This window comes from Salvelinus alpinus, chromosome 4 (assembly GCF_045679555.1).
Source record: "Salvelinus alpinus chromosome 4, SLU_Salpinus.1, whole genome shotgun sequence".
Taxonomy (NCBI): domain Eukaryota; kingdom Metazoa; phylum Chordata; class Actinopteri; order Salmoniformes; family Salmonidae; genus Salvelinus; species Salvelinus alpinus.
In genome coordinates this window covers 47,086,145-47,150,874 of record NC_092089.1, presented here as the reverse complement: position 1 = coordinate 47,150,874, position 64,730 = coordinate 47,086,145, and the positions used below count along the sequence as shown (strand labels likewise).

Genomic DNA, 64,730 nt, shown 5'->3' with positions numbered 1-64,730 from the left:
GTCTTTCACTTACAGGTAGCATAAAGGTGACAGGAAGTATGGATTTAGCCTCGGAAGCCCAGGCTTCAACTAGACGAGGTTTGGAAGGATGGTCTCACAAGACTAATTTGGATGACAAGGGTATGAATTGCACTGTTGAATGTTCTGTTATAGCAACACCTCACTGACTGAGTGTGTAGCCATACACTTGGGGCGGTAGTTAGCCCAAAGGCTACGGAGATGGACCTGTGGCCAAAAGGTGGCAGGTATGAATCCCATGCCAGGCGCAGGAAAAACAGTCAGAATTTGTCTGGAAACTGGAGGGCTGCTGGGTTCACATCCTCAAGACATTCCCCTACCGTTGGTCCCTTAACCCCACAACACGCTCTCCATCCAGGCACGCTGCACTGCAGCTTGACCCTGTGCTCATCTCACCTGTATGCGTGATGTCAGGGGGGTTTAGAACAGAGCGGAACATTTCTGTTGTTCGCTGTAACAAATGGACAATAAATTGTATTTGATACACTTTACTGACATTTAGCAGCCATTAACAACCAGTGGGCAAACAGACATGATAAATACTATTACTGAGAACCTAGAACTGTGAACCTGACTGACTGACACACCATTAGTGCAGTAGGCATATTAGGCATGTGCAGTTTGGATAGGGCCTCTGTGGGTCAGCTTATTGTTCTGCTTGGTTCTCCTCTTCAGAGTCCTCCCTGACGGAGCACAGCAGCATCTTGAGGGAGCAGATGAATGAGGATTAATAGCGTTTCATCTGGGCTGTGAGCATGTTTAACACAGCAGAACACATCAAGTTAGACATGAAGGTCCCATCGCCACATACAGAATTGGGGAGAGGTAGAGGCTAGAGAGGTAGAGAATTGTTAGGTTAGATTACTTGTTGGTTATTACTGCATAGTCGGAACTAGAAGCACAAGCATTTCGCTACACTCGCATTAACATCTGCTAACCATGTGTATGTGACAAATAAAATTTGATTTGATTTGATTTGGCTACAGTGGAGGGAGGGTAGGGAAGGATTGAGCTCAAATTCCCTATTTGATTTGTAACGGGTGAAAATAGAGACAATACGCCCTGTGAAATGGTGAAATTATCAGAAAACAACATGAAATTCTGGAAAATACAAGTAGATGACAAGTGCTAGTTTCGATTCCTCAGGAGTTCTTGTTAAGCATAAAAGGTGATGAGAACTTAATTATGAAAGAGAGTAACTCAAGCGAGCAGTGAACAGTAACCACAAAATCAAAACAATAAAACACATTCCAGATTTAGACGAGACGTCTGACTCGTGGCTCAAGGCATCTTTTTTAGACAAATTACATTCAGTAGAAAATAGTCTGTAATTAAAATAGACCCACTTGATGGAAATGCAATGATGTCTTGCCATTAAGTTGGTCGGGAAACATGAATTCTGGAGTGTTGAACCCTTGTAATCTTAAAAGTACTGTTTACTGTCTTCAGAAAAACACAGACAATTAAAATGTTTTGTGGACCCAGCCCATGGTATTGCTTGATCATGGTTTGTGTAAACTTCACTTCTCACATCTCAGTTCTTTTAACTATATTCCGAGCAAGAGATGTTTCCATGTTACTACAGCTCAGTGTCGAATAGTTGATATTCACATTCTCAAGACATTCCCCTACCGTTGGTCCCTTAACCCCACAACACGCTCTCCATCCAGGCACGCTGCACTGCAGCTTGACCCTGTGCTCATCTCACCTGTATACGTGATGTCAGGGGGGTTTAGAACAGAGCGGAACATTTCTGTTGTTCGTTATCACTGCTATTTGGAATATCCATAATACTTCTCCAATACTCACAACTATCAAAGTGTAATGTCTCTATAGAGATAGTTATTATACAGCTATTACAGTTTTAAAGATATTACCATTACATTTAGCAGTTTTGTAAAGTTTTTAATGTGTGGTTGTTGGTCAATGAGATGAAAAGCAAAACAATTTTATAAAATGTCCCCGACCTGACTGATGGGTAAGAAATCAGGATTATGGGGAGAAAGGGTCATCACTTTTCTGTTTCTGTCCTCTTGAGTTCTGCCATCTGTCTGATGCAAACGTCATAGTAGTCCCCCTTGTGGCCAAAGTGGGAAAAACAAAGCAGTGCTTGAGCAACTAATCAGGTGGAGGAGGATACGTCTACATTTGAGTAAATACATCAATTGTTTGTTATCCATATCTTTAAATTCTATTGAGGCAAAATGCAAACTTAAACATAAAATAACAGTAAAAAACGTAATCTCCGAGTCCCTTTAACTGTAACTTTGGAAGCCACTTCATTCTCCCATGAGATTGCAGTAAATTAATCATACAGAAAAACTGAGTTTTTTTAAATGTAGATTTCAGATATAACTCATTATGAAACCAAAATGGCTTTTGTGGATTCCCAAACCCACAACAAATACACCTTTCTGAAAAGTTTTTCTTCCTGTGCCTTACAATAAACCTGCATCCAAAAATAACCATTTGAAATAGTTAACGTTACACTCATTCTTACTTGTTACAAAGTAGTAGGCCTACCGGTAAAGTAATTGTTATGCTACAACTCCTTCTGGGATTTTAGTTAAGTTCTTTATGGTTCTGCTGCAGCGCCTCATTGCAGCACAACTGCAACTTCTGGTACCTCTGTGTGCATGTTAAAATAATCAATCAAAGATCAAATCGTCATTCACTTAGTCCAGACAACTTATTCTACACGCACGCACGCACGCACACACACACACGCCTGAGAGAGAGAGAGAGAAAATGATGTAACAACAAAAGCCCACTATCATATAGAATTAAAAAACAGAGTCATCATTACATCATACTTGAAGTACCTTTTGCCTTATTCCAAAAATGTATTAGATAACACATTCTGAGGAAAAGTCAATTACACAATTAAATTACCACGTCCTCATAGGCTACACAGTTTGGTCATGTAATACAACCACTCTGTTCCTTTGAATGTTTACACATGCATACCCTTTGCAGTGCATGGCCATCATTGACTATATCAAAGTTACCTACATTTATTTACCTTTACTTTACAAAGCATGACGCACGTTTTCACATTGGCAAAATGTTTTCAACCCACTGCATTTATATTTTCAACCCATCATATTTATACAGGTGAACCTACAGTATTTAGCAAATACCTATTTCAATTGTTTTTGTAGAAATTTGAGAAAACCTCTCATATAGACTGCAATTAACTTTTAGCAAATTAAATACATGTAAATGTTTTCCTCTCCTTCCAACCACCTTTTGTTAAATTGTTAACACATTTTCAAACAGGCATAATCCAATAACCAAATTGAGTAAAATGATATAGAAAATCTAATTCAGTATTTTATTAGCTTTGCACTAATAAAGCCTTATAGGTGGCACTCTTATCGACCACAAGACTGTGCCATACAGTAGCCATAAATGCGCAATTTTCGGCTACTGTATTAACTATGGCTGAAGCAACAGCTTGCAGTCTTAAGTGATTTAAATGGTAGGTATAGAATGCCAAAGGCATTTTTCTTACGTAGAAAGTAGGCTATATTATTTACATATTATTATTGTTATTTTTACAATTTATTCATTGTAAATGTAATTATTGTTATTTTTAAATGTGTGTGTGTGTGTGTGTTATCTTTGCAATGCAAAAGCCTTTCAACAAGTTTGTCTCGTATAGCAGTTTTTATTATCTTTTCAACTGACATTGATGGAAATGAAACAATGAAGTGGTTATTTTATCGCTTGTTTGGTTAACCATGGATGAAATGTTAGGCTATGATATCCGGTGCCGTAATTGATTTGATACTTGATGTTGTGCTCTGAGACCAGGTTGGATACCAACACTACAAACCACTGCCTAGGAAGCCCCTATAGTGTTATATTATCCGGCAGGACCAATTTGAGAGTTTGGACAATATAATGATCTGTTTGCCATGCACCATTGTTAAAATGGGGCCATGCGCACCCTCAAACAAATGTATCTTATGAACACGCAATGTTTTATATTATCAGTCGTTTTTCTTGACACCCAAACATGTGGCGTGTAGATATGAAAATGAATGAGTGTGAACGCTCTCCTGGCAGTCGGCTCCTATCTGCTATTCCCGCGTAGAGCTCCCTCGAGACCCTGGAGAGAGCGCCGGGAGAAGAGCGTTGTAAAAACTAAAGTGGGGCACGAGACAAGCTGCGCCACAGCTGGCAAATCATCGATTTGAGCATCAGGAACGGGGAGGGGCGGTTCGTTTACCTGCCACCCTTTCAAAGAAACCCTCCTCTCATGCCGCTACTCAAATCTAGCACACTCCCGCAGCACACGTTGCTTGCATTTGCGCTCAATTCTGGCTCTCCGAAGTTCAGCTTTGCGCAGTCTTTGCGAGTGCAGTTTTGACAGCTCGTGTGTCTTTCTCAACCGGAATTCTCCGAGCAGTTTTGGATCCGTCAAGGTGGAGCAGACTCTATTAGAATTCTGAACTTTTGATGGAAAACAAGAGGCTTCACGGTAACTGCTAACTTTGAAGGTATTGTTACATTTTCTCCTGAATTCATTTTTTCTCTTTCAATTCAACAGAACCCGCTTATTTTTGCTATTTGCTATTTTGTAGGCTACCGACAGACTGGAATGTCCACCTATTTAAAAAATGTAGGTGTGATCCTGGAATGAACGGAAGTAGTCTTTGACAGTAAGCATTTAGGTCAGTTGACCAACAGTTTTCAGACCCTTCTCGATAACCGACTGAAGGCCAAAATGCATCTAAATATTGGCACATTTATGTCTTCTATTTAGAGAAGACAATCTCTACGTTCTGAGTGCATGATTTATGATAGGCTATAGATGAAATACTACAATAGGCTATAATATGTAAATGTCTATACTTTTGTGTCGCGTTTCGTTCAGTTGTAAATAATAACTCGGCATATTCCAGACTTAATAGGCACTCTTGAATGAGGTTAAACCGATTCATGTATATTGCGCATCTTGAGGGAACGCACCAACTCTGTGCTTCCTTATCTTTTCAGTTCCGTGATGTAGCCTAGGCTACCTGCAAACTTGGCTAGAAAAATGCATTACATGACCAGTATTTGTTTTGAGTGGTGTCTTGGAATAACCACAATAGAAAAACATTAGCCACCTTTATTGTTATACAACTGTATATAGGCATAGATAACAGTGTCTTTGACAAAAGTTATTTTTTTGTCGCGGCAATTGTTTAACATACTGTTAGATTAATTATATACTTTCAGAACGTGACAGTTTATATCACGTGTTAATAACAAGTAGGCTAAGTAGTCTATTAGCCTATACCAACAGGCCATGATAGCACCCCCTTTTAATTTGCCAATGGGTGTTTTATGAAGTCAAGTGATAATCGTTCAAATGCTTATTTTAAGACATAACTCACACACTCCAACTAATCCATATAGTTTAAGATAGTTATCCAGATAACTTTACATTTTCCAGGATTCAAACAATAGGTGATCTTTAATAGTCAGAGAACATAGTTATTATACCGTACTACTTATATATCTAACGCTGCACTTCATGAAGAATTGCTTTATAATTGCTTCATAATCAAATGCATTGTAGCCTAATGGAACTCAAATAGTAAATGAAGAAATAAAGTGGATTGCGAACATAATGAATATCCCCTTTTGCAGTGGTTGCGTTGACAACATGTATTGCAACTGATAGTGAGCATATTGGGTAAAAGTAGTAATGATGGCCTTGAGTTTTTGTCTAATTGAGGTTTTTGTAATTGTGCTGATACAGTGTTTTCAGAAAGATCCAGATGATGTTATGGGAAGTTGTAGTGTCCCATTGTGAGATTGTGTGGGCATAGGTGTGTTGTGGTTTTGTTCAGGTTCACAGCATTCTCTTTCACATATGTCAGTACGGCTTGGATTCTTGTCATGCGATAATCACTAGCATTGCTGCTGACTTAGATTAATCTGATCTGATTCACTGATCACCGATAGGTTAACAAGCTGTCTATTGTCTCAGCCCTGAAAAATGTCATGGTATCTTTATATCAGCTAATATTAGTAAAATAATTCAATATGGAAAATATGTATTTATTAAAACAATTATCCACAGGGACATCAGGTAAAATCAGCATGATATGGAGAATTGCATTTACCATAGTTACGTTTTAGGTAATCTTATACTTTTAATCTTATAATCTTAAATGTTAAGTATTCTTTTACAGGAGGAAAAGTTTGTATGTCTAATATTTCTAACTAGCCTAATAAGCCTATGCAATATGTTATAGAAGAAGTTGATTCGACAAATCTAGAGTGTCAACATTTTTCTTTCCACTGCTGACTGTATGCTGAGAGTGTGATAGTCCTGTATGCTGAGAGTGTGGTAGTCCTGTATGCTGAGAGTGTGATAGTCCTGTATGCTGAGAGTGTGATAGTCCTGTATGCTGAGAGTGTGTTAGTCCTATATGCTGATAGTGTGATAGTCCTGTATGCTGAGAGTCTGAGATAGTCCTGTATGCTGAGAGTGTGATAGTCCTGTATGCTGAGAGTGTGATAGTCCTATATGCAGATAGTGTGATAGTCCTGTATGCTGAGAGTCTGAGATAGTCCTGTATGCTGAGAGTGTGATAGTCCTGTATGCTGAGAGTGTGATAGTCCTGTATGCTGAGAGTGTGATAGTCCTATACGCTGATAGTGTGATAGTCCTGTATGCTGAGAGTCTGAGATAGTCCTGTATGCTGAGAGTGTGATAGTCCTGTATGCTGAGAGTCTGATAGTCATGTATGCTGAGAGTCTGATAGTCCTGTATGCTGAGAGTCTGATAGTCCTGTATGCTGAGAGTCTGATAGTCCTGCCATTAGTAGTGCTCATGCATTTTTAAGAGGTCAAAGTGGCACAAGCTGGGAAAAAACAGGTTATGGTTTTAATAGAGGTGATTGTATCTTGTCAAATCTCTCACAGTTTGAGGAGCTGTTGTAGTTAATCTGGTCACTATTTCACAGAACAATGTCACAGCCTTTTCCTGTTTTAGCGACCGTGTCACTTCTTGTAAGTCCTGTTTAAGATGAAAGACTGAACGTTGAACGTTGAGCGCTGCTGTTAGCCCTCTCAGTCTCACTTTCTGCTTACTAAAACCAGTCTTAACACTTAGCTAGCCATTGTGAAAGTGGCACACACACACACACACACACACACACACACACACACACACACACACACACACACACACACACACACACACACACACACACACACACACACACACACACACACACACACACACACACACACACACACTCCTTGATCTTTTACCCAAATCTGTTACTTAACCTTATTTGACAGGAACGACACAAGTCAGATGGCAAGGACAGTGCAAACTGTCCAGATACCTAACAGGACACAGATCCAATAGTGATGCTCTGAAGAAGCCTATCATTGTGCCATAATTGTTTCATGTTCACATCCCCTTTTGCAAATTCCTTCGACATGTAATAATGACCATAAGGCGATCAATTATCAAGAAAAAAAGCAGAAGAAATACCGAGACATTTAACTGCCTGTCTTTGCCTATAGATGTTTTTGAGGTTATCAAAAGTCAGGTTATATTTGTCAAGGCACCAAAGTGAAAGTAGTGCCCGTCTTTGTTATTGACTGCTCTGTAATAGCAGGAAATCAACCTACTGTATGAGAACTGTTAGAAACACACCTAGGGGATCTCTCCCTCTCCTCTCCATCCTAGTCATCCTGGTGGCACTTTTGCCTCACATCTACAATAATTGCCACTTCATTTGTCAGGTCGCTCTAGCATACGGGAGAAGATTCTGAGGGAGCGGAGGAATTGCAGGCTCAGCTGAACGTTGGCTGCTGCTCTTAACATACAGTACAGAAGACAGGAGTAGTGTGTGCAACTCATAGTGCTCTTTCAGATGAGGTCCCCACAGCAGTTGAACAGCAGTTGTGGTAAGGGATGTAGGGTTGGAAGTACATAGTAATAGATACTAACTTACATAATAGGTGGGCGAGAGGAAACAACCTCTTCAGTTCATGTCCTGACCCTAAGAGACCAATTAGGCAGTACAGTACATCATAGAGGTTCCCTCTTTGCTACCTCTCCTCAAAAAACACACGATGATGGCTCAATGACACTCAACAACACTGATGTTTGAAACTGAATTATTCACTCAAGCTCCTTGCAGTGGTAGCTTGTTTTTGAAGAAGAAGAAAAAATGATGTGGATGTTAAATGGTAGAACCTCCAGACTTTTGCGGCTAAACGATGGCTTCAGGTTAGGGTGTAGCTAAAAGAGTTTGGGGCTTGTTCAAAATACCTCCTACGAAGATCTCTACGCTATTAAAATTCATACAGCAAAGGACTTGGAGAGTCTAGAGTTGGGTTGTGTCTCGCTGGGCTGAGTGATATCTAGGGTAAAACCATTAATCGTCTTTACCACCCTCGATAATTAGCACTGTAGAAATAACAGCTCAGCAAACAGTGAAATTATACCTGTGGTACGGAACAGAGTAAATACCTGTTTAGCTGCCAGCAAATGCATTTATTAGACTGTCGCCAGTAAATAAGAGGCCTGTCTCGTTTTTTGATGTGTGGCTCTTTGGGGATTCCACCTCCTCTAAAATAGGTCTATTATGATTGCTAATAGAGAACAAAGGTAACAATGAATCTGAGACTTTTTGATGACATGCTGCAACCAGTTGGGGAAAAAGGTCTGTGTCTTAATAGGGATTGTTTGCACATTCCAGGGCTCAGTGTCAAAAATGTAAAAAGGCCTGACAATTACAGACATACCACCCTGGATGCGCGCTTGTATGCAACTGCAGAGTTACAGCACATTTTGCCATGATCTGAGACTCCTTTAAAAGGGGGATATGTTGCCCCAGCATGTTGAAAACAATTTATTTTGGCATATGCTTTGCATACTGTTGATCCAGATTCCTTGGCTTAACGATAAAAGCTTGCATTGTTTCTGGTCCTCACAATCAGCACTGTTTGGTTGAATGGGGAGCCTGTCTTTCCACAGAGATAAATAACCAAAGTCTGTCATGTCGATTCTGTCACGGTTTGGCAAAATGACAATTCTGTAAAAAATTGAATAGCAATTGTTTGCATGCTTCACTGCACAATAACAAACACAATTTGAAATAAATGTTGACTGATACCTTGAACTTTTTAAAATTCAAATCACCTTATTTCAGGCCCAACATGTGTTTTGATTTCTTGAAAAAATTTGATTGTGTTTTATTTTTATGCTTGTCATTATCCGATCTGTGTAGGTTTTCCTGAATCCTTTGTTCAGATAATGCAACAAAAAAGGAACCGAGTGCTTTGGTGGAATTTGCATCCTGCTAAGATCAGGTTGTTAATACCCACCCACATACTCCGATGAAACAATTTCAACCGATACTGTATTCTCTTGTACACACAAACACAACCTCAACCATTCCCTTGTCAAATGTTTTGTACAGTGGTGGATGATGCATCCTTTGACTCCAGATTAAATGTGCAGAGGAAAATATGTAGATACAACTGCATTGACATGTTGGCACTCCTTATCCAATGCTCCCACCCAGGCCTATGGAATGGTTGGCTCAGTAGCCTTTCTGTGTACTGTGCGTAGTAAACATTTGTTTCACCTGCCCACATTCACTTAACACTCTTAAGAGTTCTCCTGCACCAACCATAGTTTTGTCCTTTCAAGTATCCTCCACAGCAGAGTATATGGCATCCTTTGCACCATCTTTAGCCTCCCCCTTCACTGTGTAGCTTAACATCAGAGTGTGGACAAAGCCATCTTCAGTGTCGCTTTCCGAAACACACAACCCTGTCTCTCTAGCTATTAATTGTTGATATGTTGCAATCCACGAGGCAGAAATTAGAGTTCTAATTATTCAGTCATGTGATGAGCACTGGCCCTGCAACCAGTGACAGAAAAGTCATTTCCAAGGCCCTGAAACTGATGCTAGTTAATTGTTCTATGACTAATTTGTTTTATAATTCGATAAAAGCGAAGGGGGATAAACAAGCCGATACAGGGTCCTCTCACCAGCCTCGGGGACACAATCATTTGTTTTGAATCATTAATAAAGATTCCTGTGGGCAGATTAAAATGAGGCCAGCTCTGGCCCTGTGTTAATCATGACCCGGTCGTCGTCGTGGCACCACTGTCGCTACGGCTGCTGTGTCTCGGGACAGCGATCTTGACCTTATGATGCATATAGGCCCAGACAGACACAGAGCTGGGACCAGCTCAATCTCGGATACCGAGAAACCTGTGTTTCCGTGTGTGTGGGGAGTTGTACAGTGCACACCACACATCGTACTAGTGGTGGGCGTCAGAGTTCCGTTCTGTGAGGCAAATAGTATATTTTGTAAGAGCATGCGGCTTCTCAAAATCGTCACCGTCTCATTTCTGTTACTCTTTGATGCCGGCGTCTACGACTTGACGCATACTGTGAGGCCTGTTCAGAGAAAAGTGAAAAGGTCTTCCAGTAAGTGGGCGGGGACGTCGTCCGGTTCTACTTTGGACATTCATGTGATTATAAAATAATTAAGCACTTAGGAAACTTTAAGATGTTCATTTGAATCGCACTCTCTTTCTCCAACGACGACACAACACTGCCAAATCAGAATTTTAAAAACATGATTTACTTTCTTTCACTTTTAATTAAAAACCATACTGACTATGAGGGCCTAATAGAGAGCCTACAACTCATTCAGTTTAAAGAACACTATCCATTGCTGATATGGAATATCTTTCATATTCAGGTTCACTGATTAATGACTGAGTACTCAAAGGATCTCTCAGTTTCTCACTGATGTCTTTTTAGTAATAGTTCATTTTTATATGTGGCACACCATGTAATACTGCTGGAAATGTCCCTTCAACTAAAATAATTTTCACCGGACACTATCCTCTTCAAGTTTTCATGTAACTTTGGTAATTGGTTTGTTGTCTACACACGCTCAATGCAAACACACTTGAAAATACCTACTACTGTATAAACAATATCTCATTAGTGGAGAGGGAATTTGTGCATGTACTAGAATAATGTTTTGACATCAGCACAACAATATTAATAATATAAATATTATTGAATTCCTCATTGGCTTATTAGTGTATTGTTTTTTTGTGTGCTTTCATATATCCTAGATCCTACACAGCAAGCTGAGGTCTGCACTGACAGCATTACCCCATGCTGTTAGTATTCACACACTGCTAAGATGCAGACAGACTCATTTGTATTAGATAATCCAAATAATCGTATTAATGCCCATTAAAGTAGTGAGCATGAAGACATCACAACACCTACATACTGTATGTGATGACGCATTCGGCGTCTGGGACAACAAAGAAGCCACATCGTCCGAGACGCTAAGCCAACATTGCTGGGTTCGCTCATGCCGCTTTCTTTTGCAGGATCTTGACATGTTAAAGAGTAGATTATAAACTGGTTGTTAAAACTGACCTCGTACTTATTTTCTCTCCATTATTTAACAAGGGACTTCATGATCGTTTTATGTGATGGTATAGTGAGGGTCAAAGAAGGGGCTCCAATATGGCAATAATAATTGTAAAGTTATATAATATGGTGGTGCAAAAGATGGCAAAGGTGACAGCACAATAGAAGTGATCATGAGTAGGTGTTGTAAAATGATAGTGAAATCGACTTCTTATCTTACTTATAAAGGCCACGTGCATGTGATGTGGCTACTGTTTATGGCCATGAATCTTGATACTAGCTTTGTATTGTAACTAAATCATATGGCTCAAGTATTACACTATTTAACAGAGATACATCTGTAAAGACATCCATTATGTTTACATCGTTTATTTTATTGAAGATGTGCATGTCAAACCACTGCTTCATAATAAGGAGCTCAGCTATAACATCACCCATCTCTTACAAACATGTAATAACACATATGCCTTGGCCCTGGTAAATCTATCACAATAGTGTGTTTGTAATCAGCTGGTATTGATAGAGGCCTTTCAGTGTGAAAAATATTTTTTTCTCTCTGATACAAAAACCTATATGTTAATTGATAATCAGTACTGTTGATTCAGTGGTGCAGTCAGTGCAAATCTGTGCCCTTCTGGATGTCAGAGGGTTTTCACAGCCATGTTTGTGCCAACGTCGCTGGCAGTGGCAGCACCTGTTGGCAGTGCCAGAACCTGGCTGGCAGGGTTATCAATGCTCTCTGATGGTCTCCCACAATCACAGTGGAAATGACAGCGGCTGCTTGCGTCACGGCAGATAACAATTTGCCCGACTATAGCTCGCATTCGCTGTTATTTCTATGTCCATGCCCACTCTGACAGATATGAAAATGTACACCCAACCAAATGTACAGCAAGCGTCATGTGTAGTCTCTCAAAAACCATTTTGATAAAAAACATTTTATGTATTTAGCTTTGAATTTTCCTAATGTGTTAAATAAAACCTTGACCCTGCTATTACAGGTGATATCATGTGAAATGAGCAACGGATTTGACCCAAAAAGATTGATAGTTGTTTTTATACATTTTACTACATCCCCAGTAGTAACACTGTAATAACATAGTAATAGCCCCAGAATATTGCATTGTCCTTTTCATCTTTATTATCATGCACCTTACTTGATTAAAACAAAGTAATACTGCAGTACTCTGTTGATGAATGCAGTATGAATTTGGCAGTTTAGACAGTTTTTACATCTCTGTACAACCCAACATTTTATAGATAGGCTACTAAGTTTATTGAATTGTGACATAAACCTGACTAGTTTGAACCTCAGTAAGGTTTTAACATTGGAGCATACAGTATGGGCTTCTGGTGACAGGCCACAGACATAGGACAGCATCACTTACCGGCAGCACAGATTCACTGCTTTGAAAGTGACTGACATTGAGCTAGGTGTTGTTGTTTAGTCAAGACAGTGTTCCACCTCAACTTGATACCACTGAATCTTACCTTGCTCTGTTTACTTCTGGCTCAAATGTTTTTCAGCAATACAATCATTGGGAATACAGTGACTCGGGTGCTCTTTCTATCAAAAAACATAAAACACACATTTTTATATGATAAAGAGGTCATCTGCTGGGTCAATCCTTATAAAGCTTGAACACCATAAAGTATTACCTTCTTGGCTTAAAACTCGTTAAACAGGTATGAACTAAGAGTTTCCCTGAGCTCAATATGTCTCATCTCTAGGAACCATCTCTCAGGAATTTAAGAGAAACCCTCTTTTGAAGAGTTTGACTTTTTATCACAAATCTTTTCCCCTCACATATTTCCTTCTGCTCGCCTCTATGCGTTATTGACAAAACAACCGTTTTTTTGTGTGGGAGGAGATTTATGATTTGGCTTAACATTTCTGGGAGCTATAGGCCTTACCATGGTTTATGATTAAATACTACAATATATGCAAGATTTTGTTTCTATATGCAGCATTTCCTCTGTATTTGACCAAAGAGGTAGGCAATCACTGCACATATAGAGTTTGTGTTTATGGTTTGCCAGGTATTAATGCATCCTGTTTTGGTTGGTTTCCTTTTTAGCTTTTTTTATGAATTTGGACTGCCTTGTTTTCATGTTGTGTTGACAACATGCCTGATATACTGTACCTAATATCTTTGTCTGTCTCTGTAAGTATTTACACCCACATTTGTTTTTGTTTATTGTCCCCTGCTGACAATCTTTTCGTGTAGAATAGTGTTTATCTCAGGGTATGCAGGATAACTGTAATGATTTGCATTCTTTGATTCTGTGTGACAAAATGTTCTCTCTACGTTGTTTGTGCAAACATATGTTTTATAGCATCGCTGTGCACATTCCCATTTGAGCAAGAATAATTGTATTGTGATGTATATAGTAATAGACAGCAACATTGCTTTCCGTTATAGACAATACTTTGTCTATAACAGAAGTTGTAAGGCACTTGCCTTGACAGTGATGTCCTTGAGGTGTGCCTCTAGGGTCTTGGGAAGGTCACACTCACTCTCTCCCAGTCCCCCCTCTCTCCTGTGCGAGGATAGGACAGTGCCATATTTGTGGTCAGGGAAAGTCAGTACCGTAATCCAATCTTTTTAGTAGTAGAGTATTGGCTATGCTCTCTATTGCGTTGTCACCCGTGTGTAGGGCTGCTTGTAGCATGTGTGTAATGAATGCACTGTGTACATAAGCTATTTAGAAAGGCACCAGAACAGCTTTTGCTCACCACCCTCTACTTCTATGATGTGTGCTGTAGCAATAAGACATATTTAGCCATGAGGCACCTCTAAGTGATATGCAAACACAGTTAACAGGCTTTTGTTCACACCTAACAGATTTGATCTGTCTTCAATAATCATGATATTGGATTCTGGCATTATTATTGTAGGCTATTATTCATCTTATTATGGGAAAAGTTCAGGAAAATAATAGTAACCATGTAATAAACAAACAGCCTATTATAATTCGGGATACCAATTTTGTTTGTTTGTTTATGTATTTGTTTGTACAATAAGAATAGCTTACGGGTCGATTAGGCTACTCAGGACTGACGTAGATCAATAGCCAAAATGGCATGGGAGTTAATCTATTGTGCTCTCTCAGATAGCATTTCAGTGATGCGCGGTTTATATCGGCCTATTTGAACAATTTCACACATGGTCCTCCTGTAGCCTATATAATGTCCATTCGCATAGCATCTCGAATATGTATAGCCTATGCGCGCCTCTGTGTATGTGCATGTGTGTTATTCAGTAATAAATGCAGAACCGCCTCACTCTAATCAAGCTGATTAAAAATTCCTGCGCGCACAGCCGGAAATCGCACCATCCTCTGTTTTCTTTCCACTTTTTACTTTATTTTAGGTTCTCCACTCCGCCAGGACATCGGCTGTCGTGGGTGGCTGCCTTCAACACTCGACATGGGGGTTAAATCGTCTTGTTTTGGGGGTATTTTCTTTTGAAATGAGGAGGAGAAAGGGAAAGCACAGGCAGCACCAGCAAGGGGAGTGATGAGTCAATACAACTCATAATTTAATGGGGACACAGAGGGGGAAAGCGAGAAAGAAAGAAGAGCTCCCGTCCGGACGTTAATCAAACCAGCAGAAAGAACACATATCGCAAGCAGATGTTATGCATCCATAGCAAGCCTTAACTCGACATTGGAAAGTAAATCGCACTTTTTAACATGGGTGTGCATATCGTTGCGCCATCGTCTCTACATGAGATAGCAGATCATTGTCGATTTTTTTTTTTCTAGAAGCCGAATTTATTTAATACACGTTATTTTTGTATGCGTTTATACATCAGGATTGTTCGCGACTGGTAGAAATAACAGATTTCAGCACCGCTTACCACCAACCGATGTTCTATTCACGAACGACTGACTGATAATCGTGGTGGATACGTTGTGTTAACTCGTTGCACTTGTAACCGATGGACTATGCTCGAGACAGTTAGCCAGTTTATTGTATCAGGTGTTATTTTCCTCCGCTACTTCTAATAAGACGTAAGAATGACTATTTTTCCAGTGAGCAAATAATTCGATTTATTTAGGCTATACTGTACAGACTTAATTCCTTACCAATGTTATCGTATCCCAGTCTGTCTCGACGTCTTCTTTTATATAGATTTGGGTTGCTCTTTTGTATATCAACCTTTCATCTCTCAAAAGAAGACCACATTTCTGTAGAGGACCTATCATTTAAAACTAGAAAGCATCAGACATTGAAGTTTTCTTTCCCTTGACAAAACTTGAAGAAGGCATCGTTCACCAAGACTGCATTATATGCTTTCGAGTTTTGAAGTGCTGAGTTTCAGGTTGGTTTGTCCAAAATGTAACTTAACTTGTGTTTTGCACTCTTGCTTGTCTTTTTTAAAGGTCATTCAGAAATCCTGCCCTGGACTACCACCATATCCGGGTCTGGATTCTGTTGCCCCCCTATTTAAATAATTAGTTGCTTCATTGCATATCATGAATGAGATAGTTCATGATTATTTGTGTGCTGGTGGGAAGGTGGGGATACATTATTTTGACCTGTTCAGTTTTTGTTTAAATATTTTTTTAAAACTTTCTATTGCACAATGTAAACACTGTATAATAACCCATCTGAATTTAGCCTTATTTTTTACCAAAAAGAATGAAACACCATAACAGATAATTATTCAAATGTTGCTAAAGCAAATGGTGTGTATTAGGTGTTTAACTGTGTCATTCAGTCGTGGAGAGCCTGTCAAGGTGTTGATTGTGTGCTTCCTGCAGTCAGTGGTTGTGTATGTGGGCAGCAGGTAGCCTAGTGGTTAGGGCGTTGGGCCACTAACCGAAAGCTTGCTGGATCGAATCCCCGAGGTGACAAGGTAAAAATCTGGTGTTTTGCCCTGAACTGTTCCCTGGTAGGCTGTCATTGTAAATAAGAATTTGTTCTAAACTGACTTGCCTGGTTAAATAAAAAAATGTGTTTACAGTAATCAGATGCAGCTGGCATGTCAGGCTTTTCTTTATCCATTATTTTTTCTGATTGCACTTTTAATTTCTGATAGGCTCAAAGGTATAAAAAGTCAGCATCTTTTCAATGGTACTGCTTTCATTCAGTTTTACCTCACATTTTGTAATGTCTTCTCTGAAATTGAAAGAGCAATTTAAAGAGACATCCCACACAATTGTTCTTCCTTATATCATGTCCTGTTTAGGCACATGTGATACCACTTGTGGGTCCTTTGCCTGTTTATGCTTTTTTCCCAAAAGCCTGTCTGGTAATTTTTTGTTTTTTGGAGTGCTGAAAGTGACTCAAGCTGAATATGTTAGCTCTACTCTCTCAACCTTCACTTCACTGTTGCAAGGCTTGTGGGCTTGTGGGCTTGTGCTGTGAACTGCAGTAATCATCAGAGTGGAATCTCTCTGCAAATTAATGTGTTTGCAAAAAAAATGGGCTTGTTTGCCCACCATATGGGAATCCGTAGTGGGACAGACATAAATAATACATGCTCTGAAAAATGGGAACATTACGATGGCACGAAACATTGTGAGTGCCAAGTAATGAAAGCACAAAATTGGCAGTTATTGTTGTAACTGTTATGTTTTTGTTATGTGCTTTTTCCCATAGATAGATGTTCATGTTGACAAGTTATCACCCTCTTTGTTGTAACATTTTCAATGTCCAAACAATCAACCCTAAAAAGATAATTTGGCATACTTCATATCATGCATTTGAATATGATGTGCTTACTGTGTGAAGGCCTTACATGTCCATGAAACCCCCTAATGTCCTGCCAGCTAGTTAACACCCAGACTGTCCCTGTCTTATCTCCTCCCAGGTGATAGTGAGCAGAGGTGCTGAGAATGATGGACCATCTCAGCGAGGCGTGCCTGGGGAAGGAGAACTGTGACCTGGTCAACAGCATGGGCGACCGCGACTCCAAGGCCCCCCCAGCCAAGCTGGCCCGGCTGGAACAGAACGGCAGCCCCCTGGGCAGGGCCCGCCTGGGTAGCACGGGGGCCAAGCTGGCCGGGGTACCCTACAAACCCTCGGGACACCTCCTCAAGAACTGCCACAAGAGGGGTGAGTGACACTGGTCAGGGTGGTGTGTATTTATGTGTGTAGGTGTGTGAGATAGCAAAATATAAACCCTCAGACACTTCAAAAGGACCCTCAGTACAAGTATTCCCAAATTTTGGCCTGTGTGTGTTTGGCAAGATGGGAGAGAGGTGGAATGTCGTACGTGTGTGTGTGTGTGCTGTCTGTGTTTACAATTTCCATGTCTTCATGGTTCACAAGTGTCATGTTGTCATGGTTTTGTTTCCATCTTCCTGCGCAAACCGATTTCAATTTCCCTTAGTCATCTTAGTGCACACACCCACACTTAGGCCTATCTACGAAGACCTATTGTTTATACCGAGGCCGTTTAAGAATTATTACTGTGTTATTCTGCATAACGCTGCGTCACTGTTTCTCTCCTGTTGTTTATTGAAGAGAATGTCATTTAAGAGCCTTTGCCGCTTAAGGGGCCTTCATTTTGAGATGATGACATAGCTTTTTTATATAACTACTGGCCTGGTCATCACATGAATAATGTTACTATTTTATGAATTTTTGGGGCTAGATACGAGCATTCAGACCTGCAGATTTTCATGAGTTTATTAGCGGTTGGCCGTTATGTCTCGACTGTTTGTTCGGCGGTGTTTGTGGGGACTTTGGAACCATAGAATGTTGCGTTGAGTGTCTTGATGTGCTGTTGCTCTTAGTTGGATCCTCTGTCATTTGTCGCAAAACACCACCTGAGAAAGCCCTGCATCACTCTGCCCTCCCGTTTTTCAGACGGTTCCAGTATATTTTTTGCCTTTTTCGAGAGGAAATTGTGAAATTTATAGAAGCGTCTGTTGCTGAAGTTTCGCATGGCCACAGTGGGCATTGTTTGAGCTGAATAATATTTACCATGGGCTTTTCTCCGCTCCATGAAAACAAAGGCTGTATTGATCCCCAAATGAACCTACACAGCAGTCTTTATTGTTAGATCTCTATCTATTAAAATCAGGGAGAGAAGCAGCATTTCAGCACATTCCCTGGCACCTGCTGGTGATTACCCCGTTTATTGATTGTTTGTCAGAGATGTTTGCATCTTCAGGATGCCGGACATTAGAAATATGGTTCATTGCAACTGCTCAAACTCCATGAATAATGTGTGGCATATCATCACCACTGAAGGCTATAGAGGAACATTTTAACCAAAAAAGTTATGATGCTCCGAAATATCAAAAGCAGTTTTGAACCCAAATGGTATAATGTAAAATTTGCACAGTGCACCTCGAACACTCAATGTCTTTGGACAAGGATTGCTCGTTTTCTACCTAATAGCAGTGCAGTGTTTACACAGACTAGTAAACCTCAGGGCGCACCAGAGTGTTGGGATTTGGAGCGGTGCATCATGGGAAGGTGATATGGGGTTGACAGCAGAGGCAGAAGCAGTCTAATGTGATCTGAGCTCCTTGACAATGAATCAACAGATCTCAGCCAAAAAAGTGGTTGAAAGCTGAGATTGGCCAAGATTCATCTGAACAGCATTCCATTTATTTAGACTTTAGTTCAAATTGAATAATGATGTCATTAATAATGGCTAAGAACATTGAAATCATTACTTTAATCATGATGTCACTGATCATGATTGAATAACTAAAATCACAATACCACCACATCTACTACCACTACTAGTTCTATCAATGTGAATAAGGCTAATATGGAAATTCTAATAAAAAACGATGCAATATTTATCATTGTGCTGTCACTGATAATACGAATGGCACTGGCATTCATTCATTCATTCATGAATAGAGGTAGTCTGACTGTATCAGCTGTGTCTAAATGTAATATTAATCACCCCATTGAAGGTCACCATTTGTCATGTCTGAGCCCTCGCTGTGTTGTCTGTGTCTCTCCAGGCAACATGCTCCCTGTGTTCTGCGTGGTGGAGCATTACGAGAGCCCCATCGAGTTTGACAGCAAGGAGGAGCACGCCGAGTTTGTGCTGGTCAGGAAAGACATGCTGTTCAACCAGCTCATTGAGATGGCCCTTCTGTCACTGGGCTACTCGCACAGCTCGGCGGCACAGGCGAAAGGTAGGACTGGCACAAGCCCCCACTCTATTGATGACCCGCTCACACACACATACACGCACATACACACACATACACATATACACACATGTACAAACTCAGGCATGCACACACACACACCCGCACACACACAGGCCCGTGCCACGAACTATAGAACTGGCCCTGCTATGATTTGGCTTCTCCCACAGCTTACCCCACACACACTCCCTTCCATCCATCCATCCACCCACACGCACACGCACACGCACACACACACACACACACACACACACACACACACACACACACACACACACACACACACACACACACACACACACACACACACACACACACACACACACACACACTGCCCCTCCCCCCTCTCCCCACACACACACAACCGCCTTAGCTGTCCAGGCCCCTGATAGTTTCCCAGCTGATCTGAAGGCTCAGTAACGTAGGCTGACATTGATCCCAGACAGGGGATGCAACTACATGTCTCTCAGGAGTTCTCAGGGCCTCTCTGCTCTGTACACCTCTAGCTAGAACACTCAGTGGGAGTGAAGGTGGGACCCGTTGCAGCTGACTGCAACTCTAACACACAGACCTGGGCGGGGCTTACTGGGAAAAGAAATGTCAATCTTAATGTGGCCTTGCTGGAAAAATATAGAATCAATCAATGATTGTAAATGTTTATCTGTATGCGTCTAACTTTGAGAAACATAACATTTACCATTGATTGTGTTTGTGTTTCTCTTTCCATTGCAGGTCTCATTCAGGTGGGCAAGTGGAACCCGGTCCCACTGTCCTACGTGACGGACGCACCGGACGCCACCGTGGCAGACATGCTGCAGGACGTGTACCATGTGGTCACGCTGAAAATTCAGCTGCACAGGTCAGTCTCCACGCCCTGTTGCCCAATCAACTACCCACCCAATGCAAGTCCAGTGAAGTACCCAACCACATCACCCTTCTGAACCCACCACCCAGCTATACCAGCCTAGTGTAGCATGCGTACCTAGTTAACTTGGGTTAAACACCCAACACATAGGCCTTCCATTCCTTTCCATGCTTCCACCCTAACTCAAATTAGCATTATAGCCATAGACCTTGCAGTAGCCATAACTGCAAAGACATACCTGGAATCCCGCCATACACCCCATAGTCATGGATGGGCTGGACATAGCAATGGTAGCTATCCAGTCCATACAAAAACCATGCATGGCAGTCAGGTTTGCTCAAAGCACCTACTGTAAAACTGTACACACCATTTACGTTATCTATCATATCTATCCTACCCTGCCTTTCTAAGGTCTTCGAAAGCCAAGTTAACAAACAGATCACCGACCATTTTGAATCCTACCATACCTTCTCCGCTATGCAATCTGGTTTCAGAGCTGGTCATGGGTGCACCTCAGCCACGCTCAAGGTCCTAAACGATATCATAACCGCCATCGATAAGAGACAATACTGTGCAGCTGTATTCATTGACCTGGCCAAGGCTTTCGACTCTGTCATTCACCACATTCTTATCGGCAGACTCAACAGCCTTGGTTTCTCAAATGACTGCCTCGCCTGGTTCACCAACCACTTCTCAGACAGAGTTCAGTGTGTCAAATCGGAGGGCCTGTTGTCCGGACCTCTGGCAGTCTCTATGGGGGTGCCACAGGGTTCAATCCTCGGGCCGACTCTTTTCTCTGTATACATCAATGATGTCGCTCTTGCTGCTGGTGATTCTCTGATCCACCTCTACGCAGACGACACCATTCTGTATACTTCTGGCCCTTCTTTGGACACTGTGTTAACCAACCTCCAGACGAGCTTCGATGCCATACAACTTTCCTTCCGTTGGCTCCAACTGCTCTTAAATGCAAGTAAAACTAAATGCATGCTCTTCAACCGATCGCTGCCCACACCTGCCCGCCCGTCCAGCATCACTACTCTGGATGGTTCTGACTTAGAATATGTGGACAACTACGAATACCTAGGTGTCTGGTTAGACTGTAAACTCTCCTTCCAGACTCACATTAAGCATCTCCAATCCAAAATGTAATCTAGAATTGGCTTCCTATTTCGCAACAAAGCATCCTTCACTCATGCTGCCAAACATACACTCGTAAAACTGACTATCCTACCGATCCTTGACATCGGCGATGTCATTTACAAAATAGCCTCCAACACTCTACTCAGCAAATTGGATGCAGTCTATCACAGTGCCATACGTTATGTCACCAAAGACACATATACTACCCACCACTGCGACCTGTTTGCTCTCGTTGGCTGGCCCTCGCTTCATATTCGTCGCCAAACCCACTGGCTCCAGGTCATCTATAAGTCTTTGATAGGTAAAGCCCGCCTTATCTCAGCTCACTGGTTACCATAGCAGCACCCACCCATAGCACACGCTCCAGCAGGTATATTTCACTGGTCACCCCCAAAGCCAATTCCTCCTTCGGCCGCCTTTCCTTCCAGTTCTCTGCTGCCAATGACTGGAACGAACTGCAAAAATCACTGAAGCTGGAGACTCATATCTCCCTCACTAGCTTTAAGCACCAGCTGTCAGAGCAGCTCACAGATCACTGCAGCTGTACATAGCACATCTGTAAATAGCCCATCCAACTGCCTCATCCCCATACTGTTATTTATTTTATTTATTTTGCTCCTTTGCACCCCAGTATCTCTACTTGCACACTCATCTTCTGCACATCTATTACTCCAGTGTTTAATTGCTATATTGTAATTATTTCGCCACTATGGCCTATTTATTGCTTTACCTCCCTCATCTAACCTCATTTGCACACACTGTATATAGACTTTTTCTATTGTATTATTGACTGTATGTTTGTTTATTCCATGTGTAACTCTGTGTTGTTGTTTGTGTCGCACTGCTTTGCTTTATCTTGGCCAGGTCGCAGTTGTAAATGAGAACTTGTTCTCAACTAGCCTACCTGGTTAAATAAAGGTGAAATAAATACAAAAATGTAATACGTTGACCACAGTCAGTAGCCACACCAACAAGATCTCATAGTTTTCCTTCGAAATTCAACATATTATGGATATGTCTATTTTTTACGCTTTCATTATGCGTGGTCACAGGGTTAATTACACATGGTTACAGGATTCAAACAGAAACAACTCAAAGGTTAACAGTTTGGGCATTAATAGTTAAGGTTAGGGCTATGGTTTGGTGAAGGCTTAACCTTTTAGCCCAGTGGGCTAAATCAGGGTCACACAGAGTGTTTCTTGGTAGTCTTAAACAAATCTTCTTTGAGTTTGCATCCCAATATTACACTTTATATACATCACAGAAGACGGAAATATACCGAAACCGTTTGACATAGAAACACAGATTTTCGGCGTAAAAAGAAAGTATGTTTATTAATGATGAAATTATGAAAAATATTTATAACATTCCACTTATAAGGCCACTAGTTCATTTGACTGCAGGAAAGGGCTACAACAAAATAATATAAAAACATGCAATATTACCATCAGGTATCATCAGTATTCACAGTGTTCTCAAAGCTTGCTAGAGCATTGTGAACTGCAGTAGCACAGTGGTCTAAGCAGCATGTCCCAGCTCCAATCATCATCACTTCTCGCCCAGTGCTGGGCAATATTTATATATTTTTTGCTGTTGTGAGAGCCGAGGAAGGCATATATCGACGTTCTCAGGACGTTTTCAAACATCCAAAATCGGCGTCTATTTCTAATGACCAGTCTGGCCACACAGCCCACACATACTGTTTACAGACCACATAGCAGCCACAGACTACACACACACACACACTGAGATTGGTACTGCTGGTGTAGAGGCCTGTGCCAGCTGCACACACTCAGCCCTACCCTCACTAGTTCACTGCTAATGCAACCCTCTGGGGGGCTGTTCACACACACACGCAACGTGCACACACACACACACACACACACTCAATTACACACACATACACACACAGGTTGTTCTCCCTCCCTCTCTTTCCTCCCCTCCTCTGCACACACACCAGCCAGGACACAGAAGGTTGTGTTTATTTCCAGCAAGCTTGTGCGTCTGCATGGATAGCTGTCTGTCTCCACCACTCACCCTCCTCTCTTTTCCTCCCCTCTGTTCCTTTGCTTTCCCCAGAGGCTCTCTAGCTGCTACAGCCGTTTAAGGTGTTCTGGCAAAGCCTCAACCAGAGCCGTGCGTGTGTGTGTGTTGTGTGTGTGTGTGTGTTCGCCCTCTATCTTTGAATCCTCAAACTTCTACCTATCTACCTTCTGTTTATTACATATGCATTACACATATCAAAGTACCTACAACATTTTGATAACCTCGAAGACAATAGCAACCCGTCTCCCCCACCACACACACATAAACTCAATAGACACCCATACCAACTGTGGAGTGTGCGGTTCACGTGTTTCTTTTGTCGTTGCCATAATTCAGGAATGCATGCAATGCGAACACGGCCATATGTCCCACACACGTGACGTCTGCGTGGCGCGTGCTTGATCAAATGAAGAGATCCTTATCTGAAGCGAACAGGGCTCTCTCACTGGAGACCTGCTTGTTTTCGAATTTCCCCTCATTAAAATGATCTGGTTTGAAAGGGGGTCCACTTGTCTGTAAATAGAGTACATTCATCTGTATATTGCATAGACCCATACATTATTTGTCTTTTTATCAAAAATGTGTGTTTTTACGTGCGGCATGTTGTTATTTCCTTTCCCCCCGCTGCAGAAATCTAGCCGGTAACACCTTAAATTGTTTCGCCGAGCACATCGAGCCAGGAAGGTAGAAGTAACATGAAATAATAGTCGCCACATGCAGCTGATGTATAATTCATGCATCAATACAGCAGATGTGTTGTATAAAGTAATTAACTAATCAGAACAATCAGGAGAGAGAGAGGGAAAGAGAGAGAGCGAGGGAGAAGGGAGGGAGGGAGGGAGAGAGAGCAATCTCCAGATGCATCTGCTTGATGCGCCAAATGAAATCTGTCTGTCTTGGAGGGGCGCTTGCAGCAGGAAAGCAAGGGCCTGTGCTCATATCTCTCTCTCTCTCTTTCTCCTCCTGCTCTCTCCTGTTCTCTGTTCTCTTTTCTCTGTATTTCCTCCTCCCCTGTCTCAATCTCCCTGTTCTCCGTCCTCTCCCCCCACCCTCATTCCTTTCTCTCCCCCTCTATCTCTCCTTCCTACCTCCTATCTCATCTCACAGTTGTCCTAAACTGGAGGACCTGCCGCCAGAGCAGTGGACCCACTCTACAGTAAGAAATGCCCTCAAGGAGTTACTCAAAGACATGAACCAGAGCTCTCTGGCAAAAGAATGTCCCTTATCACAGGTGCTGGAGCCGTCCACAAACCCCCACTATTCCATTTGCCAAAGACTGCCAGTGTCCCTTTTTCAAATGCCCAGAGTTTGATAGAGTGGAACACGATGGAGAATTCCATAGACAATCCAAATCAATACCCATTGTCGTCCATATAGATGCACCCCCCACTCTTCTTCTCTTCCTCCCTCATTTGCAGAAGCAGTACTGTTGATTGAATGCAGGGTTATTGTTGGGTAAACAATGGACCAACGCAGAATAATCTTGATTTCCTCTTTATACGTCAGGCTAGAAATATGTATGTTTTTGGATTTTTTTTTCTCAGACCATTATGTAATACACTCACTCTGTATTCAAGTAGCTTGACTCTATAGGATTACAGCTTTTGTCGTATATCATAGCTCATAACAGAAGCTGTTCTGCAGGAAAGAAACTGCAGTATATCTATCACAGGAGCCGTCTGGGTGTGTGTGTGTGTGTGTGCTCTTACGATATAGAGTGTGTGTGTGAGCGCTTACGGTATGGAGTGTGTATGTTATGGTGTGCGGTATGGAGTGGACTCTCCCCTCACCGAGGCTGCTGTATGGTCACCCAGAGGCCCGTGTTATGTGTGTGTGTGTGTGTGTGTTTAGCCGTGCAGAGCGTGGCGATGATGTAAAGAGTCCCCCGGTGGTGTTCAGGCTGAGCCGTGCCGCCGCTCCCTCCCTCTCTCCCTCAGCCCGGTAATCACCCTGTTTACGGTCCGTATGTGAACCACTCTCTGTGGTGCGGTCCAACCGCGCAGGCTCAGAGGATAGCATCGCTGCTCGATTTCACTCCGTTGTTCAGCCATTGTTATTTACTCATTGTAAGACGCTCTGTGTAGGTAAGAGGGTCTGTTTTACACGCTACCGGAAATATGAAATGATAGTTGAGATGTGCATTGTTAATCCCAAATATCATATATGATATACTCTAAGCAGCTATCCTTTTACTTGCATTGTAGGGGCTCACAGATGGCCCGACATTAAAATATCTGACATCTGCATTGCTATACCCACAGAGAGGTGTCTTGTTGCTTTTCATAGGTCTCTCTATAAGTCTCAACGCTCATTTGGGCCATTGAGCCCAGTATTAGATCTGCGTGGCTACTGCTGTTTCCTATCAGTATTAAACTCTGGCTCAGGGTCTCTGATGATAGTGCCTGAGGGGGATGTGATGGGCGGCAGGTGAGAAGCCACAGAGGCCGAGGCGCTCCTAAGGCTTCTGGGAAGCCAACAGCGCCCGGGGAGAGGAAAGGGCGTGTTTGGAGGCTTGGATGATTGGCAGCTTTTATAGGATTAGTGTCTCCTTGATATTCAGGAGGGTAATCCTGGGGAGAGAAAGGTTAACAAACAGAGAATTTGGGGGAGAGAATGAACCCTACCTCAGAACAGGGCTCAAAGAGAGAAAGAAAGAGGGGGGGGATCTTGAAAAAACGGCGCCTTTGTTCTGGGTCTTGTCAAACATTTAGTTAATTATTTTGTGGCGGGGAGTCATGCTTTGTGTGTTTGGCCTACAAATGCCCTGAAGAGACTCCGACTCCAAGAGAGGGGAGGGGGGCCTGAGAGAAAAGAGACTTTATTCACCACTGTGACTATTGTTATCGTTCCCAGTGGAATATCATTTGACTGCGCTCAGATGGAGTTTGAGTGTAATGCCCCCAGTAGAGGAAAAGTAGATGGGGTCTCACTAAAAAGTTTGACTCCCGTCCACCCCCTTCTCCTCATCACCACCCTCTCTGAGAGTGCCGGCTCAGTGACTGGGAGCGAACTTAACCCCCAGGCTCCTCTGAAACTAAGGTAACAAAAGAGGCCCCCCTTGCCTCTCTGCCCCCTCCTTCCCCCCACCGGGCGGCCGTGACAGAGCAGCTGTCCTGTTGCATAGCAGCAAATAACCATCAAATGCCATCTTTGTGAGCCTGGGCTCTGCTCTGAGTCTGCCAGCGGCTGAGGTAGCGGTAGGGCCTATTGGTGTGTATGTGTGCGTGTATGTGTGCAGGCGTGCGGACATGTGTGCGTGTGTGTGGGGAGGGGTGGGGACGCTTAACCCAATTGGTGTGGAATTGACTGTAATTAGTTTTAGATGTTTGTGGGGGGAGAAGCAAGATATTAGCCACAATCAGAGCTAGGGAACAAGAAAAGGGTGTGTGTACGGTGTCTTAGTTAGTTTATGTGTGTGTGTGTGCAATATGCTTGCAGGCCATGGCAGGTTTTACCAACGTGTCTTTTTCATGCGTCTCTCTCCCATGACGGAAAGTGGAGTAGATAGTTGGGGCAGATAATGGCCCTGTGCGACTTCCTGGGGACACTGATAAGCTCCTGTGCTGTAGATGGCTATCACTTAAAGGGCCCAGGGCAGGCAGACAGCAGCATCCTGGTGCCACACAGTACCCACCACTACCTGTTGATGGCCACTGGCTGGCAGAGGCTTCGTGGGCACGAGGTGGCGGTGGTTATCTGCATGGCTTGGCAAGTGTGTGTACCATGTCTGTGCCTGTGTGTGTGTGTGTGTGTGTGTGTGTGTGTGTGTGTGTGTGTGTGTGTGTGTGTGTGTGTGTGTGTGTGTGTGTGTGTGTGTGTGTGTGTGTGTGTGTGTGTGTGTGTGTGTGTGTGTGTGTGTGTGTGTGTGTGTGTGTGTGTGTGTGTTTGTGCCCCAGTGAGAGGCGTGATGTATGGAGGGAGATGCCTGATTAATGAGGACTGTTTATTAGAACATCTGTGTCAAAGATGAACACAGGAAGTGTGTCTTGGGTGGGCCCTGCTATAGCTGGCTCCGCCTCGCCCAGATACTGTAAATATAGCATGCTACGCCCAAGGAATAGCTCCCATTATGCCACAATACTGACTACACTGTACTCACCAAAATAGTGCATTCATATGGACTTGGTTCAGCTGATATACTGTACTGTATGTGCCATTTTTCTGTTAACACTACTGAAGATACCAATTGTCAGATCCTCAATAACTCATCCTCAATGATCATTCCGCAATTCACCGGGATTGTAATGTATGCCGGTTGTGTAGCGGTGTTGAGGTCAGGAGTTCAGCATCAGGGCCATAGTGATCCACAGCAGCAGACTCAATCCTCCCTCGTCTTCCATCTCCGGTGAGGAGGAGTGGGAGATGAGGCTGCGGCTCTGCTGCCAGCGCCATGCGTTGTTCACTGAAGTGCTGTTGTGCCAGAAGGTTCCCTCCCGTCCCCAAGTGCTCATATTAAAGATATGATAAAGATGGCATACCTGTAATTTGAAAACAGATGGTTTCATCTTTTGAATATTTATAACAATCAAAACAATTTCTCCTGCTATTCACCCGCAGGCCAGGAAGGTGTTAAAACATTTAATGAAAAGAAGACTGCGCCTTGTTTGCGAGGAATGCGTTCGAGAAATAAATAAGGAAGAGTAGAGTCAATTGTGGAGAAGGCGAGAGGGCACAGATATAAAAGCCTTATGTCTCTTGAAGATGTTTTTTAACATATTGTGGAGAGCCGGATAAAAAAGAAAAGATTCATCTGTTTACATTGCCTGATTTCCAGATGCTAACTTTTAATAGTCTGTTTGTTATTTTACTTTTTGAAAGCAAACTGCTCTTTACTGTAGTACTTCACCCTGCATATCAACAAGGCCGCTAATTCAGTGAAGCTCACTATTTGCCTTCCTCCCAGAAAGGTTCTCTCAAACTCCGTGGCATTTGCTATAAAGGGACACACCTCTTATATTTCATTTTGATTTGTTTTACATTTGGAAAGACAAGACCAAGATTTGTGCATGACTGATAAAAAATGGTCTTTGCTAGAATACTGTTGTTTGTGCACCGAAATGTTTTATTCATTTTGACAAGAAAACACAGTATCAGTGCATGTCACACCAGCGTTAATATATGCCCTCATGGTGCACATTGTGGATCCTGAAGGTTTTCTCTCTCTTTACCAATCTCTCTCTTTCAGAGTATGATCTCCTCCATTGTGAACAGCACTTACTATGCAAATGTGTCGGCGGCGAAGTGTCAGGAATTTGGGCGCTGGTATAAACATTTCAAGAAGACAAAAGATATGATGGGTAAGCAAAATATTACACTAACACTGTCTTATCAGACCCCCCAATCACCATTCCAATATGTCTGCCCCATGGTCCCCCCCCCCTCTTCCCGGTACATTAAACACATTTTAATCACATCATCTAATGATGGCTCTTCTCAGATATTTCCCTGTACACTGCTCAGGTGCACAATGTTTTCACTGGTTTTCCTGAATCCATTCAGAGTAATCTATTATTGCTTATCAGATGTAGTTTAGTATTCAGTAATGGCTGTCAAAATCACAGACTAAATTGAGGTCCGCGACCTTTGTTTATGAATACTGTTTCAGTTACCTACAAATGACATACAGTAAGGATGATTTTCCTGGCTATCATCTGGTTTGAAATCAATCTGTTTTTCCTTGTCAAAGTAGAACAAGGCTGGCTTCGTATTTTAGATTACTCGGTTAGTCCTCCTTGTCCCTTTTTGGAAATTAGGTCACATAATTCAGATACTGTCTATTTTATGTGTTTTGGTCATGAAATACTATACCAGTCATATTAATAGAGTTTAATATACAGTCATTTAGAGTATTGGTTTCAACCTACTGTGTAGAAATCCACCTTCCTATACAAGCTCGTGCTCATGTCGATTACATTCAAGATTAGTGGCGGTCGGTGCTGTTTAAGATTAAGGAGGACGATTTATTTTTTATGAGCATGGCATTATTTCTATTACAGCATATTGTATGACTGTCATTCATATTCCATTAACCCAGCTCAATGTAACATCAACAGGTTTAGGCTACTACGTGATACTCTAATTTTCCCTGTACCCATCATGAGTTTGCTACAACCTAGCCTACGAATAAACATTTATAACTTGGGGGAACTGGTCGAGAGATAAATGGAAGTAATCAAGATGAAAGACAGTGACACATTCAATACCTTCTTGCACACTCTTGCTTGCATCTATCTGATCTAGGGTGTAATCATTAGTTCAAACAGTTCCAAATGAGAGTTTCTATTGGACAAATTCAGGTAGATTTGTCCCCGTTTTGTTCCATTTGCTTCCGTTTCATAAACTTTTTTTTTCAACAGAATCGACGGAACGAATACACCCCTGATTACCCGCACACACATTTCACTTACATAGCAGCCACATACAAACAGCATCATCACTTTGCTCGTTGTATAATTCCTTCTCGCATCTACGCGCTCTCCTCCTCTCACCTTTTCCCTTTGCTTGTGGACTTCAGTGCACAACAACACATCAGCTGTCTGTGACCAGGCGATAAAAATCTTTCCAAGCCAAACCTTCATACCAGAACCGCTAACTGCTACACACAGCCTACATCGTTGTCACCATATTATCTAACGTCAAAGTCAACATAGCTACTAGAACTAACACGTTAGTAAACCTGCTACAATCACGCAGTACAGTGTACAGCAAGCAATTTAGCAGTTACACTGGCTGACCTCTGTTTGAGCCAGGTGTTTGAGTAGGCTAAATTAGCAAAATAGCAAAGTAAGTTAAAGTGAAAGTGGGAAAAATACAAGAAAATATAGCTATCTCTCTCTCTCTGCTGCTTCTCTTAAATATTAGAAGAAATTAGTTCAAATTTGTTCAACTCTTTTCTTTCTCTTGCTTTGAATAAACTACTCACCCCATTTTATGCACTACACTGCTAGCGAGCTGTGTCTTATGCTTTCAGTACTAGATTCAATCTCTGATCCTTTGATTAGGTGGACAACATGTCAGTTAATGCTGCAAGAGCTCTGATAGGTACATCCTCCGGAAGTCGTCACAATTACTATGGAAGTCTATGGAAGGGGATGAGAACCATGAGCCTCCTTAGTTTTGTATTGAAGTCAATGTACCCAGAGGAGGACGGAAGCTAGCTGTCCTCCGGCTACACCATGGTGCTACCCCACAGAGTGCTGTCGAGACTACTGTAAACCTTCATTACAAAACAGTGTATTTTAATCAGTTATTTGGTGATGTTAATCTATTAAGTATAGTTTTATCTAAAAAATATAACTTTTTAAATGTTTCACTATTTACATTTTTATGAAATTCACTGAGTAGGGTGGTCCTCCCCTTCCTCCTCTGAGGAATTTTCACTGGTCAAGATATAAGACCAGAATGTTTTCATGGTTTTTCCTGTGAACACTGTTCTGATCATATCGTACTCCATTTGTCTGGACACATAACACCACAACATGAACACATAACACCACTGGCCCCTTACCCATCCTCTTGTACACACACATTTTACCTAACATTCTTTATGGTTTATGGAAGAGTACATACAGAATGTAGGATCTCAAGTAGCAGCGATGTTGAAACTACACATTTAGACAAGTTCTGTGTGTATTTAGAATGTGATATTTATGTGTACATGGGATATGAGGTGAAGCATAGTGGGTATCAACGCTGTGGCATCCCTTATGTCCACATTAACCCTTTCTTCCCCTGGTCATGTATCATGTAGATTGTATGGGGCGTTAACCCTCTCTTTCTCTCTCTTCACCTGTGCACTGTGTGTCTTGTCCTCTCTATGTGTGTGTGTGTGTGTGTGTGTGTGTGTGTGTGTGTGTGTGTGTGTGTGTGTGTGTGTGTGTGTGTGTGTGTGTGTGTGTGTGTGTGTGTGTGTGTGTGTGTGTGTGTTTGCGGTCTTGCCCACACGTCTGTGCAGGCATGCGCCAACCCTCGCAGCTGGAGGGCTACCTGGGGACGTGTGTCCTCCACGACAGCCCACGTGCCAACACACTAGGTACGTCACATGGCCACACACACACACCGTCTGTGGGCACACACACTGCACTGCGTCCCTACCCAGTCCCTGCGAAAGCTGGCACCCCTCAGGTGGCTGTTTGTCGCTCGTGGCGACACTCTCAACCTCAATATTCATGAAAGGATGCCTACTATGCGTGCCCGTTGAGTGGCAGCGATGGCATAGAGGCCACTGTTGAAAGGGAGCATGTTAGTCTCTCCTTTGTGCTTCAGTGCCACTGTAGTTTCATAAACATACACTTAGTCTACCACCATGGGCAGTGTAGTTATATTGCCTTACATCGAGACACTGTCTGTAATTGAAAATGCGTCTGGTTAAACACATTGAAGAGCCCTGGTCGACAGTCTCTGCTGTCAGAGCTGCCTCTATGGGACCCGGCAAAGTGGACTCTACTCTGTTGAAGTGTGATAGCAGTTCAGGGCAGTCCTATCCAGCAGGAGAAAGAGTTCCATGGGGTTTGGACCCCCCCCCTTTCTCTCTCTCTCTCTCTCTCTCTCTCTCTCTTTCTCTTTCTCTCTCTCTCTCTCTCTCTCTCTCTCTCTCTCTCTCTCTCTCTCTCTCTCTCTCTCTCTCTCTCTCTCTCTCTCTCTCTCGCTCTCTCTCTCTTTCTCTCCCCCCTCTCTCTCCCTCTCTCTCCCTCGCTCTCTTTCTCTCTCTCCCTCGCTCTCTTTCTCTCTCTCCCCCTCCCTCCCTCTCTCTCCATCCCTCTCTCAACCCACATCCCATTCCCATTGTGTGTTTAATCCGGGACTCTTTTGTGGCTGGATTCCACACAAGGACTCCCGCGTCTGTGGCTGCCTTTTCTCCAGGGCCTGCCGTGCTTTTCTGCCACCCCTTTTTATTTTATTTTTTCATGGAAATGCTGTGTGTGTGTGTGTGTGCGTTCAGTATGTGTGTGTGTGTGTGTGTGTGTGTGTGTGTGTGTGTGTGTGTGTGTGTGTGTGTGTGTGTGTGTGTGTGTGTGTGTGTGTGTGTGTGTGTGTGTGTGTGTGTGTGTGTGTGTGTGTGTGTGTGTGTTTGTGAGCATGCCCCCCAGCAATGTGTGTGAGCACAGAGTAGAGAAACAAGAGCGAAGCATCACAGCCAGGGAATGCCGAGGATTATGGGAGAGATGTAATTATTACCCCCTTTTTTTTCTTAATAATTTGTTTTGACAAATACTGAAAAGAACAGTTTTGGCCGGTTGTTGTGTTTCCTGACAGTTAAGAAAACATGCTGCTATACTTGTGATTATTGTGTGGATTTTTGGAACTCTTCCAGGCACTCAATCTTTTATCTCTCGCTGAAATATTGAGTTTGTGGAAGATTTTCTCTTCCTAACACCAATTTATGCTTCTCAGAAATATGATTTATATGATTCAATATGATTTTTATGCCCCATGTTAGCAGTTTCACACATCTAGGTGTAAATTATATGGATAATTTAAGCGATACTATTCTGAGTTCAGTGCATGTAAATGATTAAATCTATATGAATTCTTTAGATAGAAAACCTCAGAAGATTCAAGCAGATCCAGTCTGACGAAACCTCACATTCACTCATAGTCACTTTGATATCCTCTTAGATTTTTTAAATTATTATTTTCATCCACAGACGTGTAATTTAGACAGAGCTCAAAATACTCACAAGCTGCCATTATGGACTTAAATATTCCCAAAATGAGAGACACCATAAATAGTACATTCATTTTTCCTTAGGCACGAGGAAGAGGTCATGTCTAGGATGCTCCTTACAAGGTAGAGATCCTCTCCCTCTCCCTCTCCCTCTCCCTCTCCCTCTCCCTCTCCCTCTCTCTCCCTCTCTCTCCCTCTCTCGCTCTCTCTCGCTCTCTCTCGCTCTCTCCCTCTCTCTCTCTCTCTCTCGCTTTCGCTCTCTTCTCTCTCTCTTCTCTCTCCCCTCCTTGGGGTTATATTTAGGCCGTCCCCAAAAATATCATATTGGCTAGCTTCCGTACCTTGTTTTAGAATTAGGGACATAAAGAGCGATTCATGGAATATCTGTCTCCCAGTATGCGCAGACATACACACACACAAACATACATACACACACACACACACACACACTTGTTTTTATTGCTCACATGATTGGGCCATATAAACTAACTTTATAAACTAATTCCGGGAGCTGCCAAGGCTCTGGGGGCTGTCTGCAGGTCGCACACTGAGGCCCTTTATCTGGGGCCTGAATCTAGGGTGGGGCTTTTTAGACAGGCAAGTGTCTGAACAGCTATGTCTTATCACAGGGACACAGGTTTGTTCAGAGGCTGTAAAGTTTTGTTGCTCCGAGATTTGGCCTGATGCACTGTTTTCAATTTCAAAGTCTGTTTTACTCATCTGAGTGGGTTGGACAGTGTGCATTGGTACATTCTGTCTGGGCATTTTCTGCTGTACTCTTCAGCCAGTATTCAAAGTGTTTAAATTGACCCTCTCTCTCCTCTCTTTCCCCTCCTCTAGCAGACTTGGACGGCCTGTCCGACCACTCCCCTCCGGGCCCCAACCACAACCACAACCATATGACCTTCTCCCAGCAGCCCATCCCGGGCAGCACGGCCGAGCAGCCCCCCTCCTCCCCGGTGCCCCCCCTGCCCCCTCCGTCCCACAGTGGGGGCCAGACCCCCGGCCGCCCGGCTCAGCTCCCCCCTGGCCTGCATCACCCTGGCCTGGTGTCCACCCCCATTAGCCCCCAGCTGGTGAACCAGCAGCTGGTCATGGCCCAGATTCTCAACCAGCAGTATGCCGTCAACCGGCTCCTGGCACAGCAGTCGCTGTCGCAGCAGTACCTCAACCACCCGCCGGTCAACCGAAACGCCCTGACCAAGCCCCTGGAGCCCCAGGTAGCCAGCAACACCGAGGTGTCCATGGAGATATACCAATGGGTGAGGGACGAGCTGAAGAGGGCCGGCATCTCCCAAGCCGTGTTCGCCCGCGTGGCTTTCAACAGGACCCAGGTGAGGAGGGTCAGAATTTAACTCAAGACTTTTGCATAAATCACCCATTGATGCCGATAGGAGATTTGGGGAAAGATCGCAACATCTCAAGATAGAATTATGTGCTAATAGGACTGGAAATAAAAAAATACACAACTCTTGCCTTTCCCCAAAGCACTCTGACAAAGCGCTCTGACACATCTGTCACAAGGACAGAATTGTTTTGAGTTGTAGTGCCGCAAAATCAAACTCTGCATTCTTGTCGACAAACAGTTCATCTTATAACCGCTTACAACAACCTAGCACCACAACAACAACAATTTAAAAGCTATAGTACACCTGGCAAGCCGCAACGTCAGAGCACCAGGCGCGGTCACGGCTTGCGCTCCTCCCTCTGCTAAGACATGTGATTTCACTTTACAGGCAGGCAGCGCAGCAGGGCCCTGACAGAGATAATGTCTTAAGATGTTCTGCATATTTTGGGGGGAGGTGGCAGCAAACCTCATTACTCCTCCGCCACTTTGAAGTTGTGTGCGAAACCTCTTGATAAGAATCTATTGGAATCAGTGCGTACCGACGCTCTCTCCACAAAAGCAGTTAAGTGGATAGCAAGCAGACAGTGGGGTTTTTGTGCAAATTGACAAGCCTTTCTCCTTTCAGCCTTATCTCTCCGGTATGAAGAAATAGTCATGTGCCTTTTGAGAGCCTCCTCTTGTATTATTTATTGTGTGTTAGTGTTTTTCTCTTCCTGTTTCTGCCGAGGGTGTTAATAAGGCTGCATGTGGTGTCTACGCGGGGCGGGGCGGGGTGGACGCACCGGGGCTCGCCGTCCCTTTTCTGTAGAAGCGGCCGATTGACTGGGGAGATGGCCGGGCGTAATAAACATGCAAGCATACACAAACACAATTGCACACACACAAACACGCGTATACGCAAACACATAACACACACACATGCGCACACACACATATTCTCGTATAATCTTCAGAATACCTGTGACATGCACTCAATGTCAGTATGAAAGCTTGTCTCCCCGTTCAGAGTTGATACCTGTATCTAGTTATACATACTTGGCTCCGTCATAAAGTTAATCTATTCCAATGTCCTTCAGTGTTTCATTAAGTCACAAGCACAATGTGTTTTCTTAAACTACCGTACCATTAGTTAAACAGCGGAGCCACTAGTTCTATCTCCGGTAGTTGGTCTAACTATCAACAGAACTGACGTCAAGTTGTTTATTACAAAATAATTGTGTATATTTCCAAATCACACACCTATTGAAGAAGAGAAGCTGAAAATGGATCACTCAGTGTGTGTCCAACGGCGGATGAAAAGCCTCGATCACACAGTCCTGATAGTACAGTGATTCCCGTAATGACAGGATTCATAGCTATTGAAAAGGAACAGCGGATACACTGATTGCTACACTGATGCTCACTGAGTCGATGTGCTGTAATAATTACATCATCCTCTGGGTCTGGGAGAGTTTACTAGTAGAAATCGAATGTTGACAACGGACATGAAGTTCCTGTAGTGATGTCAATGTATGAGTCTTCTCAGGGCTTACAAATAGGGCATCTCCCTCTCCCTCTCCCTCTCCCTCTCCCTCTCTCTCCCTCTCTCTCTCTCTCCCTCCCTCTCCCACTCTTCCTCCCAGGGCCTGTTGTCTGAGATCCTGCGTAAAGAGGAGGATCCTAAGACGGCCAGCCAGTCTCTGCTGGTCAACCTGCGGGCCATGCAGAACTTCCTGCAGCTGCCCGAGGCCGAGCGAGACCGTATCTACCAGGACGAGAGGGAAAGGAGCCTGACGGCTGCCTCGGCCATGGGGCCTGCGCCACTCATCAGCACCCCGCCCACCCGGCCAGTGCAGGTATGGAACGAACAGGCAAGCATGCACACAGACAGAGCAGCGTGCACACACACACACACACACACACACACACACACACACACACACACACACACACACACACACACACACACACACACACACACACACACACACACACACAAACACATTTATTTTGACCTTAAGTTGTACAGCAAGTGCCACTACCCACCCCACTCTTAAAATAGGAAGCAACTCAATGACGACAAGTTCTGGGGAGGAGCGAATCTCCCCCAGTCTGTCAGTCAGTCACTTCCTCATTCAACTGCCTGACCACCAGCTCTCCACTGTCTCTCCCACAATCAAAGTCCTTTATTGGACAGGTATGTGGCAACTTTTCCACTTAAGCACATTTTGAGTGCGGTCAAGTGTGTCTGGGGCGGAGAGGGCCAGACAAAGGCCTCCTCTGTTCAGCCTCGGACTGAAGACTGCCTTTTATTTGGGAGAGAGAGAATGTCCCTGTGCCACCCATTGGCCAAACAGGGAGGCCCCTTTGACTGCATGGCCAGATCGCAGTGGCCGTCCTTACAAAACTGGAAGGAAAAGGAAGAATCAGACTCTGAACCAGTGGTTTTAAACTAGGAAAAGGCCACTTTGCAGTCACAGGTCTTCCTCAACAGTCAGTTGGCTGTGAAAGCTGGACATGGAAAAAGGGAGAGAAAGCCAATAGAGAGAGGAAGAGAGAGAGACAGACACAGAGAGGGAGACAGAGTGAGAGAGAGAGAGAAAGCGAGAGAGTGAGCGAGAGAGAGCTGTTCCTCGTACAACGACACATTGACCAGACTCAACCATGTTTCTGCTATCAGACATACCTCTGTTCAGGCCCTAATTCTTTACTTCAGTGTCGTCCATTTCAAACGTGTGGATCAGGAGGTGCACACAACTTTCTAGATTGAATAATTGTGTTAGTCAAATTCCAGGGCTGGGATTTCAGTTTTTATAGTTGTAGAGGTGGGCTTGTATACTAAATGCATAATTTTACGGGGCAGTACAGGATACACAGACCTTTTCGCTGCTTTATAACCGGATTATACTCGATAGGTTACATCTAAATTCATACCATTTATTATACAGTTATTTACTTCTTGCTGAACATGAAACGTCATAGTAGCATATAATCATTAGCCCTAATATGCATTTTTCTATTCTTCCCTTCACCTATGACTGAGTCCTACTGTATCATAGTATGCCTTGGCCTGGACATATGCCAGACTCCCACTGACAGCTCCTATAAAGTATAAAGTAATGCGTTGGGAGATTTAGCCACATAAATCAGTCAGGGTAGCAATTGAGCAGACAGGGAGGCTTTTATAGGCCTCCTAAAAAATGATGCGGAGGTATGTTTCTCATGTGCCCATGGGTGGCTTCAGTGCCCTCACCAGTCTCTGCATGTCCCAGGCTTAACAATTAGAGCTACTGAGGAAATTGTTGGTAGTCAGTACACACACGGACACCCCTCACCTACTGAGTCATAAATGGTTAAAAAGATGCCCAGGAATCTTAAAACATTCCAGTTTACCACAAATTTGGGGTCCATTATCTTTTCATAACCACCAAAATGGCTCCCCTGTTAGATGTCTAGACATATGCATTAAACATTTATTTGCGATTTTTACAGATTGTTTTGGGCAAGTTTGTAACTGATAAGATTAATACTTGAGTAATTTAATTATTGCCTACACGTAAATAAAAAAATAAAAAATGCAGTATTCACACAAGTGTTAAAAGGGTTTTCTTCCGGAATGATGTTGATTCAATTCCATGTATCTCTCTGCAATCTGATTTCTGATCAGTTTAGCTTCATCAATGAGACTGCAGTGTACTAAAGTTGTCATTGCACATGAACTATACTACCTTTGTGTTGATACAGCCTAACAATTTTTTGTTTTGTGTGTGTGTGTGTGTATGTATGTGTGTGTGTGTGTGTGTGTGTGTGTGTGTGTGTGTGTGTGTGTGTGTGTGTGTGTGTGTGTGTGTGTGTGTGTGTGTGTGTGTGTGTGTGTGTGTGTGTGTGTGTGTGTGTGTGCGTGCGTGCGTGCACGTTTGTCTGTGCTAATGTGTGTTCGTGTGTTGTTAAATCCCCTTTCTAAGGGTGGGACTAAACAAACATGTCTCTGTTTCCCCAGCAGCCCAGGAGAGAAGACTGTAACAACGTCAGACCTGAGGACTGGAACCCCAGAATCCCTGTGGGCATCTCTCCTGTAAGCAAACACAACAATGAACCATCTCTTTGTAACACTTTCACCGTTACTGTACTGTATCAATAACATTGCTATTCATGGTTATCGTAATAATGTATGTTGTGGCATTTTATGTATATTGTAGCATGATTTGCTCATAACAGTTTTAAAATTTAGATTTTTGTTTATAAATACTTATTTATGAGTAATTCAATTAATAAAAATGTATTTATTAATAGTTCATCAATTGTTTATTAATGCTTATTCGTAAAAGTTATTATAAAGCGTTACCAATATGTTATATTATATTTGTTAAGTGAAGTTAATTAGACAAATGATGAGTTGTATGAAACCATTTATTGTGAAATTGTCTCCCATGTTTTAAACCTAGTTCTCTTTCCTTCGTTTACCTATCTGGACAGATCCCCGAATCCAGAAAACACGGCAGCATCACCTTGTTTTCCAACCCTTTTGCTGACACTCCTTATCCTGCCCAGGTGAAGGCCTCGCCGCTCCCCAGCGAGTGGAACGGCAAGACGGAGAGCTGCATCCTCAACATCAACTCCTCCATATATGACGAGATCCAGCAGGAGATGAAGAGGGCCAAGGTGTCCCAGGCTCTGTTTGCCAAGGTGGCCGCCTCCAAGAGTCAGGTACAGATCCATACATTGACTTAGACTCTGGATGCCATTTTTGTACACACAACATACAGTTCTAGGCCACAGACCACTAAGAGCACAATTTGATACAGACACACAGACCTGCAGAACAACACCACATGCAATAAGTATTATTTTCCGCTTTGCCACGCAGTAGAAGAGGGTTAACAGAGAAACTGGTATCATTTTGGGAGAAATTGGCACTAAAAATGTAAAGAAAATGTTGAACAAAAGACTGTCTCAGGCTATATTATTGAGAACGTATGTTATTAAACTATTAGTTACAGTTCTGTGGATGATACAGCTTGAAATATAATGCATCAATATTTACAGAGATAATATTTTCATTTCCTGCCTGAACTTGTCGTGGAGACATTTTGACTCCTTTCCAGTGTGGTTGATGAAACATTAGAAAACAAAATAATAAAACACGATATAAAACAGACATTCACCAGTTCAAAAACTGAAGCGCCACATTGTGCAACTCTCCTCTCTTCTCCGACTGTTGATTTATCGCCATAATGACATGTCTCCTTTATTGTGGGTTTAGCGAACAGCAGACAGTGTTTTAACACAAAACAAACCTGTTTATATTAGCTGTGCTCTGAATGACTCTCAGCTAAAGCCTGTTATCTCGCCCAGGGAACAACCCACTCGTTGAATACCGGTTTGTGTGAGCAAAATTACCATCAGTTTAACTCTTATTAAAACGAATTAAAGAAATGCGGAGCAAGCCGTTATTATTAAAGGTTTGATATATTGGTGGAGCACAGTTGAAAATGTTTCCACAATTGTTACTTGATGAAGAAAAAGAAAATAGATTAAACGGGCCAAATTATCTGGAAATATCTGTGGAGTTTTTTTTTTTTCTCGCTGATTGGCATGATTATAGGGGCAGATATCTTTGTTTTACCAAATTGCAGTTTGATGCACAAACCATTGTTTTTGTTCAGGAGTTCAAAGACTTTTGGAAGAGAAGAGAGAAGAGGGGGAGAAAAAATATCTCTTCTCAGATTATCGTTTGTGAGTGAACAGGTTTCCACTGTGTTTCTCCCCCCTCTCTCTCTCTCTCTCTCTCTCTCTCTCTCTCTCTCTCTCTCTCTCTCTCCCTCTCTCTCTCTCTCTCTCTCTCTCTCTCTCTCTCTCTCTCTCTCTCTCTCGCTCTCTCGCTCACTCTCTTCCCTCTCTCTATCTTCTCTCTCTCTTCTCTCTCTCCTCCCTGTCTCCCTACTCCTCCATTCATGGCGATGGAGGCGGAGGGTGTGAATGTGAATTGAGCAGCAGATAAGAAGTGTGCTAATTATGCCTGTGAAAGGGGGCCTGGGAGAGCACTTATCTCTGGCTCCATCTCGTAATGGGCGCTCCCCGGGCAGCTGGTGCCCCTCCTGGCCCACACCACCACCAGGGGCAGTGGCGGCTCCACTCCGCACCAGGCCCAGACTCAGAACCAGAGACCCAGGCCCAGGCTCTGCACTTTAGCACAGTGGGGACTGCTGGTGCTGGGGTTGGAGGGCGAGGGAGTGAGGAGCTGGTGGTGGTGGATGGTGTTGGGGGATGGGTCCATCCATTGGTGTGCAGACTGGCAGGAGGAACGGGGGTTTGGGGGCGGGGGAGGCTCAGTCTCGATATGGAGGCTGGCACATGCGTGTCTGATTGGTGTGCCGTACCCCCTCTGCCCACTGCCATCCCGGCACAGTGCAGGAATTCTCGGTGGTCGCACGCTCGCATGTATGCAGCCCACCACCCTGGAAGAGCTGGCGAATGTTGGGGGGTTGAAAGACAGGAGAGCTTGGCTCAGGCAGCTATTGTGTGTGTCTGTGTGTGCGTTTGCCTCGTCTAGCCCCGCCCCTGTGAAAGATAGATAGAGCGAGGAGAGGAGGGGAAAGGAGAAGTGCGGAGAAGAGGGGAGGAGATCTGAGAAGGGGAGCAGGGGGCTGTGGAGTGGGAGAGGGTGGTAGCAGTGGTGGTCCCCTGAGTGTGAGAGCTCTAAGCAGGAGTTTAGAGATTGGCTTACACTCCAGTGTGTGTGTGTGTGTGTGTGTGTGTTGTGTGCATGGGTGTGTTGCGTGGGGGATGGGGTTTGGAACACAGCCATCCCGTCCCCTCTCAGGGCTTGTAACCACAGCAGACCTATCTTTCTGCCAGCCTTTAACTGGTAGGTCTCTCTCTCATATTCACAGTAGCATTTCAATCACCTTTTTAACCTCAACATTTTGGGTGCAGTGAGTATATACAATTGAAAATCTCCATTCCGCTGCTGGTTGACATCAAATTCAGTCATGCAGCCTATAGTATATCTTGAGACTACAGCCCATTTTGATTTATTTGTACAGCTATACATTACATTAAGATAGAATCCAATAACCTTTCATATTTCATTTTTTTGTCAAATTTCGTTCTAATCAAATTCAAAGTAGAGCCAACATTCATCTGTGGGAGATGTACTGTATACTAGTTTGAGCAGGTTGTTAGAGGGTAACTATAGTATTGAGGTAGCCTTTGTTGATGATGTAGCCTATTGGTTTGAAGCCAGCCACAGGAGACAATGCCGCCAGAATCCGCAGCTAGCATTAGGAGACGCCCCTTTAGTGATAGCGTTCGAAAAGATGGATGCTAGATTTTGATGAGAGCCCTTGTCAGTGCTAACAAAGCTGCACCGGTAGAGGTGGTAGCTAGCTAGCTATCTGTTTAAGCTAGTGAAATGGAGGCTATCCATATTGGCTAGGCTAACAGAGAGGGTGTTTAGCTAGCTGTATGTTGTTGACTGCTAAAGGAGTGGAAGCTAGCGATGGGTGGCTAGCGGTGGGAGGCTAGCCGTGGGGAGCCCCTAACATGGCTTTGGTGTCTAAACTGCCTGACACACATCCTGAGAGGGAGCTGTGATTGTCTGTATCAGAGTCCCTGCTGTCACACAACAAGCGATCCGGGAGCCCCTGTGCCACAGGGCTAGCTCTCATACCCCCCAACACACACACACAGAGTGACCAGTGGAATACAAAAAAGTAACGCCACCACCAAGTGCCTATCTCTCTCACCCTTTCTCTCTCTCTCTGTCCCTCGTTCTCTCTCTCTCCCCTGGAAGAGGCTATGCTAATTAGCCAGGCTCTAATGAGACAGAATGGCACTGATCTGGTCCGCCACTGCGCCACCAGGGGGGGGTTGGTGCAGGGATGGCAGGGGGGGGGGGGGCTGGTGTGTGCCATCTGTCACCCTGCGCCCGCCTGGCACGCAGCTCTCCAGGGGGGTGGGGGGAGGGACACTGAGTGCCTCGCTGGTCTGGAGTGGAAAGGTGGAGAGAGGGAGAGAGGGAGAGAGACAGAGGGGAGGAGGAGGGTGGTGGTGGAATTACTGGACCTGCCCCCCCTGCCTATAATTTCTGAAACGATTCATATCCTGGGTTAGTGGAATCTGTGTTGTTGTTTTTGACTGGGACAGCTTGAACGCTGTACATCCATCCCACTCATATGGCCCAACCACCTCCTTAATACTCATTGCATAGACCCCTCCTGGGTTCCTCTCTCTGCTGAGTCTAAGAGGCAGATGTTACGGGAGATGACATTTGGAACGTAGACTCACTGCTTTGACAGAATTGAACAATATCTGATCTTCTGAAGCAGGAAGAGCCTAGGGAGAAACTGTGCATGACCACCTACACCATGAGTCATGAACCTAGAGATAAAAAATGTGAGGGTTTTATAACTTGAGTATTTTTCCTTCATGGATAAAATGACTGTGGTGCTGTTATAGGGCTGATCCAGAGTGAAGTTATAAATCACCTCCCAAAGTTTCACTTCTGTTTCTGTGGTGCAACGGCCAACATAATATCTCCATTGTTTGTTTACAGACTCCGGATTGTCTCCCTGCGAAGCTGAGGCAGATTAGAAACGAGAGAGCATCACCAAAAGGGAAAGAAAGGCCATGACTGTTTATTAATTAATTAATGTATTTATCCGGTTGCTTGGTTATTAGGTTGTCGGGGAAACGGTGGCAGATCCTCTATAATATTAAAGAGACAATTTTTGGAACCGGAGGCCCAGATGTCTGAATAATTAATTTAGTGTATGAATTATCTCGCAAAAGGCAGTTCCTCCTCCTCCCTCTAAAATTAGAATTTTTCTTATTGTTTAATGGACAGAAGAATCCCCACCAGCATCTAACCCACTGCCTCTCATTTCATCAACCACCTCTAACCCCCCCCCCCCCACTGAGCATGCACATACCTCTCTACTGTACTACTCTACTGTGTGTTTCTCTCTATCTAATTCACACACTCACACCCTCTTTCTCTCCTCCGCTCTGCCCTTTTGCCCCCCTCCACCACACCTACTGTACCTACCTCCATCCCCACATTCCACTCCCCGACATTTGCCCCCCGCTGTCCCAAGTCTGAGCTAGCTCTCACCCTCCACGCCCCCGTTGCTTCTCCTTCCCAGGCCGGGCTAACAGTGTGGGGAGAGCCTCGCTCCAGCTCCAGCCCTTTCCCACTATCTCCTCTGACAGACCACACAGGGCTTGTTCTGAGGCACATTCTGGCTAATCTGATCAGGCAGGCAAATACGCCGGGAAAAGCGCTTTAATGATCCCCCTAATTACCTCAAGTCAATACCAACTGTATTATTAGACTCGGGGAAAATATTCCATTAGGGTGCCCCCTGTGGGAGTCCCCCCCGTGCGCACCGATGTCACGCGCCACGCGCCCCCACGCTTGTAATTAATTTTATTTACACACGCAGGAATGCACAAGGTCGCACCTGCAGCCCGGAGCCGCCCGACTCGGCCCGCCTAATCAGATCTGTCATAATTACCATTCTGCATGCTTCTGACACACGCCGGGAAATATTTCAATTTAACTACAGCCACAAGCTCCGGCAGATGCAGTGTAGGGATGTGTTAGTCTGTGTGTGTGTGTGTGTGTGTGTGTGTGTGTGTGTGTGTGTGTGTGTGTGTGTGTGTGTGTGTGTGTGTGTGTGTGTGTGTGTGTGTGTGTGTGTGTGTGTGTGTGTGAGAGAGCGAGAGAGAGAGAGAGAGAGGAGGAGAGAGAGTAAGAGAGAGAGAGGGAGAGAGGGGAATTAAATGGGGAGACAGGACCTATTCGAATGCTTGTTTGCTCCCGCTTTCTATTTCTCTATCTCTCGCTCTCGTTCTCTTTCACTCTCTCTCTGTCTCCCTCTCTCTCTCTCTCTCTCTCTCCTTCTACTTGTTTCTCTTCAGACCCTGTCTCTCACCTCTCTCTTACTACGCACATGATTCCACAAAGTAGACTTCTCATCCTGTATAGCTATGACTTTCCACATCAGTTCTCATTTCATACAGAGGGTTAAGACGTCCCTCACATCTCATACATATAATTAATTGAGACCCTTGATTTTGACCAAAGTTCCTATTTGGAGATTTGAACAAATTTAACAGTCCCTTCCATCTGACAGCAAACATGTAGACCAATTACAGATATGGCGTTAGCTGTTAGCTGACATACACAATTTGCAGGTTTTCTGCTATTTTAATCCATAATTCACTAAGATCAGCCATGATTTATCAGCTTAGTTATGCTCTGATATTAGCAATTAAACTCCAGCTTTGAATTAAATGTCACTCAAGTGGTTATAATTGATGGAATCACACTCCTCGTAGGTGATTGGTGTGTTCCTAATTCAGATGCTGTTTAGCTCTGAAACTTCCTTCTTCTCTCTTCCTCTTTTGTGAGTTAGTGGTCCTTTGTGCATTCATTCACTCTCTTACTTGTTCTCCTGTTTCTGTAGCTGCCTCAATACTGTTGTAGACTCCATAGAAGATGTAAACAGAGGGATACTATAATGTTGAAGAGATTTTACTGTACTCTCTCTCTCTCTCTCTCTCTCTCTCTCTCTCTCTCTCTCTCTCTCTCTCTCTCTCTCTCTCTCTCTCTCTCTCTCTCTCTGTGTGTTTAATAGTTATCAAAACCAGAATATCTTGATTGATTTTTTTCTACAGTCAACTGAACATGCCTCCTAATGTTTGACAGAGAGCATACAACAGAGAGACAGAGAGACCCGGGCATACAACATAGTGATTTGTTTTGTCATTTTGTAGCGTGGCAGAGCAGAGCACAGATGTGTCATGTTCTGTATTTCAGGATTGTGACATTTCATTGACCTGCTCTGGTCGTTCTGTCCCAGTTCTAAGTGTTCCCGTTTTAGGAATTCATACTGCAACTGTGGCAATCTGTGACGATGAACCGATTGCCATTGTTCTGAGAGTAAATGCTGAGAAAGAGAACGTTTCCTGCACAATCATGCTTTCACTCCGCAGCATATGTGCAATGTAGATGTTCCAGTCTGCTATTGTTGACAACTGGCGCATTGTGATGCGAGAGGGCATGACCTTTCACTCAGTAAACGCTGATATCACGTTTCCCAGCTGGTGTCTTTGACATCATGTATCTTCCACTGCGGGTCTGAAATGTGTCGGTCAAGACTTCCCATGTTGCAATTTGAAAATGAATGCAGGGAAACAGGTTTCCTTGTTTGTTTCAGATTGAGCAGATGTGGGTATGTATGCATACTCTACTGTTGACATTCCTGCAACGGGGTTAGGTAACCAATCTGGCAACCGATTCGAAGGAATTCCACTTTGACAAGACATTAATGCATGTTTTTATGTAGCTACAGGTTAAACTCTGTATAAATGTCCAAAATAAGGGATTGAAATTGCAGGTGACATTATATTCTGTTGAGCAATATATTTCCTACTAAGGATTCACAATTTGACTGGATTGTTTTGTGTACAAATCCTTCAACACAAATCATCACTTTTCATTCCTTGTTTCTAAAGCGTGTTAATTGATAGATTCATTCTATAGCACAAATGCTCGTGGACGGTCAGGCCCCAGTCCAATGAGTTCTATTGCAGGGAGTCAGATGGTTGAGTTATGAACAGTCAAGAGTATTACCATGTATTACCATGCGCAGAACAATCCCCTGCAGGATCAGTGAGTAAAGCCCAGGAGCTGAGCTCTACCAGGTGGAAATAATGTAATGCTGCACATAGACATCTGCATGAGCTCTTTCACGGTTCACTCTACTTGTGTTACCATTGACTTAAGGTGAATCCTGAAAACAATTGCAAAACATGCAAAACAATAGCTGTATACTTACGTTGAGGAGTTTACCACAAGAGTCACAGGCTTCATCAATAAGTGCATACAGTGCATTCGGAAAGTACTCAGATCCCTTGATTTTTTTTATTTAATCAATTTTAGAATAAGGCTGTAACATAACAAAATTTGGAAAAACTGAAAACTTTAGCACTGAAGACGATGTCTTCCCCACAGTTACTATAAGAACATATCCAAACCAAAAAACATGTATAGTTGAAGTCAGAAGTTTACATACACTCAGGTTGGAGTCATTAAAACTCATTTTTCAACCACTCCACAAATTTCTTGTTAACACTATAGTTTTGGCAAGTCGGTTAGGACATCTACTTTGTGCATGACACAAATAATTTTTCCAACAATTGTTTACAGACAGATTGTTTCACTTATTATTCACTGTATCACAATTCCAGTGGGTCAGAAGTTTACATACACTAAGTTGACTGTGCCTTTAAACAGCTTGGAAAATTTAAAAAAAATGATGTCATGGCTTTAGAAGCTTCTGATAGGCTAACTGACATAATTTGAGTCAATTGGAGGTGTACCTGTGGATGTATTTCAAGGCCTACCTTCAAACTCAGTGCCTCTTTGCGTGACATCATGGGAAAATCTAAATAAATCAGCAAAATAATTGTAGACCTCCACAAGTCTGGTTCATCCTTGGGAGCAATTTCCAAACGCCTGAAGCTACCACGTTCATCTGTACAAACAATATTACGCAAGTATAAACACCATGAGACCACACAGCCATCATACCACTCAGGAAGGAGACGCGTTCTGTCTCCTAGAGATGAAGGTACTTTGGTGCAAAAAGTGCAAATCAATCCCAGAACAACAGCAAAGGACCCTGTGAAGATGCTGGAGGAAACAGGTACTAAAGTATCTATATCCACAGTCAAACGAGTCCTATATCGACATAACCTGAAAGGCCGCTCAGCAAGGAAGAAGCCACTGCTCCAAAACCGCCATAAAAAAGCCAGACTACAGTTTGCAACTGCACATGGGGACAAAGGTTGTACTTTTTGGAGAAATGTCCTCTGATCTGATGAAACAAAAATAGAACTCTTTGGCCATAATGACCATCGTTATGTTTGGAGGAAAAAGGAGGAGGCTTGCAAGCCGAAGAACACCATCCCAACCGTGAAGCACGGGGGTGGCAGCATCATGTTGTGGGGGTGGTTTGCTGCAGGAGGGACTGGTGCACTTCACAAAATAGATGGCATCATGAGGTAGGGAAAATTATGTGGATGAATTGAAGCAACATCTCAAGACATCAGTCAGAAAGTTAAAGCTTGGTCGCAAATGGGTCATCCAAATGGACAAAATGGCTTAATGGCTTAAGGACAACAAAGTCAAGGTTTTGGAGTGGCCATCACAAAGCCCTGACCTCAATCCTAGAGATGATTTGTGGGCAGAACTGAAAAAGCGTGTGCGAGCAAGGAGGCCTACAAACCTGACTCAGTTACATCAGCTCTGTCAGGAGGAATGGGCCAAAATTCACCCAACTTATTGTGGGAAGCTTGTGGAAGGGTACCCAAAACGTTTGACCCAAGTTAAACAATTTAAAGGCTATGCTACCAAATACTAATTGAGTGTATGTAAACTTCTGACTCACTGGGAATGTGATGAAAGAAATAAAAGCTGAAATAAATAATTCTCTCTACTATTATTCTGACATTTCACATTCTTAAAATAAAGTGGTGATCCTAACTGACCTAAGACAGGGCATTTTTACTCTGATTAAATGTCAGGAATTGTGAAAAACTGAGTTTAAATGTATTTGGCTAAGGTGTATATAAACTTCTGACTTCAACTGTATTGCCTACTGGGCCAGAGTTACCGCTTTCAAGAAATGGGACACTGACATGGACACAAGAAAGCCCGCTACGACCTCCGACGAGACATCAAACATGCAAAAGGACAATATAGGAGGAAGGTGGAATCCTATTACACCAGTTCCGACGCTCGTTGTGTGTGGCAGGGCTTGCAGACGATAATGGATTGCAAAAGGAAACGCAGCCATGAGTTGCCCAGCGATGCAGAACTCCCAAACAAACTAAATGCCTTTTATGCTCGCTTCGAGGAATATAACACTGTGCCTTGCGTGAAAGTTGCTGTTTTTCCAGATGACTGTGTAATCTCGCTCGCCGTGGCCTATGTGAGAAAAACGTTTAAACAGGTTAACAGTCACAAGGCCTCCGGGGCAGACAGAATACCAGGGCACATTCACAAAGTACGCGCAGACCAGCTGGCAAGTGTTTTCACTGACAATTTTAATCTCTCCTTGTCCCAGTCTGTAAACCCAACATGTTTCAAGCTGACCACCATTGTCCCTTTTCCCAAGAGCTCCAAGGTACCCTGCCTAAATGACGATCGTCCTGTCGCACTCACATCTGTAGTTATGAAGTGCTTTGAATGGCTGGTCATGACACACATCAACACCATCATCCCAGACACCCTACACCCACTCCAATTCACATACCCCCTGGGACTGAACTCCTCCCTCTGCAACTGGATCTTGGACTTCCTGACGGGCTGGCACCAGATGATGAGGGTAGGCAACAACACCTCTGCCACGCTGACCCTCAACACTGAGGACCCTCAGGTGTACGTGCTTAGTCCTGTACTCCCTGTTCACCCATGACTGCATGGCCACGCATGACTCCAACACCATCATCAAGGTTTCTGACAATACGACGGTGGAAGACCTGATCACCGACTGGCTGCATCACCGCCTGGTATGGCAAATGCACCGCCCTTGACCGCTAAGCCCTACAGAGGCTGGTGCGGACAGCCCAGTTCATCACTGGGTCCGAGCTCCCTGAAATCCATGACCTCTGTATCAGGCGGTGTCAGAGGAATGCTCGAAAAACGTCCGAAGACTCCAGCCACCGAAGCCATAGACCGTCCGGCAAACAGGCTCCGAGACAGCTTCTACCCCCAATCCGAAGACTGCTAAATAGCAAGACTGCTAAATAGTCAATGAATGGTACTTGAAGTATCTGCACTGACTCTATCTTGCACTGACACTCTACATTGACACTCCCACACAAAAAACCACGGACATTCAACATACAATAAATACACACACACACATAACAAATAGACGCATACCGACACAACACAAACACACATACATACACATTACACACACACACACTTTTATACTCATCATATGGTGCTGCTGTTCTTTATTTTACTCTTATTATTATCTATCCTGATGCCGAGTCACTTTACCCTGCCTTCATGTACATATCTACCTCAAATGCCTAGTACCTCTGCACATTGATCTGGTACTGCTACTTCCTGTATATAGCTCCATTCTTGTGTATTTTATTTTATTCCTTGTGCTACTATTTTATTTTATTATTATTTTTTAACTCGGCCAATGTGACAAATACCATTTTATTTTATTTGACGTATTTGTACTACTTACTCTACTTTTAAGTGCTTCAAAATCTTTACTCATTGTTTTATTACGGAATGAGTGAGACGGGTAGAAGGAATCCCAACTCTAGTCAGCACTGTGAATGCATGCTAAGAGTGTAGGATTTTTCAGGATGGCCACATGGTAGCTAGACCTCCAGTTCCCCCGGGGAAGAATGGTTGAGTTCAATTAAGGGCCTCGACCCCATTTCCCCCTTGTTCCCCCCCTCTCCTCTCTCCACGCCAAGACTATTTGAATAGGCGCTCGGACCTGCCTTATTTGCATATTAAGATTTCCTCACACACACAAAACATTGGGTCCGTTTTCCACAGAAATGTTTTGCTTATTGTTGCGGGAGATTCTCATATGCTGAACATCAAGCAGGTTGGTATTTCCCGTCAACAGATGGGCATGGTGCCGTATTTACAACCGAGTGATGGTAACTGTGTGGGGTGAACGCGCTCTAAGGTGATGCTCTTGCAGAGGAGAAACAGGTTTGAACATACCGTGTTATCAGCTGCATTTATCTGCATAGCATTGTCTGCTAGTGGAGCTGGGCCCTATGCCAGGTTTAAGGAGGGAAAGACAATAATGCTTTGTCTCTCCTACTTTTTATTTCTCTCTCCCTCTCGGACAGAGATGTGAGTCTGGCTGGCTCTCTGCAGCTCTCAATCCCTCCTCTGACAAGTTCCTCAAGTCCAGCCACAACAATGGATCGCAATCTTTTTCTCCCAACTGTAACAGATGTTTTGCTTCTACAAGGTCAAATGTGCTTTTGTTTCAGTGTAGACAATTATTGTATAAAGCACCATATTCAATTTGATTGTGTTATAATCCCCCCACCCCCCACCCCACCTAACAAAAAGAGAATCACAGTTGATGGACATCTGCCGGCTTATTTTTCGGTGGTGGACTGATGGGGCTCATAATGACCAAATGAGATTAGAGATAGGTGTTGGCCCTGCCGTGTGACTGTGGAGGTAGGCCTCTCTCTATCTCTCTCTCTCATCTCTCTATTTCTATCTCTCTCTCCATCTCTCTTTTTTCCATGCAGGGTTTCACAGCAGAGTGTTGTTTATTGATGCAGTAGTGTGCGTCCATGTTGTGGAGGGAGAAGGGAGGGAGGTGAAGGGAGAAGGGAGGGAGGTGAAGGGAAGAGGGATGGGCGTGAATACCGGGCTGTTCCCTGACAGAGCAGGCCTATGCTCTCATTGGCAACTTGTGGCTGCCACAGACACACACAAACATGGTACGGTGTGCCGCTGCGTAGTTGGGTGAATCTTGCGCATGAATTCAGCATTGTGTTGGGAGCGAAATAATTAAGAATGCCCAGTTGCTATTTATACTGTGCTAAACAATGGGAGCTCTGCTGGGCTGCGTGAGGCCTGCTGCTGATGAGTATATTACTCTGTCATTCTGCACCTCTTGACCCCCTCAGCCCGTGTGCTGACGGTCAGATTGGACGAAAAAACAGGCAGGGTGGTCACTCTCCTCACCTCTCCATTCTCCATGCTAATCATTATGAATAATACATTTTTATTTATAGAGAGCTCTTCACTAACTCTGAGAGAGTTCGAGGTAGTTCAGAATTGGTGAGCAGTGTAAGTACAGCGTATTCAAACAGTGTTGTTAGGGGGGAAATGAACAATATGGACGTAGTACACAGAGCAACAGAGATGTTTGGTTCTTATTGTAAGTGCCTGTTTCAACACAGTAACACAACATGCATTGTGCTGCCAACCTAATAACTATTACACCAATTGATGCTGCTTATACATTTCTGCAAAGTCTATCTAAAGCTTCGAAAGTCTGCACAATTTCAAATAGAAGTTGAAACAATGGTTAAGTCATAGATATGATAGTAAGCTGGAACACCATTTTGGATTTTTCCACCATGTCACATTGTCATTGTGGTTATTAGACAGAAATTCTCACTCCAAATGAAGTTTTCACATCACGTTTTTTTTTACCTAAACCAAGTTTTTTCCCCCCTGAGTTTGCTGGCAAGAGAGCCAAGTGCCACCTCCTCTGACCAGCTCTCACACCTCTCTTTCTTCCCTCAATGCTTCTGCCAGGCCTGTGGAAGCAATGCAATTAGACAAACCAGGGAAAACGCTGACTGCCCACTTGTGTGGGGACGACTGAGGGAAGCTGCCATTTTGACATTAGCTACACTTTTGTGATAATTTTATCAGTTTTTGCGTAAATGTTAAACTTCTCTGCGCCAAACTTCCTTTACTTTAGTCGTACAACATTCTATCAACGAGCTTTCAGCAAAATATGAATAGCATAGTGACAACATATTAAGACTTTACCTCTTGTTTTTACTGTAGTTATTTTGAACTAGCTAGTTCATTTATGTGAGGACTTCCCAGAATTACTATGGGGGTTCATGTTGGCCTTTGTTTGACTGACTTTAGTACATTGGGTTTAATCCTGCTGGTTTGGGGAGTGTTTGAGTTGGATTACTTCATCGCGGCCTTGGTAGTGTGGTTCAGTTCTAGCTAGGAAGAGGCAGGGAGGCATGTAGGGGTGAAAAGAGCGGTGTTCCTCAATACCGAATCAGCCGAAACCAACAGACATCAAAGTGGTAACGCGGTCCAAATCCCTCTGCATTCAAATTAAAAAAGGCAACAATAAACGTGGCAGAAGAACAAGGTGGACACGCAGTCTTTAGGTCTTTCTACCCCTCTCTCTCTCTTTTTCTCTCTCTTTCTCTCTCTCTTTCACTCTCTCTTTCACTCTCTCTTTCTCTCCATGTCCTTCTTTCTCTCACACTCTCTCTCCCTGTCTTTCTTGCTCTCTCTCTCTCTCTCTCTCTCTCTCTCTCTCTCTCTCTCTCTCTCTCTCTCTCTCTCTCTCTCTCTCTTCCTTGTTCTGTCCCCCTCTCTCTTTCTCTCTCTCTCTCCCTCCCTTGCTCCCGGCTTTCTCCAAAACCCTCCTGGGTTTGATGTGGCTTAGGGGAGGAGTTGGAACAGGGGACAACAGAAATGCTGAGTTATCTCTTGCATGCAGTGTGGTGGCGTGGCTCTGCCCCTGTGTGTGTGTGTGTGTGTGTGTGTGTGTGTGTGTGTGTGTGTGTGTGTGTGTGTGTGTGTGTGTGTGTGTGTGTGTGTGTGTGTGTGTGTGTGTGTGTGTGTGTGTGTGTGTGTGTGTGTGTGTGTGACCAGCGCAGTGTAATCCTGTGGAAATGAAAGGTGCTGCCGCACACTGGCTGGGAGATTACAGTACTGCTCTGTCACGCTGCCAGGACAGACTACCGGCTGAACAGCTTCATCGCTCTCCCTTCTCTCCTCTTTAACTCCCTCTCCCCTCCCTCGCTCTCTTTCTCTCTCTCTCACACACACTCACATTCTCGCCCTCCCTCAATGAAGCTGCTTTCCCTCCTTCCCTCCCTTCTGCCCGTTACATCTCTCTTTTAGCCACGGTCATTTAAAATTCCCTATTTTTCTGTCTGTTTCTCTTCCTTCCATTCTCTCTGTGTCTCTTTCTCCCTCCCTCTCTCTCTCTCTCTCTCCCTCTCTCTCTCTCTCTCTCTCTCTCTCTCTCTCTCTCTCTCTCTCTCTCTCTCTCTCTCTCTCTCTCTCTCGCTGGCTCCCTCGTTCTCTACTCTTCATCTCACACAATTTTTTCTCACCCTCTGCTTCAGTTCTGTCATGGTGATCACCCCCCTGCCCTGCCCTCACACGGCCCAGTTGAGTTCCCTCCACATCCAGTGCTGTATAACTGAGTCACAGGACCTCATTACAGAGCTCCATAGATGGGCTCGGTCTCTACCGTACTGTACCGCTCAGCTGCACCCACACAGTCACACACACAAGCTTCCTTTGACTGGGGCTTCTCAGATACATGCTCTGTGTAAATTAATATTGTGTAGCTACAGTCCTCTATGGCCCACAGTCCCATCTCTCATGGCCCTCTGCTGGGCTAGAGTATAATGTTTCCTGTAAACTGTTAAATGTGTCCTTCATTTTGTGCTACATAGAATGAATACTACATACATGTGTATGTTGTCATACCTAATGGTCCCATAATGTGTTCTTTTGCTGCTTTTTGAATTGTATTATATTGGCATGTTACAGGAATGGGCTAAAATGTATAGCTAAGGGTATACTCTCCGCCCCTGGTTAGGGTTTCTTTCTGTGTGAGTACAGCAGTTAAAGTGGAGGGTTAGGCTAAACCTCTCTCTCGTTTCCTTTCGGTAAAGGGCTGGCTGTGTGAGCTTCTGCGCTGGAAGGAGGACCCCAGCCCGGAGAACCGTACGCTTTGGGAGAACCTGTCCATGATCCGCCGCTTCCTGAGCTTGGCCCAGGCGGAGCGTGACGCCATCTACGAACAGGAGAGCACGGCCGGCCAGCAGCAGCACCACGCCGACCGGCCCCCGCACACAATGCACATGTCCACTGACCCCATGCAGGTGAGGAGGCAAAGACGTGCACATTAATACATACATGCCCGCACACAATGCACATGTCCACTGACCCCATGCAGGTGAGGAGGCAAAGACGTGCACATTAATACATACATGCACACACACAATGCACATGTCCACTGACCCCATGCAGGTGAGGAGGCAATGACGTGCACATTAATACATACATGCCCGCACACAATGCACATGTCCACTGACCCCATGCAGGTGAGGAGGCAAAGACGTGCACATTAATACATACATGCACACACACAAGCGCATAATACACATAGACATGTACATACACACATACACACACGTACCTATGTGCAGTGGACACGCATACACATCCATTGGAGATGAGAGGAGATACACACACAAGCACAGACACCAACTCTGATGTCTGTACCCACAGAACCCAACTCTGATGTATATGTCCCACACAGATCCACTACAGGTGAGAGAGAGAATTTGTATTCTTTCATTTCTGTTGTGATTTCAAATAAGCAACCAGTATTATCCCTTAGTTTTACATTGTAATTATCTGGTGTTCGTAATAACCAGCAGTAAGGGGACATTTCTACAAATTATCTCTATTAATCACAAACATAGTAATAGTCAAAGTTTGTGTTTTTGATGAAATACTTTTAAAATTTACTCTTATTTTTAACTTATCTAAGTTTTATTTTTAAAAGGCAGCTTGCAAATGAACACAAAAACCTGAGACCCACTTTAAACTTTTAAAATTGTGAATTGTTAACATAAATACTGAATGGCTGATCAGTTATTTTGTTAGCCAGAAACATATAAAAGCACCAGTGTAGAAATACCAGAATCAGATTTCTCTCATCGAGCCTAATATCAGATTAAAAAAGTGAAAAGAAATGACCAATTTGGGATACTTCGCAGAAAAGTTAACCGCTAATGAAATAGAAATGTTTTGGCTTCCAGTAAAATGTCTCAGTACTGTAATGCATAGAGGAACTACTGACACTTGCAATTCATAGTGCTTATTGGTGTTGGCGTTGAACCTCTGTCAACACAGGTCAGTCTATTTATTAAAAAGCTTGTTCTCAGGAGAGACCTGTTGCAAAGCAGTGATTCACAGACGTGGAGAGAAGCTTCCCTTATTAAAGCTCCCTATATGTGTGTGTTCTTGTGTAAAATGGGATCTTTGGTGTGAATATGTGCAGCTGGCCGGTAAGCTATCTGTAAAGTGCTGTGTTATCTAAACTTCATTACCAAACTCCAATTGGAGTGAGTCTGACTCAGGGGAAAAAAACTGTTGTGTGTTCAATAGAAAGCACGAGTTGCCCACTCAACCCTCTCTCCACGCTAACAATGAGACATTTTAGGAGTAATGTGTCATGTGTTTACACTAGCGGGATACTGACGGCAAAGCAAAGCCATCGTTAGCATTCTCACACCCATGGCAATCGGCGGCGATCGCGTTTTGAATTGTACACACATTGAGTTTGTTTATCGTGGTCTGGCAATATATTTTGAAGGGGGCCTGATAAGCTCGACAGTACCAACCAGAACGGAAAGTTTCCGTGTGAATTCTCGGCGTCTCAGTGTCTTTGTACGTGTTTGCATGCGTGTGTGTCATGTGTGTGTGCGCGTGCAGGTTTGTATGTGAGTACTGGTGCCTCTACCCCACAATGAAAGACAATTTCCGCATGAAAAAAAATCTCAAGGACTGATTACATTCAATAAGATATTACATGGAAATTCCTCCAGTGGAGCGCCTGTTCTGTGCACAGTGGGCCCATTTTTCTACACAACTCAATTGATTTGAATGAAAGGCGTTATTAAGTCGCCGATAAGTGTTCACTGATAACATCCTGTCTCTTGTCGTCCCCCCCTTTCCCACTACAGTCTCAGACCCATCAACCGCCACAGCAGCAGCACCAGCCCCCCATGTCCCTCCAGCACCCCTCCCAGCCTCCACTGTCCCAGCAGCCCATGCAACAGCAGCAGCAGCAACCACCCATGGGCCCCCGGCTGCCCCCTCGCCAGCCCTCCACCGCTTCCCCGGCAGAGACAGAGGACGAGGGCCGCGGCGGCGGGGGCACCAAGGCTCGCTCCGGCGGGGGCAAGATCTCCCACGAGGCCCTAGGCATTCTGCAGAGCTTCATTCAGGACGTGGGGATGTACCCAGACGAGGAGGCCATCCACACCCTATCGGCCCAGCTGGACCTACCCAAGCTCACCATCATCAAGTTCTTCCAGAACCAGCGCTTCTACGTCAACCACCTGGCCAAGCCGCCCAAGGAACCCAGCAACAGCAGTAGCAGCAGCCCGGCCTTTGAGGAGGAACTGTCGGAATTCAGGGAGGGCAGCGCCGAGCTGCTGAAGGAGCTGGAAGAGAATACACAGACCAACAGCACCATCTTCTCCATCAAGATCGAGGAGCACCTGGCCCGCGCCGAGGCCCTCTCAGAATCTGACCACGAGGCCAAGGAGTAGAGAGAGCAGCCCCCAGTCTGAACACTGTGCTGAAAGAGTAGTGTTGCTATACACACAGAGACTGAATGCAATGCTAAAGGGTAATGGTCTGGCTAGCGCAGTGCGGACGCTGCGAGAGAAAAGAGTAGTGTTTTTATCAATACAGAGTCTGGACTCTATGCGTACGATTAGCGTTTATATATCAATGCAGACTGAAAGGCTACGCAACGCTAGCATTCTCACGCTGGAAACCGCTCCATTTCCACAGACTACAGTAATACGAATAAGTATTGCTTTTTCTGATTTTGTAAAACTTGTATTATTCACTGTAAAGACTGATGCATCATTTAAATAACCTGCACAAAAAATTATTCAAAGTATGTTGCCGTGGATATTTGCTGACTGCACTTAATGTCTGTTGTTTTACACTGATTTCCTTTCTTTTTGAGCTACTGATATTATAATAAAAAGCCCCCATGGAGTTTGATAGGACTTTGATAGGTGTTTACGTATGTGGTGTCAACTGGATTTTTTCAAATGCATATGAAATCGAGGAACAAGTGGATGACAAGGCCTTAATGATGAGGTACTAAGTCTGGAAGCCTGCTGGCAAATTAGTTATTCTTTGAAAAAGCGAAAAACATGACGGTGATTACGGATCACTCAAACTCTGGAACCCAAAACGCACCCCAAGTGCGTCGCCGAGAATAGCTCAATCGTTACATATTATTTGTTAGGAAGAAATATAAATATATATATAGACATTATATTAACTGTAAAAAAAAATACAGTCTTAAAGAAACTATGCCAATAAATGCCTTGTACTATATGGCACTGCCGATTAGATTATTTTGCAAAACCTTTGTCACTGTAACTTTTTGAATCAGCCACACAGTTTAAAAATGTGAATCACAAACTCTGTTTTTTGTTGTCTTCTACATTATTTATTTGCAGTTCATGCAGTGTTTCTGATGTAATTACTTTTTGGGGAAAGTTTATTACATAGCGCTTTTTTTATTTCACTGATCCTTTTCTATTTATAAATGTCATTTTGATGGGCAGTAAAAACAAAAAGTGTCTTAACGTTTTAAATGGAAGATGTGCTTTAAAGGTTGCCTATAAAAGTGCTGTATGTCAAGCAACTCATGCTACAAGCTTCACAATTAATGTTGTATGCAATTTTTACTATCATGCAAATAAGCATAGGTAAATTACTAACCTATAGAACACCTTAGAGAGAAAAACATATGCAATCTGTGTGAATATTGATGTCTGCAATGTGTCTTCCTTTGGTTAACAATCCAATTCAAGCTATTCCTGTATAAATATCCTGTATACATTTTTTTTTCTTTTTTATGAGTTTATTTCAATGAGAACATCAGTTATTTTGTTACAACTGACTGTTTTATAAGTGTTTCTCGGTTTCTTTATGCAGAAATTGTCTAACTAGGAGTGGTTCTTTATTGTTAATTACACAATTAAACTGTTTGTATTGTACCCCAGATTCTTGCCATTCATGTGACCACGCTACTTGCACCTATAGAACAAGGTTTCACTTACCATATTCAACAGTATGTATCAACATATAACGACTTTTCAGTGAAATTAGTTTATTTTTTATCCTAAAAAGTGTAATACTTGTAAGTATCACAATTTATAATTGTCCTTTTTTTATTTCTATGCAAACGTTAACACTTTTAACAATATGTGCATATCCAGTACCTTTGAAAACCACTGTACATGAGCTCCACTCTTGCATCTTTTATCTTGATACTCTCCTGAGAATCTGAAGTAGCTGTGAGACCTGAAAAATAAATACAAGTGGGATGTTAATTCCTGTGCTAACGAAGCCCTCTACAGGGAGATAATGTGTCAAAACAGCACAGGTTCCCTGACCTCTCTCTGAACCCCAGGTGAACTCAGGTGTCTGTCTGCTACACACAGAAATTACCTTTACCTGTTAACACCCTCGGATATGTGCCAGCCAGTCTGGGCTGGATTCCCTCTAGGTTTTGCTCTTTTTCTCCTTTTCAAAATAAAGGCCAGTGTAACATTGTGCGTGTTTGAAGCAAAGGAGGAGAAATGCACAGATTCTTGAATCACATTTTCACATAAGGGGATTGATTCTAAGGGGTTCAATCACCAGAGATTTGAGTTCTTGAGCACTTTAGGTTATTTACAATTCAAGGGGAAATGGTCACAGTAGTTTAACATACACTGTACACTCTTAGAAGAAAAGGTGCTATCTAGAACTTAAATTGTTCTTCGGCTGTCCTATAACCCTTTTTCCTAAGAGTGTACATACCAGGGTTGGGATCAAATTGGAATTGTGTTACAAATGGCTCTAATTCCAATTAGAATCTTGAATTTGAATTTAATTTGAATTGGCCACACTCCACATGAAGCAGAATTTGAATTGAATTAAAGGAAATATAATTTTATTTAATTAGATTCAATTAAATTCAAATGGCTCATTTATCACCATAGAATGTTTATTTTGACATAATGTATGGTTACCAATAACATGTAGCAAAAGGTTGAAACATTTAAATACACTTGTTTGGAAATATTCTAAGATCATGTTGTGGGTTGTCTATAATAATTCATAATTCCCTTAAAAATATGTTTTTTTTAAATGTCTGAAAAAATGAATTTCCCAGAATGCATAAGATCAAACACTGCAGCATGGAAGGGAACGTTATCTAACATCTCATGACAAAGAAAAATACTGTTTTGCTTCTGTCTAAATGTCAACTGAAATATCACATTTACATAAGTATTCAGACCCTTTGCTCAGTACTTTGTTGAAGAACCTTTGGCAGCGATTACAGCCTTGAGTCTTCTTGGGTATGACACTACAAGCTTGCATACCAGTATTTGGGGAGTTTCTCCCATTCTTCTCTGCAGATCCTCTCAAGCTCTGTCAGGTTGGATGGGGAGCTTCGCTGCACAGCTAATTTCAGGTCTTTCCAGAGATGTTCGATCAGGTTCAAGTCCGTTTCTGGCTGGGCTACTCAAGGACATTCAGAGACTTGTCCCGAAGCCACTCCTGCATTGTTTTGGCTGTGTGCTTAGGGTTGTTGTCCTGATGGAAGGTGAACCTTTGCCCCAGTCTGAGGTCTTGAGTGCTCTGAAGCAGGTTTTCATCAAGGATCTCTTTGTACTTTGCTCCAGTCATCTTTCCCTCGATCCTGACTAGGTCCCCAGTCCCTGCCGCTGAAAAATATCCCCACAGCATGATGCTGCCACCACCATGCTCCACCGTAGGGATGGTGCCAGGTTTCCTCCAGGTGTGAAGCTTGGCATTCAGGCCAAATTGTTCAATCTTGGTTTCATCAGAGCAGAGAATCTTGTTTCTCATGGTCTGAGAGTCCTTTAGGTGCCTTTTGGCAAACTTCAAGCGGGCTGTCATGTACCTTTTACTGAGGAGTGGCTTCAGTCTGACCACTCTAGCATAAAGGCCTGATTGGTGGAGTGCTGCAGAGATGGTTGTCCTTCTGGAAGGATCTCCCATCTCCACAGAGGAACTCTGGAACTCTGTCCGACTGACCATCAGGTTCTTGCCCTGAGCAAGGCCCTTCCCCCCCCGATTGCTCAGTTTGGCCGTGCGGCCAGCTCTAGGAAGTGTCTTGGTTTCCAAATTTCTTCCATTTAAGAATGATAGAGGTCACTATGTTCTTGGGGACCTACAATGCTGCAGACATGTTTTGGTACCCTTCCCCAGATCTGTGCCTTGACAAAATCCTGTCTCGGAGCTCTACGGACAATTCCTTCAACCTCATGGTTTGGTTTTTGCTCTGACATGCACTGTCAACTGTGGGACCTTTATATAGACAGGTGTGTGCCTTTCCAAATCATGTCCAATCAACTGAATATTCCACATGTGGACTCCAATCAACTGTAGAAACATTTCAAAGATGATCAGTGGAAATAGGATGCACCTGAGCTCATTTTCAAGACTCAGACAACGCTGCTGTCCCATGTACAGTGCATTCAGGAAGTATTCCGACTCCTTCCCTTTTTCCACATTTTGTTAAATTACAGCCTTATTCTAAAATAGATGTAATATTTTTTCCCACATCAATCTATACACAATAACCCATAATGACAAAGCAAAAACAGATTTTTAGAAATGTTAGCAAATATATTAAAAATAAAAAACTGAAATACCTTGTTTATTCAGACCTTTTGTGATGTTTGTATGTGTGTGTATGCGTGTTTGTATGAGTGTGTGTGAGTATATATGAGTGCAGGAGTCTCTGTGTGTATGAGGTGTGTGTGTGTTTTGTGTGAGTGAGTGTGTGTGTGTGTGTGTGTGTGGGAGTATGTGTGCAAAAAAGTGCAGGACAGAGTACCATGCAGGTCGACGGCTAGTGATGGCTGTTCAACAGTCTGATGGCCTGGTGATAAAAGCTGTTTCCAAGCCTCTTGGGCACTGCTCTGATGCACCTGTACCATCTTCCAGACTGTAGCAGAGTGAACAGTCCGTGGCCCGCCTGACTGAAGTGCTTAGTAATCTTCTTGGCCTTCCTTTGAAACTGAGTGCTGCAAATATCCTGGAGGCAGGCAGCGTGCCCCCGTTGGTGCGTTGGGCTGACCTCTCCACCCACTGACGAGCCATGTGGTTGAGGAGGGTGCAGTTGCCATACCAGGTGGTGATGCAACAGAATGCTCTCAATGGTGCATCTATAAAGGTTTTTGAGGGTCTTAGGGGCCTTGCTGAATTTCTTCATCTGCCTGAGATTGAAGAGGCGTTGTTGTGCCTTCTTCACCACAGTGTCGATGTGATGGGACCATTTCCGGTCCTCAGCGATAGTGCACCATGAGGAACTTGAAGCTTTTGACCCTTCCCCTTGACATTTCTGTCTCCTGTAGTCCACGATCAGTTTCATGGTTTTGTTGACGTTGAGGGAGAGGTTATTGTCCTGGCACAACTCCACCAGGGCTCTAACCTCTTCCCTGAGCTAAAGTCGTGCATGGCCACGCAGTCGTCGGTAAACAGAGAGAACAGGAGGGGGCTAAGCACACACCCCTGGGGGACCCCCATGTTGATGACCAGTGTTGTGGAGGAGTAGTTTTCGACCCTCACCACATGGGGTCGGCCCGACAGGAAGTCCAGGACCCAGTTGCACAAGGATGAATTCTTTGCAATAATAAGTGGCTCATCCTTTCAATTAAAGATTTGTCAAATGAATGAGACTTTCATGTTTCATGTCTCAATTGGTTTGAATTGCTATGAATTCAATTATACTTCCTTTAATTCAAATTCAATTAAAATTCTGCTTCCTGTGGGGAGTGGCCAAATAAATGGTTTGAATTGAATTAAATTCAGAAATTCCGAATTGACCTCAAGCCTGGTACATATAGTAGACAGACAGAAGGTGTATCTCACACTTACTCAAGTACACACAGTTGAAATCAGTTGTTTGACTTGACTGACCTATGAGAAGCCGTAATATCCTCACATCCTTAACACGGGTCTATCCTGTGTAGTCCCAAGCTATCTCCAACATATTCTCCAACTCCATTCTCACTGGTGTTGACCGAGAGCTCTAGTTGTTTGTCTCAGCTTCAGAGTTTGTTAGATTTTTTCTATTATGGTGGCAGTATAATACACAGGGCCGGCCCCGGGCATAAGTGGCATAAGCGGTCGCTTAGGGCCCCCGGCCGCTAGGTGGACACCTAACTCACTTGAGGTTTCAACTTATTGTTGCGAGTTGGAGTACTAGAATACACAAGGTGCAATTTCAACATTTGGTTGTGCATCAGAAGTTTTTCCCTTGTTATGTCAGTCACTGACAGTCACTCAATTAGCCCATGTCAGCAAAACATTTTTAGATTGGTAAATTAGTCTAGTCAGCTTCTAAACTTGTAGTAATCATGGTCGAATTATCGACCAGGCACGCAGGGCACTTGACCAATGGCCCTGACCTCCAGGTGGCCCACATAGATTTGTTTAATCACTTTTACACAGATATCATATGAATATGGCATAATTCATGGTAAAATGTGTAGAATTGCATGAAACATTTTCTCTCCACCCCATAGCATTTTTTGGGGGGAATTGCAGGAAATTAGCTTTAAAACTGCTAAATGTTCTGTCCGCCTCATGGCACAATGAATTGCATGAAATTAGTTTTAAGACTGCAACATTTCCTCTCTCTGCACCATGGCAAAATGTGTAGAATTGCAGAAAATGTGCTTTAAAACAACAACATTTTCTCTACACCCCATGGCAAAATGTGTAGAATTGCACTAAATCAACTTAAAAACGAAAAACATTCTCTCCGCCCTTCAAGGGGGGACCACTAAAATGTTTTACCTGCGAGGTGGGGAACCCCCAAACCAAATCTTACATAGGGTCACCAAATAGCTCAATACTTCTTCACTTGCAGTGGGAGGATTTGGGCAGGAGTCTCCAGCACATTGAAGGATGTTGAGTATCATCATGAGCGGTCTTTGTAGGAAGGGGAGCTAGAAGAGGCAACTACAGATGTAGGATCTTGATTTGATCACTCTTTCATTTGCTGAGAATTTTCCTGCAAAGGAAATGCTAATTTGTAGTGTTTTTCACGGTTACAAAGGCTTCTAAAGTGTGTATTTCCACTTTGAAATGTCAGACTTGATTTGCCCTAACAAAAATAATAATAAATCTGCAAAAATGTCCATTCATTATAATCCACATAATAATTCACATTTCCTGTTTCTGCAGGATTATTTTCCTTCTGTAGCAAACTGGCTCAAATTAAGATCCTACACCTGTAAGTCACAGCCTTTTATTGACAGATGTCACTATACCCTCTTAACACATTCTCTGATGAAATATGCCCCTAAATAACACTCTCCCATCTCATAAAGATATAAAACATAGACACAATGTATTCACAATTACAATGGAGATTCTGATGATTCAGTGGCGTCATTACCTCAGGCCTCGACTACTGCCATTGGCTATGTAAGAAGTTAGTGGGCTATAGAAGTACTGTGAGGAAACACTTTACGTTGAGTACACATATTCCCAACATGGCTTCTTCCACTTTCCCTCTATGGCCTTACAATTGTGGGAGTGAGGCAGACATAGTTGTCACCTTATTTATACCTGTTTTCAAGGGAGATTTGTGTCACTTGCACCCAATGTGGGTCTGGCATTGCTCTGTTCTGTCGATCATTTGTTGATGTACTGAAAGCTATTTTAAGATGTAGATATCCAACCCATCATGCGGTTCATTAACCCATCAATGCTCTTTTGTTCCTTGAAAACAGCAGAGGATATGTTGTTGTAGGCAGTAATGGGGAAGCCAGGGAGGAGCGCACTAGGGTCTAAGTAGAGGATGATCATTTATCAACACACCGTTTACACACCAGGTCATGCATGTGCTGTATTTAAAGGCACGGTGGTACTGATTTATCGGCTAAGGCCTTGGTAATGTTTCTGCAACGTTTAACTCCAGATTAATAGGGATGTTATACTCAGGTTGCTGCACAACAATGGCAGCCAGGTCTGCCTCGTGCAGAGGAGTCCTCCTTGGCTCAGCAGTCTACCCACACAGCCCCTGGGACTGCGCAGTAAATCAAACAGGAAATGCAGCAGAAAGCCTAATAAAGTTATTCTAATGATAGCGATCTCTGCGGAATCGCCCAGTGTATATCAGGAAGTTATCCCTCTCCTGCTGAATCGTTTGGCAAATCCAAAATGTTTTAGATGTTGTTTTTGAATTCCCGAATTGAAGGAGCGGAATCAGAAGGTTAGGGTTTGAGAATGAATAACATGAATCGCCACGTTGCTTTTCCCCGCTGTGCTCTTGCCCTTTGCCCTCCAGTTTTTAGCAGAGCAGATTAAACATAGGACCAGCTCAGGGGGATTGAAGCATCTTTCTGAACACATTAATTTGAGCAACATCACACTTACATGAATATGCATGGGAATTCTTAGAAAAACTGGCACAAGGCTCCATATTA

The 64,730-nt window shown here is 43.5% G+C and overlaps 1 protein-coding gene across 14 annotated transcripts; it reads left to right on the top strand.

Moving 5' to 3' along the window:
* The first annotated feature begins 4,207 nt into the window (after positions 1 to 4,207).
* LOC139573762 (DNA-binding protein SATB1-like) lies at positions 4,208 to 58,268 on the top strand. 14 transcript variants are annotated; one of them, XM_071397583.1, is made up of 15 exons: positions 4,208 to 4,523; positions 17,282 to 17,526; positions 19,401 to 19,577; positions 20,325 to 20,451; positions 24,754 to 24,877; positions 28,832 to 28,943; positions 31,601 to 31,678; positions 33,398 to 33,436; positions 34,154 to 34,647; positions 36,284 to 36,511; positions 38,641 to 38,715; positions 39,117 to 39,347; positions 54,120 to 54,329; positions 54,739 to 54,780; positions 56,202 to 58,268. In XM_071397583.1, exons 2-15 carry the CDS (start codon positions 17,307 to 17,309, stop codon positions 56,790 to 56,792), a joined length of 2,748 nt encoding a protein of 915 aa, XP_071253684.1. In that variant the 5' UTR covers positions 4,208 to 4,523; positions 17,282 to 17,306; the 3' UTR covers positions 56,793 to 58,268. The 14 variants fall into 14 exon arrangements, with proteins under 14 accessions (XP_071253684.1, XP_071253687.1, XP_071253686.1 ...); XM_071397586.1 differs by lacking the exon at positions 4,208 to 4,523 and adding an exon at positions 14,635 to 15,787 and having other exon boundaries at positions 36,284 to 36,496; positions 38,644 to 38,715; XM_071397585.1 differs by lacking the exon at positions 4,208 to 4,523 and adding an exon at positions 14,635 to 15,787 and having other exon boundaries at positions 36,284 to 36,496.
* The last annotated feature ends 6,462 nt before the right edge of the window (positions 58,269 to 64,730 follow it).

Coding starts and splice junctions, on each gene's coding strand:
- LOC139573762 (XM_071397583.1), top strand. CDS start 17,307: ATGATGGACCATCTCAGCGAGGCGTGCCTGGGGAAGGAGAACTGTGAC. Junction 17,527..19,400: donor CAAGAACTGCCACAAGAGGG/GTGAGTGACACT, acceptor GTGTCTCTCCAG/GCAACATGCTCCCTGTGTTC. Junction 31,679..33,397: donor CCCACGTGCCAACACACTAG/GTACGTCACATG, acceptor ATTTTTCCTTAG/GCACGAGGAAGAGGTCATGT.